Source organism: Rhipicephalus sanguineus, chromosome 1 (genome assembly GCF_013339695.2).
Source record: "Rhipicephalus sanguineus isolate Rsan-2018 chromosome 1, BIME_Rsan_1.4, whole genome shotgun sequence".
Lineage (NCBI taxonomy): Eukaryota > Metazoa > Arthropoda > Arachnida > Ixodida > Ixodidae > Rhipicephalus > Rhipicephalus sanguineus.
The window spans coordinates 141,085,881-141,153,860 of NC_051176.1; the positions used below are offsets into that span (position 1 = coordinate 141,085,881).

A 67,980-nucleotide genomic window follows, 5' to 3' on the forward strand; every position below is an offset into this window, starting at 1 on the left:
GGCGTTCTTTGATGCCTCGATAGGCTTGCGATGAAGTGTCAAAACGATACGTGATATCATAATGTTCCTGCACGCTTTTCTGAGGCTATAAAAACAATCGCCCTCCAAAGCTCCGTGCGTCCAAGCCGGTGAGGCGAGCGAGCTGGACCATTTATGTGGAGAAGCCGCCGAAAGGGCGCGGAGGCGAAGAGAAAGCGAACGCGGTACTTTTCCCGTTACAGTGATTTTAGAATAGAGTAGAGTCACTGGAAAATCAGAGTACCGCAAAGGTAGGCTGCACGCGGGCAACATTGGGCGGCGGCGGCCATTTCCCTTCCAGACCGTCCGGCGCGTTGCCAGCGTGTGTTGACAAGTGACCGATATTTTCACCTCGATGCCGTGTTACGCTCGGCGGAAGTTTCAGGGGCGTAGCCAGAAATTTTTTTCGGGGGGGGGGGGGGTTCAACCATGCTTTATGTATGTTCGTGCGTGCGTTTGTATGTGTGCGTGTATATATACACAAGCAAAATTGAAAAATTTCGGGGGGGGGGGGGGTTTGAACCCCCCCAACCCCCCCCCTTGGCTACGCCCCTGGTGTGTTTCTTCAAGAGGATGTTAGAAGTGATTTCGAGTCATCGACAGTTATGAATCGACTTCGCGGTAAGCGGTGTAACTAATGAAACGTGCGACGAATGTTGCCGTGTGATCACGAACTCTCTTCATGGTTTCATCGGTCTCTTTTCGTATCCCGGCCGGGTGTCTTCGGTAGGTCCAGAGCTGTAAACATAGTTGCATTAGCGCAGTCACTTCGTGCGAGATGCCATTTACTTCGGCACTTGGTGAATCTTGACTGTTTGCGCTAGTTTGCAGTCGATGTTCAAGTTCACTGCGTACTCCAGAACATTATCGAACAATATCGAGAACATTCAACATTACGTCCATCGACTTATCGCTGACGCATACCTTGCTTGCAAACCATGCTTGCTGTTCAACTGGGTGTTATGTGTAATAGAAGCGGCCGGGGAAGTGGTGTGTGTTAGGGCTGTGCACGGGCCGTATTTCCGAGCCCGAGCCCGGCCCGGGCCCGCTGACTTTGTCGAAGGCCCGCCCGAGCCCGACGGCAAAAGGCTGCGAGCCCGCCCGGCCCGGCCCGACGTACGAGACGTACGAAAACACAATCCCGGGCCCGGCCCGGCCCGGCCCGGCTTGTTGAAGGTTCACTGCGAAAACAAAACATCGTTCTCCGGTAATTTGGCATTTTATTGAGCATAACAAATATGATCAAACGACACACGACGAACAGTCTCTATTTCACAGATTACAAATTGGCGTGCAAAAACAGCAAGCAGTCCAACGATTGCGGCTTCAACGAAGTGCGGCGCTTTTGCATTATGTAGCCCGCCGAACTGAAGTTACGTTCGTTGCTTGCATTCGTCGCCGGAATCGCTAGTATCTTTTTTGCCAGCCTGGCAAGCTTGAGGTATCTCTGCTGCTTGTTTTTCCAGAAGACTAAAACTTCAGATGGACAGGAGGGCGATTCCATAGAGAGATAATCGGAGAGCACATCTTTTGTAACTGCTACATTCTCAACACTGTCGCTTCACTCGCTGAACAACTGCAAGCATTGCTTTTTTGTTGCAGGTTCTTCCTCACAATTCCCACTCATTCTCTATATTTCGGGCTTGAGTCGGGCTTTGCGCCGGGCCCGAGCCCGGCCCGATAAAACTCCAAGTAGCCCGAGCCCGGCCCGGGCCCGAAATGAAATTACGTCGGCCCGCCCGAGCCCGGCCCGCGGGCCGGGTCGGGCTCGGGCTTTCGGGCTACCCGGAGCCCGTGCACACCTCTAGTGTGTGTACGGTAATTGGAAGTTGTGCGTGACGTATTTTTGACTCGGTTCGGAACAATAGCAGCAGAACGCACGGGCGAATCGGCGTACGGTAGGTAAGGTGGATCTTATTTTGAGAATACGTTGTCATTTCCTAACAGATACGTAGAAAATAAGTCAACAAAAATGAATGGCATCACTACTTAATTGTTTCATTTCCTATTTCTTGTCTCCTTAATATTCCCAACGTTGCAATGAATTTGCAAATATTTTGCTGTGTTCCGACAAACAGTTTTTTTTTTTTTTTGGCGTTGCCAGCGCGTAAACAGCTTGGGTTCGGTTTCTGCACTGCTGCACTTTTTTTTTCATAATGCACTCTTATTAAAACTTCCTCGACACGGTGCTTTATGTTCTTTTGATCAGAAATAGCACATCCCGGAATATTTAAAGCGCATGCTACTGCAACACAGTATGTATAGACCTAGGGCTCGCATAAAATCGACTCCGTCAATGCGTGGGATCTGCCTTTCTTTTCTTTTTTTTTTGCTGTGACCATTTCTCACCCACTATACAGTACTTTAAGCGTACGCTCGGCGCAATGCAGCATTAGCAGCATTTTTTTTGCAACAAATATAAAAATACGCTTGATAACATTGCCTTATACCAAGTTTATCAACAGAGTTCCACGCTTCTGTTTTGTGCAATGGCAAATGATCATGCCACAATTGCCTTTAAGGTATATACCAGTAAACAGTTATTATTTTAATAAATCTTCGATTTCGCTCTCGTGCGTGACACGCTTATAACTCGGATAGCCTGCGTAATCTGTTCAACAGATTGAGATAGAAACAGCCGAGCAAATAGAGAGGTATGCAGTTTTCAATATCGCTGACCATAGCGAACCGAAAAGGTGAAGTATCCTGTTGCGTAACATCTTTTCCAGCAAAGTTAGTGTAGTTCACTGCAGGAAGGAGTGTTATCCGAGGGGGGCGAATTCATTCAGGCCAACTATGCAGCCACGTAGAACGGCGCTCTTTGACATTAATTTTCCCCACACGGCATGCAAAAATAAACGAGATTCCCAGAGTAGCTCACCAGAACGTTCGATTGCTGGTGAGCTATACTCTCTTCTGGCATCTGCATGCAGTAGCGTGGCCAGGGGGTGGCACACCGGGCCCATGCCACACCCCCCCCCCCCCGGATTTTTTTCCAGGGGTATACATAGCACGAAATGACACTCGACATCATCTGCCTGCCGGGCCCTCACTTCAGATCAGGGAGGTGCACCCCCCCTCGAAAAAAAATGTCTGCTCACGCCCCTGTCTGCATGACGCGTTTAAAAAAGCGACGAAGTACTTCTGGGGACCTTGGTACTGCTAAATGTCCGGCCACGCTCTGCATTGAACGCGCCTGCACCCAAAGCGCTTGGAAGGGATATGGCGCTGAGAGGTCACGTGATGCGAGTAAGCCAATCGCGTCAGTGGCGGTGCGCGGAAAACAGATGCGATACTTTGAAAATTTTCCAGTGACTCTAGAATAGCGGCACTTCCATCGCCATCTAGTGGCGACTCACACAAGCGCACTATTGCACACACTTCTATTGGACCAACACCATCTAAGAAATGAGACGAGAAATGGTAATGATGACACAGATAAAGTCCCTGAAAAATATAAAGTAGTGCCAACTGCGTCCCTTCGCCTCTGCCTCCTCTCCTAGCAGCTGCAGCAACGCCTCTAGGGTGTCCTCCGGGAAGCTCGAGCTTTTACCCGCTGTAGCCAAAACCTCTTATTTCTGCTCTTGTACCGGTGGTTGGTGCCACTGGCACAGCAGTAACAGCAGGTCGGCGTCCTGAAGCATCCACAACCACCGTACGAACTGACTCAAGTGCGGTCGACCACACGCACCGTGCACCGACCAAGGGACCAAGTAAACAACCCAGACGAGGACAAACAAGATGGCGCTCGGACTGCTCGGACAACCTTCTAAAAAGCTAGTGCGCCACTCTAGCCATTTCTTAGCGCCGCCGAGTTTGCAGTGGCGCTGCCATCAGGAGCGAGCACTTTTGCGTACTAAAACATGTACCGTACAATTTTATGCTGTCGGACACCATGAAAAGACGCCACTTGCTTCGGTGTATATTAGATTGCCGTATTTATCGCTATTAGGAGCTGGCTCGCCAGGTTCTTTAGCTGGGGCGAAGTTCCGCGCCGTAACGTGCATCCATCCATTCAAAGCGTCGTGGAACGCGAAGAGGAACGCTGCGCGCGTCGTGTCTTCCCTATAGCCTGGCCGTTAATTCTCGCAGGACGAGCGGGGAACGCGGTCGAAAGCCAGGCGAGCGTCGGATAGCTGTTTTTAGGGCTACTTTGTCGTGGGCGTCTCGAAGGCAGTTTTCAAATTGAAAGTACATTAGGAGCGTTGCGTCTGCAAGTGTTGACAATGGATAATCAGACGTTGTTAGATGTTTCTTGTATATATACTTCAACAATATGTATATAATTGTAAATTGTGTATATAGTTCATCAAAACTGTATATTAATCAAACCGTGTGTATATATGTATATATAAGAACGTGTGTCACGTCTTCATATGATGCTAGAGGACTTGTACGGAAGATTCACGGGTTTTCCCGATCTTCTCCGAGCCAGCTCCTCAATCATCATTCACTTCGTGGATATGGCATGATTTCTTTTCATACCCTTTATTTCATGGATCGTTCGAAGTGCGTCACTTAGAACTGCAGCGCCCTCGGGCGCTCTAGCGGAAGAATTGCACAAGCCTCTCTTTCCGGCCAAGAGCCATGCTCTGCGAGCTCCGCAGCTCAACTAACTTCAACCGCACTCTACAAAGCGCACGAGTGAGGAGGTGCCTGCACACTGACACGAATGGCGCTACTTTAGTCATTTTCCAGGGACTTTAGACACAGATTGTGCACAGCGCCATCTAGAATATCATTACTCAACTGCAGTTTGTATGTACTTCTATGAGACAGCGCCATCTATTATACTGTTCGGGAGATACTGCCGGTTACGCCTGACGCCTTACGCGTGACAAGGTTAGACCATGGTTAGACTAAGAGGAGCTATGCTCCTAAAAATCTTGACTGAGTGTGCTGGTGCATGCAGCTACAGTGGTCAAGTCGTAACAGTAGTCGGCAGCATTCACAGAGGATTTTATTAAAGATCTTAAATGCTATTTTTCTTTTTTGCTTTTGCGGTGTGTCAATTTACTGCAAATATGCTTATGTAAAGTACCAGCTTGAAGAACGGCGGGTGTGAAAGTGGAACTCCATTAGCTCAGTACTTTTGCTAGCTTTATGAATACCAGATTTTTTGGTCACAAATATAGGTCGATAGTTAATTATAGGCGACATTTCCGGAAAAATAAAGGTCGACCTATATTCGAATAAATGCAGTAACAAATTATCTTAAGAACTTGAGAGGATTGTGCAGTGTGTGACAGATGAAAAATGTTAGGCATAATGATGATAGGAGTATGGTTTGGATTAGAGAGCTAATAGGAACATCAGATATTTTTTTAAGGTGAAAGCCTTATATGACTCACTTAACACAAAATTCGACCGTCGGTGTCCCACATCATCGTCGGCGTCTCGCGTCCTGCGGCATCAGGGATGAGTGGTGCAAAAAATCACCACGTGATGACATCACCATATGACGTCACAGATCGCAAACATTTGTAACGGCATTATAACGTCACAAATTCTGGCGTGACGTCATGTGACGTAACTCCACATAATGCCGTTGTAGCACCTCCCTTTGAGCGGCGAACGAAAGCAGAGAGCGTGCGACCTCAAGAGAAGAAAATAAAGACGGCGCTTTGCAGTGGCATGTGAAGCCACAGCTCGTATTCCCTGCTGGCGTCGGTTCTAGTTCAGCCGTCTTGTTCCTTTGCTCCTGTGACATAAGCCTACATCGTCATCACGACATCATAGCTTGGTGATAGGAGGGCTGATCACGGAGGCAGTGCGAAACCACGCTAGGTGCACAAAGCTTTCGGAGGGGGGCGGGGCAGGATAAATACATCTAGGTAGCCTACATGACCAGCCGTTCATGTAGGCTCCCTAATACATTGACTGAGAAGAAAAAGAAGATGGCTTTAGCCTTCGAGTCGTCTTGGGTGAATGCACAAGGACCACGTGATTTAAGTTTGGGAAAAAATGGAGCTGGGTAGGCCATGTAATGCATATGGCAGTTAACCGATTGTCTATTAGAGTGAGAGAATGGGTGCCAAAGGAAGTGAAATGCCGTTATGAACGCAAGTTATTAACATAAAAACTTTGTGCATATTTTAAAGTTGCTGACAATGGCAATTTTTGTAAAATATTACAATTTAAAAACCTCAGCGAGACATCCAGTGCATGCTTAAAATGCATTTCACATGCATTAGGATATGGTAATCATGACATGACCCCGAGCTGAAGCTTCCTTTAGAAGTGTTGTGAACCAATTCCAAGTAATTACCAAATGACCATAGTATCAGAGTTTATTGCCCCACAAATCGATTGCCATCAAAATTTCTCGAATCTGTCAAGAACGAGCGGAGTTAGAGGGGGCTGTTGCACGCGTTATGCGCTTTCTTTTCTCGCCGCGACAAGCATGCTTGAAGCTAAGCAAGGAGGGATGGCATGGGGGAAAGAAGTCACGTCAGTGCTCATCGTGACCTTGAGTGCACGAGGCGAGATGCAATCATTCGTCTCTATTGTGATTCCTGCGTGCAAGTGTGGCTCACTATGTGAATGTTAACAGACTATGGAGCGTGGCGCTGGCACATGGTGGCACCCCGTAGCAAGAAGCACTAAGAAGCACGTGCATCTGATCCAAATGCCGCTCTTGACTCAGGTTGGATATCGGATGATAGCATACTACCTGCCGTTTGATGTCAAACAGTGGGTGCCTGCAGCTCCTAAATGAGCGAGGACAGGCCTGTGTGTGAAATGAGGGCACCTGAAAAAATGGCAACTTTGCACTCTACTGGTAAACTCTCCTTGCTGCGCACGACTGCAAGATTTGGCCGAGATATTCATAGTTGTGTCTGCTATCCACAGGATGTCTTTTCTCACCAAGCCCGAGGGGTGGTTCATGACCCTTTTAACCTTTTCACTGCATTTCTGCTAGATCTATGGCAGCATCTTACAGTTCACTGTGAGGCAAATAGGCCCACAGAGTGAGCAGTACGAGTGACTGGTCACACAGATGCCATCTCTTTGGCTCAAGAAATGCCCACCACAGAGTCCACACAATATCGGCAATTAAGTGGAGTTCCATGTGGACACTGTCTCTGCACAAGCCAGCTACACATGTACAGGCTGTCTATCAATATTCTGGTCAAGCAAACCCCCTTGAATAATTGGTCCATGTCACAAAAAAAAAAAAAAAAGAAAAAAAAAGCAGGGGTTGATCAGTACACGACAATGTACAACTTTCCATCGTGATACGAGAGCTCCTCTCCGAACTGTTTACAAATGGTTAAAATGCACATGCTTCCACTGCTCCAAGAGCTTTTCAGCATATGCTCATGTCCATGTACAGCTGTTCTAAGGCTATTATGGGGAAGAAGACCACATATCTTGCATTGGAAATAAATCGCTTATGCCATTACTTAGTGCCTTGATTAAGCGATGATTTCCTGTCTATTCCATAATTTATATGTGGTAATATGCACAGTAACACAAAAAGCACTATTCACAGCTTTTAATGACTGAAAAATACATTTATTTAGCACACATTGACAATGTAGTTGATTTTTATTCATGAAACAATGAGCATTACAATTTGGAATCCGAACAAAGAAAAGGTAATGAAACACACAATAAAAAAAAGGGGGGGGGGGTGAATGAGGTGAGAACAAGATGCTATTTCTGCAACCCTTGAAAGAAGCATGGCTCAGCGTGTATACACAGTAGCACTGTGTGTAGTGTGTGTGTATTGTTTATTACCTTCTTTGTGCCTGTTCCAGTTGCACTGCTCATTGTGTCATACATTCATTTATTTAGCACGCACATGCCATGACAACTGAGAAATATTTCAACAGTGGCAGTCACTGCGAGTGCAATTCAAGATCTCATGTGATGACTCTGGCAACATACACTAGAAAAATGAAAGAATTGGGCAACAGAAGAAATATGCCAGGTCGATTTCACTAGTACACAGTGATATCACTGACCATTCAGAAGAAGCTAACCACAAAATTACTTCTGACAAAATCCGAATCCTGCAGAGACGAGCTCTTCAAAAAAGACCGTCACTGGGGAATCAGGAACATAGAAAATACATTAAATGTTTAATTTAAAGAGATTGCTCTCTTCTGTGAATGTGAACAGCCTGCATATAACAACAGAGAGGAAACAGGCGACAAACGACAGTTGACTCATCTTCAATGTCAACAATGTTCCACATGTGCCCTTTGTGACCCAACCCTTCGGCATCCTCATTCATGAACCATACCAGGAAAACATGTTTATTAGCACAAGGAAACCGTCCCTCTAGTTTAAACATTTCCTATAAAGAAGCAGTAAGAAAGGAGTCCAGTCGGCCTTGATATGCCAAGTTGAACTAATCCAATTTATTGGCGGGAAATGCTTCCTTTATAATTTCGTCTTTTTTATGTTTTAAATATAAAAAACTTTGCTCCTAGCACATAAAAAAACTAAACTTTATTGTACAAGAAGTAATTAAATAGTACAACTACTCTATAACACAGCAAATACAGTTGCTGTGTCAGCAACTTACTGTGGTACTAGTATTATCAGCTCCACAGCATTAACAAGGCAAGAAACCAAGGCCCTTAACTATGTTGCCGGACACTTTCAGATACCAAAAGACAACTATCTAAACAATAAAAATAAGTATCACAAATTGAAATGAGCAACATAATGCATAAAGCCATAGAATGTCTCTTGATGAAATGGAACAAGTTTGCAAGGGCAGAGCACCTGGATGAAGAATGGTCACGTAATTTACATTTTGTCCTGTGATCCTTCTTCCCTCTTGCACAAAACAGTAATGTCTATCACAATGTGTTAGACTGCAATGTCAAAGGCTTTGCAGGTGATGACAAAATGGATGAGCTTAACACATTAGAATAGCAATGCTCCTTCAGGTAGTCTGGACCTTTCTCTTCATACTCAGCCCTCTTGATAGCGAACTTGCTGAGGAAATCTCTTTGCATAGCACACTGCCTCGCACCTCTCCAGCTATCTGAAGCAGGGTTTTCTGGAAATGGGAAAGGTGTGTTCCGTAAGTAGGGCAGCACAAAAAGAAAGCAGAGCACATCTACGGCTAAAATGAATTTTGGCACACGAAGTCCATGCGAAATAAAGGAAACCTCAACTTGCAGCCACTGTTTTGACAAGACTTGTCTTTGCTAGGTTATATGAAGACCCCCACCCCCCCAATAAAAACAAAGGAAAGATATTGCTGGCTCTGGGGCTGAGGCTGGCTTTGCTAAGGATGAGTTCCTGTTCCTGCAAGCACTGAAGGCAGTCTACTTTGGTGGCTAAAAAGACAGCTTCAAGCCAAAGTATCATGATAGCTTTAGAATGAATCCATGCAACTTAACTCCACCTTGGACAAAAAAGACAAAAAAAAGCTCAGCAAAAAAAAAAAAAAACACAGCTGAACTTGGGTGCAAAAAGAAAGCCTGACTACGCTTTACTGTACGCAGGAAAACTCTGCTGAGCTTCCAGGCAGCCCACTCAGCCATCATCTTGTCTGAATAGCAAAGTAGCCTGCACCCTTGTTAATTACAACACTACCTTTGCAAAGCAGTTATCTTTGCTAGCTTCATCAGTATTAAAATGAGGCTTAGATATAACGAAGCTATTGTGTCAGGTGCGACTTCATTATAACAAGGTTCAACTGTAATCACTAGAGGCCAGATTTTCAGGCATTAAAAAAGCACATTTTAGGCGGCAAAAATGAGCAGGCAAGACCTCGTTTTAGGCGCCATAAATAGGCAGGCAAAATAACTTTGAGGCCTCCAACGTAAGTGTAGGCACAATAAATTTTTACATAAATGCAAATAACTTCAAAACAAAGACGTGCATGACCTGTATCTACGACAGCAAAGCCAGAAATGTTATTGTTTATGATGGCACGATGGCGCCAACAGTTGAACATAGCAGTGCAATTGTTTATTTTTCCTGCACGGTATGCAGAATACAGTCTCCTTTTTAAGGCGAAACCCTTAGATGCCTCATCAAACGCGAAAATTGACTGGCTTCCGCGTCTGCCGTCGGTGGCGCCAACACGAGTGATAAAAAAAAAATCATCACCACGTGATGACATCACTGTGACGTCACATAACGTGACGTCATCGCATTACATCATTGTTTGGTCAAAGATGGGCCGATCCCGGAGGCAGTGTAAAACAAGGTGAGGTGCATAAACCTTACAGTGCCTCGATCCTGGAGGCATTGCAAAACCCACGGCCGGTCTGGAGGCACACACTCCCACCAGACCAGCCGTGCAAAACCACGCTAGTTGCAGAAAGCTTTCGGAAAATGACGCGGGAAAAGAAGGTGGCTGTCGCCTTCCAGTCGACTGAGGTGAATGCATAAGGGACCTTGTGAGTTTATTCTGTAGCATGGCAAGTGAAGTGTCCACTGTCGAATCAACACACTCCTGGGTTTCTTTCTTTTTGGCATGGCTGAAAAGGGCAGCACAGGAGCAGATAGCCAGACTGCTCAGAGACCAGAAGGGAGGGATGCCTCATATTGGCTGGGTCTAACCACTAGGTCAATTTAACCGCCCTCGGTGAGCACCTTAAGTAAATTACAAACACATAAGAAGCCACATGCACATCACATTTTTATTTCTTTTGCTCTTGACTCTCCTTTCCCCTGACATCTCTCCATGGTATCGGATTCACCAACTGCTCGCGCCATGTCAGCGCGGCGTATTATGGGGGCCGGCACGTCCCATTTCACTGCTGCTAGCTGTTGTTTTCTGGAAGTTGGTTGAACTAGAGGACAAGGTTGAACCCCATAGAGTTCTGAATAGTAAATGTTGCCCGGCAACATCAACATGACTAAGTCTCAAACTGCACTCGGAAGCGAAATTTGAGGTTAAATAGTGTTCATATATGCGCTGATTTTGAAAAGGTGCATTTATAGGTACTTATAGGCATATAGGCACAAATGCCAAAAATAGGCATTTGTAGGCACTATAAAAGCCCTTCTTAACCTCTAATTCATGCTCATGTATCAAAGGGGTGCGATAGGAATGCGAGGAACAAAATAGGCATTTGCCTAAAGTCCGGTCTCTAGTAATCACTTAGTCACACTGTTTCCTCAATGCCGAATGTGAAATATACGCGACCAAGTGTACTCTACTTACTTGCTAATGTTACTGAGAAGAGTGACTGAAAGGGACGCATGGCCAGAAGTTCTGCACACAAACGTTCACGAACACCAGGAAGCTGTGCTGGGCTGCCCGTCACAAACACATTCTACAAAAAGAAAAGCCAGCACATTGTATGCAACAGCGACACTCAGAGTTCTGTTCTTTGACCAGAGCAAGGAATACTGCAGAATGATTACGTACTTCTGCAGATCTTGTCAGTTTGAGCCCTTCAATAAGTAACTAAATAAACATCGCAGCATTAGACTTTCCTTGAGTGTCCTTCTAACTTTTTATTTTAATAATGCAGGACTAATATATGCAGGCACCAATAAAGTGCTAACGTAACTATCTCTCACTGATTACTACATAGCATCACGTGCATAGACTGCCAACCACAACAAACACATCAATGCACAAAAGAAAATTTAATATATATTTTTTTACTATGTTTAAGCTTCTCAACCTTTTAAACCTTACACAAGAGACGGTAGCATGATGCAACAAAAATGGTGCACAAACATTACATTAGGTGTCGAACACTGTACAGTCTTGTTCAGTATGGTCTTCTGTTAACATGGTTTACATTTAGGAAATATTCGCTAATGTGTCCATGCCTGCCAACCTTCAACTAAGATGGAACGGAACGCACAGGCTAAGCTCTTCATGCCGATTTCAAATACAGTTGAACCCCTTTATAAGAGACACTGATATAAGAGACACGTGGGGTATAAGAGACACCAGTGTGCTACATGAAAGTAAGGGTTGATAGGAAAATGCATCACTTAGTACCCTGCTTATAAGAGACACCTCATATAACAGGCAAGAATTTCTCCCCCATGCGTGCCTCTTATAAAGGGGTTCAACTGTATGTAATGTCTTTTTTTTTTCCATAGGCTGAAAATTTTCAGATATAAATGAAATTAGTTATGTATTGTTTATAGAAACAATAGCAAAGGAGACTACCAATGAAAAAGTCACCACTGGCATATGACTGAATATTACAAAATGTAAGGTACACAAACACAGAAGTACTTCTCTTTTTTTTATGGGACCGGCTTTAACAATCTTATTGTAATTTAAAGTTCAGTGCTTACAGAATGCTATCATGTGGTGCAATTAAAGACCAAATAAAAAAATTCTGCAAAGCAGAAATAAATAAATATGTTCCTACTATTGTGTACTACAATATGCCATGGCAAGAACTGCAGAGATAAAATATCCTTGCACAGGAGGTGTCGTTAACACCAACATTTCGACAAGTGGTCTTGTCTTCAAGGCAGTCGTTGCCAAGTTTGCAAAAAACCTAAAAATTACATTTTCGCGAAAAAAATAAAGACATAATTGGAGGAAGTGTGTACTGAGGCCTTGTTTAAAGCGCCTTGCACAGTCTTGTTCAGTATTCTGTGTTGGCTAGAAACAGTGGCATAGTTAGGGGGTGGCACACCGGGCCCGGGCCTGTGCCCCCCCATTTTTTTCTGCCATGGGATACAGAGCACAAAATGACACCTGACCACACTTACCTGCCCGCACCCCATGTCGGATTAAGGATGTGCCCCCCCCCCTCCCCCGAAAAAAATTTCTGCCTACACCACTGGCTAGAAATATGCTATCATTGCTATAATATGCTGTCACAAAACCGCACATTTCGGGCCAGCAACACACTGACCAATGGTAGTAGTAGTAAATGCTTGTTCTATTGGAAGAGATATAAAATACAAAGGAGAAAAGAAAGGGAGAGATTTCGCTGACGGCCACACCAATTGTGCCTCTATTGTTACTGCACTGTTGGCTACTTTTAATTTGTCGTAATCACTGATCGATATTAAGTTTTGTTTCTGTTGTTGACAATTTGTGCGTCACTGTAAGTTGATAAATATCTTATTTTGTTTTCTACTCCCAACTCTGGCCGTTTCACTGTGTCCACACTTGCGTACGGAATAACCAACCGGCTGGTCATACCCGGTTGACGACGTTGTAGTCTCAAATAGCGTTACCTTGAACAATATGCAGCACACTGGCAATTAAATCAATATGTACAAAGTGACTACGGAGGGGGTTGAATTCAACCAATACTCTATGCCCTCTGCAATTCTTTTTTTTTGCAATTAGTGGTCATGACTTGCAAAAACAGATAACATATACAAATGTGTACATGGTGCGTGCAGAGAATATAATAATTAAGCATAATAGTTATGCAAAGCATTTAAGTAATTTCTCTTGGAATAATATGCCATGGAACGTTATACTTTGTTTTCTCAACACTTACAGCTGTCATCTTCCTTCATTAAAAAGAAACTATGACAATGAACACATGGCACTGCTTCAAACTAAGACCAACCAACTGTACTTTTTTTTTGCAAAGCATGTTTTCATTTTGATGGAAACGTGGAATACAAAAGTGAACTTATTACCTGAGCCAGGAAAGACTGCTGTTCTTTAGTGTATCTGGAGAACACAAACTCCAAGGTCTCGGCAACACCTGCCTGCTCAACACCAATTATGCTTGGCTGAAAAAGAATCTCCGGAGCCCTGCAACACAGACACACAAGAAAATAAGGGCACCGTAAACCACTTTTAAATTCTTTTGACCTCCTAATGCGATGTCTAATTCAACAAAATTGCAATACCGAGTTACTTTTCCACACTAGCACAAATGTGACTATTGCTTGTAATCTCCACAACGCTTGGTAACAACACGGAAAAGCATTGCGTAGCTGAGGTCTCCATGCCACCGAGATTATGTTATGGTTGTCGGGAGCATCCCGACAACATATGGAAAGGCGCACTATGCCTCTTTTGCCTCGTCTCCCTGTTGCTTTCACTACACCACGTGTCCCACCCTTTCCAGATTCGCGGGAAAGGCTATCTGTTTTGACATGAGGACTACCCCCTCCCAGAAGTAAAGAAAGGAATAGAATTGATGTAAGGTCTCAAAAGAGTGACGCCCTCTCTGATGTGGCCTGCACTACCATTACGATCACCTGATGACCGCCACCCATGAGTAATTAATAATAATTGTTGGGGTTTAACGTCCGAAAACCACGATATAATAATGAGAGAAGCTGAAGTACAGGACTCTGGAAATTTCGACCACCAGGGGCTCTTTAACGTGCACCTGAATCTAAGCACATGGGCCTCAAGCATTTTCGCCTCCATCGAAAATGCAGCCGCCGCGGCCGGGATTCGATCCCGCGACCTGCGGGTCAGCAGTCGAGCACCATAACCACTAGACCACCGTGGCGAGCTCGCCCATAAGTGATTGACCTCGTTATTAAATGTACCAAGTGAACGAAGCAAGCCTATGTTATGTATATTCACAGTGGAGTTCTTCTACACCTGTTGTTCGTTTTACTTCTCTTGTAGCAATGAATAGTTGTCTGAATATGCACTGCTGGTTGTATTATTCGACTGAACCCACCATAGCTGCGATTGCCTGCACTGCAGGTTGGGGATGCAGGACCTATGAAGCAACTGCGTGCGACTAATACAGAGTTGGCCTTTGGCCTGAGCCACACAGAGAGCCCTTCTATTTAATCAGGCAACCAGCAGGGTCAACTCAAACAACAATGTACTGCAACAAGAGCAATAGGAATACCAGCACTAGTAGAGGAAAAGTGCACTCTAAAAAGGCTAGCCCCGCTGACTTGGTAAAGCAACGAGGGTGACCACTCATTGGTGGCAGCCAGCAGGTATCCGTTCCAGTGGTCCATGTCACACCAGAAAAAGCAAGTCTCTCTTGGGGACACTCTTTTATTTATTTATTTTACTTCCGCGAGGTGGTTGTCCTCACAACAGACACCCTTCCCAACGAGTATGGGGGAAGGGGAGTGCACATCACGGTGTGGCAAGGGTTACAGAGACACTAAAGAAAGAAGCATAGTGTGCCTTCCCCAATGTCACTTGCTTCCTCTCAATGCAGGCTGCAACGTGTGATTGTGGCTACGTGGTACACTTTGTCTGCAGGTGGGGTACACCGACAGACTATTTCATCATGAGCAGCTTTTCTTTTCTATAATTTGTTACCAAAAATTTTTTGTGTTATTTAGTGCAGACAGGCATGGTCACAGAAAAAAACTATTCAGGCTTCACATTTCTTAAAACAGAAGTTAAGAATGTTTGTGTAGTACTATTCCATGGAATGCGTCATTCCCGACACTGGCGAGGCAAAAGAGGGAACCATGAGAGCAATGCTTTTTTTCGTTACGGAGAGAGACTACTTCAGAAACATTTTTGAAAAGTTTTGAGTGGACTTTAATGGAACTTTCACAGGTTGTGTATACATTTATGTGCCGATTTCAAATATGGAATTAATGCTCTAATACAATGTGTAGTTATTAAACTATCAAATATTTCATGTGCCTTTTTAGAAAAAAGATTTTTTTCTAAACTGTGAGAGTTACCAAGGAAATCAGCACATCCAGGGTGTCTACCGAGTTGACTTTTCTAAATTCCCTGAGTTTTCCAGGTTTTCCCTGAGTGTTTTTGCTAGAATTCCCTGAGTGAAGCAGAGCTTTGTTTTATGTCAAGATGGGTAGAGACCATATCGCTCGGTGATGTCACTCTCTAATACGCAAGTTAGAAAATAAAAACGACTTAATCCCATTTGAATAGTACATAGAGCAGTTAAACCTCAATATAGCGAAGTTCATAAAAGCGGCAACTCACTTCGTTATATCGAAACTTTGTTAAACTGAAATTCGACCTTTCATGCAAGGCATAGTTAGTGAAGGATTAATCTTAAACTGAAAATGGCACAAGAATGCTTGACTAATATGGCAACATGAAAAAACTTTTTTTATTTTTTGTGTGAAAAAAAATCAATTTTGTTGAGCCTGAGGTGCAGCTTGAGGTGTTGAGCCTTTGATGCCTTGCCAAAGTGTCACATGTAAATACGAAACAAATGCGGGTTTAATGCACTGTGGAATTGCACTTGTTCTGCTTTGCTACCATGTTTCCCAGCCGAACCATTTGCTCTCCACGAACGCAAAACATCGAAAACCATCCCACGATAGAAAAAAAGTCGCAGTTTCACCGCCAGAGCAAAATAGTAAATCCGATAGCAACAAAGAGGAATTTTATATGAACATAAGCTAGCAGCTCGCTCCTTCAGGAAACGAGGCCGCTGCACTAAGAGAAGTGCCCTATCTATGGCTCAGGGGCGGATTCAAGTACCTAATGGGGGGGGGGGGGGTACAAAGGCTGAAGCCCCCGCTCAGCAGTACATTTTGGTGGGTCACGCATATTTACAACTGCCCAGAGGGGATCATGGCGGTGCCTAAGAAGCCTTCGTTCTAAATGTGCATAGGGAAACAGGAAACGGTAGAGCGATGAGAGAGGTAGAGAGCAGACACAAGATTCTCTTTACCCCTCTTGGGCAGTGGCAGGCAAAGCAACATGAAAAAGGGGGCAAACTCAACAGGCAGCCTGACAAAGGAGGTGGACGGCAGGCACTGAAGGGAGGGGGCGGGGGCTGGCGTAAGCCCCCCCCCCCTTTGGATCCGCCACTGCTATTGCTTCAACGGAAGTTTTGCAATTAGAGCACAACACCTACAAAGGTATGAGCCATCTGCTGATCCCCACTAAAGATACCGCAGCGCACACGGCCACGCTCGCTGGTACAAAGTACGCACTTCCTGTCAAACTCACGCAGCCCCCCCCCCCCCCACCCACCTCCCCAACCCGCCGGCTCCTCTCTCCATGTGCCCATCGCGCGAACGAGACGGTCGGCTCGTTTAATCTCTGCTTAAGCCCCGTTCGTCGGCAGCGCTCGCGCGCTTTCACTCGCGCATGGAGCATACGACGCGCGGGGTGATGTAATCGCGATTTGGACTTGATAAGGAAGATCATGGCGAAGGCAAAAAATTCGCGTCGGAGTGTCTATATAATTGCTATCGCAAAAAAAAAGCAATATAGCTGAGGGCTAAGATCGCATGAAAGCACGGCAACAGCCTGAATTACGGCACCTCCGATTATGGTGGAAACGTTACTGTTTTCCGACATCGCGCGCCGAATCGAGCAAGTGGGACCCGTGCTGGTGTCGCGAATTTTGGTCGCCGCTATGCCTTGGCTCTGAAAAGTTTTGTAATTCGGCTTTGTAGCAAACATCCACGTGGTGTGGCTTGTAATTGCGAGCTGCAGCCTCCAAAAATATCGGCCGACTGCCTAAAACTTGTTTCAGCAGTGCCCTGATCGGGAAAAAAGAAAGAAAAAAGCTTTCACTTGCTGTGAATGGGCCCGTCAGTTACGCTAGCTCTCGCCTGGAAATTTATTCTATTCTTCACGGAGTCCTAAATATAGCACCTTTGAAGCTCGGGATCAGAGCGAGTGAGCTCTCCGATAACAGCCAACAAGCGTCGTCTTTCTTCTTGCCGATTGGGATGGCTTGCCAGATACCAGCCTTATCGAAGACATCCGCTTCCTGAACGATCGCGATCACTTGCAAGATAACTCAAGCTCGCTACTGCTACCGCTTCTACAGCTAATCATGCTTGTTACTTGACACGCGGCGATAACAAAAACACCATATCAGGCGCTAACGCACAGCACACGTGAGAAAATACAGAACTACACCGCGCAGTCACAGAACACCCTGACAACATTGCGCGATACGATGTGTCGTGGTTCATGGTTCCCGCATGCCACGCATTAGCCGGATTCTCTCCCACTTCACCGCTCCGAAGGCGATGACAGCATCGAGGTGTGCCACTTCCCCGCAGCCGCACCAGCTGTTCGATTTGAAAAATGTGTTCACAAAATATCGAGCCAGCGCTACCGCGATTTTCGTTGCCTTTCAATAAAGTTACTGTGGATTTTCCCTGATGGGAGCACAGTTTCCCTGAGTTTTCCCTGAGAATTTCCAGACTACCCAAAATCCCTGAGAATTCCCGGTTTTCCCGGTTTTCCCGGTCGGTAGACACCCTGACATCACAATAATCTGGAATGAAAACTCTATGCACTGAAACAAGAATGAATATTCCAAGCCCATTTGAACAAAAGTTATGGTATGCGCAACTTTTGAGAGCAAATCCTCATCTTGAAATAGACTCACTTGTGAATGTTCAACGTACTAAACCTTTTGTTCAAGTGGGTTTAGAACATCCATTGTTTTATTGCATACAGTTCTCATTCCAGGTTACTGTGATGTGTTGATTTGCTTTGTAACTCTCACAGTTCAAAATAAACTTTTGCACCTAACAATACACGAAATAATTCATATCTTAAAAATTACATATTGTATATAAAAATAAACTGCATACTTGAAATTAGGACATAAAGGTACATAAGCTGTGATAGTTTCATAAAAATTGGCACAAAAACAAAAATGTGATTCTGAAGCAGGGTCCCTGCATCTCACGGGAGGCAGTCTTTCTTTGCGTTTCCTGTCAACCACAAGTTACCTGGGAAGCTTGTGCCTTCTAGCAGCGCAGCGCGCACACGAAAATAATAAAATGGCTCCCACTGGTCACTGGCACTCAGTAGACAAAAGGACATTCTAGGACAATGGTGTGGAAAGGTTTTAAAGAGACAGCTGTATAGGCTTAAACAAACCTGATCCTTTCGGTTCCTAGTTGAAGTTGGTAATATTCAGCAATACTTGTACCTACTTGATCAGCACCGAGTTGTTTTCTGAAACAAACACCACAGATGAAATTGTTCAAAACAACACGCTACCTCAAACTAATAGTAAGGCGCTCAATAATATGCATAGCAGGCAAACAAAGACTGTGGGCTGCACTTTTGAAAACAGCTACTTCATGGGACACATGTCCAAGTCACCTTCTATTACACACCGTGACGGTTACTTTCAGACATACTGGGAAATCCCCCAATACGATTGTCCAATCATGGGAATAATAAGGGTCTGAATTTGTACTTGTGCTTCCATGCTGGCTCTGATCCTTTGGCTATATTATGCTTAGTTACTTCTGTTCAGTTCACATAGCAGTGTCATATACATATCCCTAGTAGCATGCAATGTTGCCACAACGCTGAAGCAACTTTCTCAATGTGGTGGCAACGTCGTGTAAACATTTGGTGCTACTAGGGCAGTAGCCTTGCAGTTACATAAGATTCATGCAAACAAATGGTTACATATGGTTCATGCCCAAGCTGAACTCTATAATGAGTAGCACAGTAAGGCCTTACTTTTTGAACTCTCTTTCAAACTCTGCAATAATCTCCTCCATCTCTTCTCCTTCCTCTGCATAATCTGCATCATCAAGCTCACTGTCCGAAAACTGGGACTCCTAAAAATTTCAAATAAATATGAGTAAAAATAGTACCCTGAAAAACAAAACAAGTAACAGCTACCGCAGACAGCAAATGTTATAGCGTTTTACACTCACCCTCTTTTTTGATTTTCCTTTTTGACCTGAAAAAAAAAAGTAAATAAACAAAACTTATGCCCACCTATATCTAGCAAGATTTCAACAGGCAGCTAAAACTTGTGCCCCCAGTATCAAGATAAATTTGAACAGGCCGCAGTATCACAATCATAGAGGTCTAAACACATTGGGACTGTTGTCTATTCTATTAAATAAATTGTCAGCGCATTTACACATAAATATTGCTACAGGCATCTCTACTTCACCCTTCGGTTCTTAGATGGATCTCACATAACAGCATGAAAACTGTATTTTTTATATGTCCAGAAATAATGAATTTTTAAAAACAATCCTCATCAACTTTTGCTCAGTGCCTGAAAACAGTAAAAATAGTGTTTTTGAACTTTAAAAATATTTTTTTTTTGCTAATTACAGTTTTCAAAGGCCTCTTTGAGAACCATTTAACCTCCTCTTATAGCACATACATTCAAACAGTTGATTTAAAACCAAATGAAACGCACAAACAACACTACCCTCACCCGTTGTCTGCTATGTTTGCTACTGCAAAGTAGTACCCATAGGTCGGCAAACTCAATCATGAGTTGACTCACTCAGACTCAGATCGGCCCGTGAGTCTGAGTTTGAACGAGTCAGGGTGAGTAATATTTTGGCGAGTTTGAGTCCGAGTGAGTCCAGTTGAAGAAATTTTTAGTGAATCTGAGTCCGAGTGAGTCCGGTTGAAGAAAATTTTGGTGAGTCTGAGTCCGAGTGAGCCCTAAGCGCAAAATATATTTCTTGAGTGAGTCTGAGTGAGCTCCACCTTTTATTGCCGACCTATGGTTTTATCTACTCATCTTCAGCACTACTGTTACTCAAGTCTATTCACACATATCTCAACGGATTCACATTCATTTGCCACCTCGATATTTATTGGTCAGAGACGTGAATTGGAACGGATGTCGTGACCTCCCTCTCGCAAACTCTTTCACAGGAAGTTCTTGATAAAAATTTCTCGTTTATGTCGAGTATTTCATAAAGATGTCCTTACTGGATTACTGATAACTCGTATTTGAAGGTATAAGATCAAAAGGCGTATCGAAGAGCACCGATTATATAAGATATTGGCATTAAAGAGCCAATATCTTATATGGATACCAATATCGAAAAGGTAGTTTTATGCTCACGGACTCATGAGTCGACTCACTCAGGCTCACACAGACTCAAGTCAAGCCGTGAGTCTGGCTGAGTAATATGTTGACGAGTTTGAGTCTGAGTAAGTCCGGTGGAGAAAAAGTTTAGCGAGTCTGAGTGAGTCCGGTTGAGGAAAATTTTTGTGATTCTGAGTCCCAGTGAGCCCTCAGAGCAGAATATATTTGTTGAGTGAGTCTGAGTGAGCTCCAACTTTTATGCCGACCTGTGGTAGTACCTAGTTAAAAAAATGTTAACCCAACACACAATGTGTGTTGGGTTAATAACATCATACAGTTTACCTAAAAAATACAGAATTTCTTATATACCAGCATTGTGTGCTCGCTCCAGAAACCTTTGCTGTTGCAGCATCTTCTTTTCTTTCAGTTCCTGCAGAATGCAGAGCCCAAAACATTATCCAAAATGCGCCAAGACTGTCAGAAGGCAGTGCATTCTTTCCCATGTAGAATTCACTGCTTTGTGAAAGAGCATTGTACATACATGATGAAATGATAAAACAGTTTATCCTGGATCAAAATGTAATTTAGGTCATGTAGCTAAAGCCTATGAATAATAAGACCTCACAACTTCATGTATTTGAACGGTGTGAAAAATATGGGAATATGGGACAAATTGACAAAGTAAATGACACAAAGGTCCATCTTGCAGAACTTTTGCAAGCCAGTAAAGCACACTGTTAATTCTGCTCATTTGTCCTGTGTTCCAACATGGCAAATAATGAAAAAGCCATAGTACAGTCAGTTCAGGTACATTTTGCGATATCTTCCAAGAATCTTCCAAGAAACGCTATCCTACAAATGCAGGCCAAATCTAATAACATAGTACCAGTTTCCAGTACTATTCAATAAACTTCCACTTTGAACATGGTGAGACAGCATGCACTGGTTCATATATAATAGTACCTCGTGAACTCAAAAGTAGTAAAAACCAGAAAAATTTTGATATAAGCAAAGTTGCGCAAATTCCATTGAGAAGTCCAGTTCTATCTAAAAACGTTATCATACTCACCAGTTTCTTAACAGGAGTGCGTAACTGGCTATTTGTAAAGGTTTTAAAGTAGAGCTGTGCGAATAGCAAAATTTTGGGTGCGAAGCGAATTCGAATAATGAAGTGTGAGTGCGAATCGAATCGAATATTTTTCGAACATTTCTCGAATATTTTTCGAATACTTCGAAGCGAGATTGCAGAAAAAAAGTTAGAAAGGATCCCTAAGCATATTCTTATGAGATAGCAACATGAAAGTGTTTCTTTTTGCTAGGTTGATGAAGCACTGGCGGGGTGGTGTTTCATAGTTGTCTTATCGAGAATGAGGCAATGTAGATGCCGAATTCTATTTATGTACATGATTTGGTGCAACCAAAGTGTTGCCGACAACACAAAGATGCCATTTCCTCAGCCTCTCCTCCTATTTCAACTTCTGCGAAAGCCCAACAGATGTGGCGGACAAGGGTGTGCTCCCTTCAAGTCCGGCATTCCAAATCTGCCTCGTAGACGTCGATGTATAAGAACATCTGAAATTTTGGATGCTAACAAGCTTCGGCGTCCGATTTTTCGGACTTCCTGCCCAAATTTCAGGTACAAAACAGCATTAATTGAGCCCCCACCTCTGCCACATTTTTCATCTCCATGTTGGAATCAGCGTTTTCTTGAGTTAGTACACTTGCGACCGTAGCAGAGCTTGAAAGGCGGCTTTGCCGCAATACCGGGGTGTGAGGAGGTGAAGCATATTAAAAAGCTAGGGACCACTTCCAATCGGACGTTGACTGTCTCTTGGCAAAGTTCGACCGTAACTGAGCTTGAAAGGCAGCTTTGCCGCAATACCGGGGTGTAATGAGGTGAAGCATATTGAAAATCTAGGGACCACTTCCAATCTGACGTTGACTGCGTCTTGGCAAAGTTCGACCGTAACGGAGCTTGAAAGGCAGCTTTGCCGCAATACCGGGGTGTGATGAGGTGGAGCATATTGAAAATCTGAAGGGGTCACTATCAATCGGACGTTGACTGTACTTGTCTTTGGGAAGTTCGAATAGTTCGAATAGTAAAATTCCAGTGCGAATCGAATCGAATAGCAAACACTATTAGAAAAATATTCGAAATTTCGAATATTGGCACACCCCTATTTTAAAGAAAAATAATGACATACCAGAGCTATCAACCAGCTGTGTTTTTTGGCACTAGTATCTCTTTATTTAGTGCAGAAAGACCGACTAAGGCTGATCTGTCTGTAGCACTTGTACCTAACAAAGCTTTCTTGAGTTGCTTAACACATCACATGCGGCGATCATCCCCGCTGTTGCACTCAACTTTATTTCGCATCGAGCGAAGAATGCTTCTTGTTTCGGCTGATATCGTCAGCCCTTGAGTAGCTGCGTTGACACTGCGGCAATCACTGTGTGTGATGCCATGTTGTTTTGCTTAAGAAAATGGTTAAACCAGCCGATGTTGCAGGTGAGATCGGCGTAGCCCACCGCTAAGTCCAGAGAATCGGCCTTCTCAGTCAATGTTGTGACTGGAAGGCTGGCTCCTCTCGAACGATGCATCCACAAAATCAGCACCATTTTGACATCCCGAAACTTCGAGCCTCGAATCCGCTTCTTTGATTAGGGCTTTGCAGTATCAGTGACATGCTTTGCTTTGGCAGCGTTATGCTCCCCACATCGCACGGCCAACAAAAAAATGCGCACGACGTGCCTTCCATAAATAAAACAATACTGAAATCGTATCTCTGACGAGGGCAGCAGTTCTGTGTGGAGCAAGTGGCCACTGCCCCTTTATAAAATGCATGTGCAATGTAGTCTATTCTATAGCCTTGTCATGCGGTCAAGTATGCAGTGGCCAGACTGGCAGGTGTTTAAATGAAAGACTCAAGAAGCACTATTACGTCGTCAACACAGCTGTTTCTGGTCATTTAGGAATACACTGCGGAGAGTGTGGATCCGTTCCAAGCTTTGAAACTATGACAGTGCTTCGCTGCTCATCCGACAAGATGACCAGACTAATAATCGAAGCTGCAAACACAGAAAAACAGGATGGCACATGTGTAAGCATGGCGTCACTAGCGCTGACCGAGAAAGAAAATGGTTTCTTGATATGTGTGGTTAGATGAGCTAGCCGTTGTAATGAACGGATGACAAGTGCATGTTGCTGCCGAACACTTCTTTATTTTTTTGTGTATGTTATATATTTCACGCATTGCTGGAAATAAAATCAGTTGTGAGTCAGCGCTCGTGTGTGTGCCCCCTTCCGTCCCTGTCTTCTCGCGCTGTTTTTCGTTATGACTTTGCATTTACCACAAAAAACTAGCAGGTCTTTCTACATTCTCTCCCGACATTCACTTACCCAGCCAAATGATGCGATTACAAGAAACATGATTCTACGTCACGAAGCAGCAATCTGCTTCGTGACGTAGAATATATGCCAAAAGAACATATGCCGTAGAATATATGCCAAAAGTACATGATTATGAGGCATGCCATAGCACGGAACTTTGGATTAATTGTAACCACCAGGGCTTCTTTGACATACACCAAAATCTGAGTACCAAGTGCTTTCACATTTTGCCTCTCTCAAAATGCAGCTACCGTGACCGGGATTGGAATCCACACCCTTGAGTTTCATGTAATTTTTGCATGATGTCTTGTACATTTCCAGCTGTTAAATGCTATTTATGTCCTTCCGTGCCATTACAAGCCGAGTTTGTCAATGAATTTCTGGTAAGAATGTCCAAAAACAAACTCAGCTCGTCAATGTTAGTTTACATTTTCTAGCAATGCCATGGGTGAGCTGGTCTTGTGCGAGTGCTTGGTCTTAGTTTACTAAAACAAGTGATTGCTGTTACCATATGTAGCAGTTGACAAGCCATACATATTTTACTTGTAGTATTTTAATAAGCTACAAAGAAAAACACTCCAATAAAGTATGAGTAGAAATTTTGTGTTTTACACAGTGTGAAAAACTGAGTTAATGAAGCATGTGTAAAGCTCGCATGTAATTTGAGTAAAGAATGATCAACATTAAAAACAACTTCATCTCAGCATATGTGCAGATGATGATACAGTGCTCATAGAAAATTTGAAGGTACACACACAAAGCACTGAAGCACATAATGCACAGGACAGACTAAGGGGAAAATGGCTATGGAATCCTACAATCTGAAGGAAACACAGCACAATATGAGCAGACAACTGCTGCTCAGGAATAAATATGCACAAGTGCAGCTCTTCATTTCACTTCTTGAGGTGATGCACATATACTATAATATATTTACCCATAAAAGTCACATCGCATATTGATAGCATTAAGGAAAGTGTTTGAGAACAAAGGCGATGCTGAGAGAGGATTTATGCCAGTATCCACTATGTATCAGTGACCATTTTAGTATGGATGAAATATACAAGGTGTTTCAAGAAATATGCTCAAAAATCCTAGGAAATGAGGGCAATGCGGTATTTCCTCGCTACCTTCATAATTACATATTCTGTGGCGGCAGACATATGAAGATGACTAGAAACATTTATTACGGCATTGGTCAAAGAAAAGAGATCAGTTAACTTTTTAATCATTGGAGACAGGTGGTCGGGGTCAAATGGGAGAATTGGAGCACTACCTGCGCAAAGCCCATTGATGCTTTGAGATTTTCAAAAAATGGCCTCAGGTAATTTTAGCATAGTGATAAAATCTGACTAATTTCATCAGTGAAACCAAAACTGAAACGTGAAAGAGTGCAACAGCCATACTCTTTCAGGACGTCCAGAATGAATGACAGTGCTTACATTAACCATCGATATACGTCGTTTTGTAGGTGGGCGGGCTGCACTTGCACTTATACGACGCATGGTGCATGCAGGTTAGTGAATGCAGAACAATTAACACCACTGCAATCGTTGTGGGAAACAATGAGGTCATTCTTGTCATCTGCTAGTTACACTCATCAGTGGTTCGGTTTCACCAGTGAATTTGGCTGAATTTCATCACTCCGCAATAATTACCAGAGGCTGCTTTTATGGAAATCTCGAAGTGGCAATGGGCTCATCACAGGAAGGACTTCAATTCTCCTATTGCCCTGAACGCATGCCTCCTCTAATTAAAAAGTTAATTATGTATTTTAATTTCTGTACTTAGCGTTGTAATTATTGCCTCCAATCATCTTAAGATGTCTACCGCCACAGAAAATGTAATTATGAAGGCAGTGGGGCAAGATCGCATTTGCCTTATTTTTGAGAATTTTCAGACACATTTCTTGAAACACCCCGTGGACTTCGATAACCTTCAGGAAAAGACGGGAAACCTTGAAAGTGAAAGTGTCAGCTCCTTACTGTACTTTAACTAACATTTTCATTTTAACAAAGCCATAAACTACTTTGTGCTCACCACTGCTGTATTTGAACTCAAATTTTCCTACAGGATCAAAACTTTTTTTTCAGATATTTTCTTGTCTGCACGATTTTGTTAACACAGCACTTGACATATTAGCCAGATTAATGCAGATAAGAAATCTTGCATGAACGTAGGAAAGCAGCTGAGTGGACGACGGCTAGTTTTTCTACTTGTAGGCATTTGATGACTAGGTGTGCAAATATTCAAAACATTGAATACTCAATTCGAATAGGTCGGTATTTGATTTGATTCGCAAGGCGCTTTTACTACTCCAAATATTTAATCAGCACAATACTTCATAACAAGTATTGAAATTAGCACAAAGAATAACACAACTGTGCAATACTTAAAAGAAAAGAGGAATGGTGCATAAAATGTCCTCACCTCCCTTCTCTTTCTAACAGCCGATATCCATGCATCAGGTTCCGTGAAGAAACGAGGATCTAGATCCGAGCAAGATCGCTTCAATGCACTCTCCTGTCACAAACAATCAATCAAACAAACAAAAAACAAGATTATTTACAAACGGCGACCTTACCTTACCATAACAGTTCACTTCATGTTTTAGACATCTTAAAAGACAGAAGTAGTGCTTTCCAATAAAATACAAATTTATAGAACAGCTAACGAAGAAAATAAGCTAGTTGTAACAAAAGAAATGCATGCCTGCGCACAAGAAGCTTGAGTGCTTTGCAGCATAAGCATTCAGAGTTCAGTTGAAGATTACATTCTGCATCTGAGTTGACAGGGCTATGAACTTCACCACTACTCAACTCCAGGCTGCATGCTTCAACAATTCCTGCACTTTCATGTTTTGTATACAAAGGTAGGTTACAACAGTCCTGTTAGTGACACGGTAATGAGGGTTGCAGGCACGTGCCACCAATAGCCAGCAGTTAATCACAGCAAATTTGTGCCTTGAGAGCCAGTGACAAGATCCTTCTTGAGAATAAGGCAAATACTGGCCAAGAATCACATTATTAGCGCTTTGCTCTGCATAATGTTTTCAACGATAAGGTTCATTCAAGAACAGAGTTGTTTCATGCAAGTATAAAATGACTTTGCACATTGCCAAAGTTTCATAGCTCTGGCCTGACAAAATTAAAATTAGAAGTAATCTTCCCTAAAAATTCAACCATTACATTTTCCATTCTTCTTATCACCACAGTCTCAGACACTGCCGTGCCACCATCATATCGCTAGGATTGGACAATGTAAGGAATGGATGATACACAAGAACGTAATGTAAAATGTAAATGAGTTACTACAACGGCTTCTTTTCCTATTGTGCTATTGTTCCCACTTATTCCCACAGTTCCAGCAGAATGTAATTTTTATGGTGAAACAAGAGTGACTTGCCGCGAGATCGGGGTCTGCATTATTCCCACTGGCAAGGGTATTCTTCACTTGCTGGACTTGTCGCCGTAACTCGTTGATGACCAAGCTGAGCTCTTCAATGCTGGAAAATCCCAACTCTTGCAATGTGCTCTACAAAAGGCCAACAGCGCATAAACGAGTTGCATGTGCAAGAGAACATAACTAAATACTGATAACTAAATATTGAGTCTTCACCTTCTTTCAGCAGAAAGAAATAGGTGTTTTTCTTAAAAATTGCCTTGAATAATGAAGTAATGCTTTCCCATTTCATGTGAAATCATGCTCACTGATCTTGCAGAGATGAGTTTAAGTTTCCCATAGAAATACTTAAGGTGTACACCAAATTGATGTTTCCATAGTGTCCAAATTTTTCAAGTCCCTCTCGTCCCCTCCTACTAAGATCTGTGAGCTGTTTCATAAATTCCTCTTGCTTTTATACAGTGCTGGCGTTTTGCTAAGTCAGTGGACAATAATTTCTATTATGGGCAGTCATTATTGTCAGTAGTACCACAATTTCTAACTCATGTGCAGACATGGCAAGCAGCATCACAACAACAGCAAGTTTCGTAAGTTTAGTTCTGGTAACTGCCAGGGAACGTGGAGAAATGTAACGAAAGCTTAATCTCTCAATTTGAGACAGAACAGTGATTTATTTTTTAACTTTCCCATTTGTTTGATGGAACATCGTAGCTTTCATGTCACCGAATAATAACATTTTGAACAGCTGGCTCCTAAAAAAACCCACAATAACTTTTTATATGCACGAAATATATATTTTTTAAAATTTACAAAAATACAGCATTAAACTATGTCCAGATACTGACACATGGCCTGCAATATTATATGGCATAATAGTGCAGCTCTGCCAGTGCTTTTTAGTTTCATACACATCTATTGCTGAAGCATGCTTCTATTGGACTTCTGACCTGAAATGTCGCCTCATCTTCATATTCCAACAGCTCCTGAATACTAATCAGTTGCTGCAACTTTTCTTCATCATCTGCAAGCTGCAAAGAGACAAATACTAAATAAAGCACAGAAAGTACACAGCCACTGACCCATGCATGTCCACAGCACACCATTTACACTGACCGTGTCCTGTTTCTTCTTGGCTATGGACTCCTGTACTCTTTTTACAATGTTGAAGCAGATGTCCATTTTACCAACTCCAGAACCAACAGAACCACTGGATGTCTGGAAGAAGAGTTGAAAAAAAGGCACTTTTTTACTCACAATGGCAAGGTGCAGTCATGAGCACATATATAAATGAGCACGTATGAGCACGTATGACCTGGCAATGTCTGCCATATGAGCTCCAGCCTATTGTTTTTTTGTAAATCCTTCCCTACCCCCTTATGAGCAGTTATAAGTGGACATAAGCTGGTGATAACGATTGATGATTAAGAGCCATAAATAAGCACTGACACGCAAAGCCAGATACAATGATGCTACGAGACACACCGCCACCACCTCCAGCAAGCAAAAAGCTCCCTGCACCCCCTCATGCAAATCTTGCAAATGTAAGTGGTATTTCTTCAAAGGTAAACCATTGGACCAGCAGTTTCCCTTAGTTCAAAACTACAGATAGCAGACAGAAACAAACAAATGTTCTCACCATGTTGTATGGAAGCTGAACTTGTCGACAGTGCTCATCAAAATAGTCGACACCAGCCCACTTTTCCAGTTCATCAGCGTAATTCTCTGCGATGTAACAGTGCTGATGAACCAAGTGCTGCAAGTAACACAAGTTTTCCTTTTATTTTTCAGCAACCACCAAGAAATTAGTTGCTGTTTTACAAGTAAAAAGAGCTACAGGTAAAAACAGAAGCCACAGTACGAGCTATCTGGCCTAATTTATGCTTCCTCACATGCACAATCCCAGTACAAGAAAAGAAAATAACCCCTTCAATCAAAAAGTACACAACCTTACTGACCTGAATGCTACTGTGCTGCTTTACAATCATTCTAGCTACAGGTTCTTTTAGCCTGGGAACTTTTCTAAACAGATAGAACATGTGGAGTTCACAACCAGCACAACACCTTCTGTGCTCTTTCTATGGGCTGTAGAATAGCCCATAGAAAAATTACTGAGGATGTTTTCGTGATCGTGAAATAAGTCAATGGCCACGTCCATTCCACCAACTGCACAGTTTGCCAAGAGGTGAGCAAGCGAGTTTTGGCTGTCTTTGAAATGAAAGTGCAAATTCCCTGCTGCATGTAGTGCTATAATATTTGGCTCACATGTTTGCAGGAGCCTTGAATACTGGTGGGCAGCGTTTTCTGACTATGTTCAAAAAGTGTTGCAGGGCCCCTTTAAAGCGATAAGGCAAGCTTTAAAGCAAAATAAAACAAAACAAAACAAAATCACAAAACCACATTATACAGGATGGGTGCAAGAAAACAAAGTTATAGTGCGGACATCTAAATGTTCCTCTAACTCTTGGAGATGACAACATATCACTACTATGGCAAGAATCCATCTTGTAAGCTCAGTTGGAAGGGGAAAGAACTGGCTGCAAGTACATTCCTACTGTCCTCTAAACCGCAGTACAAGTACTATTTTTATGTGTCAAGCTTGCCTCTGTAGCCACGGATTTGTGCCTCCTAGCATTTCCAAATTGGTCTCAAAATTCACAATGCTAATCGCATCATAAGACCCCAGAGCAGCACTTGACCTTTTCTGCCTCGCTGACGAATGTGGCTGTCACGAATGAGACTGCCTCACACAGTGAACCAATGACTATGCTTGTCTTACTGCACCTAGTTGCAATTTCTGACACTAGACGGCCAAACTTGTCCTTGTTATGCTATTGTGTTTCGCCTTTTTCTAATATTGCCACCTCTGGCATCCGCGCGTGGAACATGGCTGCCTCCCTGTTGCATGGCAACGAAAGTGCTCAATAGAGAAAGTACTTTGACATCTCCTCGTCAGTCGACAGCTCTGTAAAGTTTTGCACGAAGATGTTCTCATATGAGGACTCTGAAGATGACAATTCTGAGGATCGACCAGAATGAAGCCATGCAGCGAAGCCTTCTTCAAATTATTATTTTATGCAATTTGTTTAAAAAAAAGAATGCTACTCAATTAAAAGAATGTTGCTGCTTTATTACAAAAGAACTACACAGTGAGCAGAAAAAGAAATTTTGGTAAATTTGGTACAAGTTTCTCCATTTTTCATGGCACAGAGAGGAATAAATAGCTTATCAAGTTATTACAGTATACTGGCAGATTACATGCCAAGCAATGAACATATACAAAAATGTCGAAGTCCTGTGATTACAGCTATACCAGTGGTGCAAAGGACACTACTTACCTCAGCCCTGCTCAATGTCACAGCAGCTGTCAGATGTGGGTGCTTCAACTGCAGGAGCCGCTGTAAGTATGTTGTTATGTTGTTTCCACCTAGACTTATTCTTTTGGCGTTCTCAATGTCAACTCGTCCATTCAGTACAGGGATGATGTGTGTTGTGTGATGTCCAAAAGACAACACCATTGCATTCTCTAAACCAAGAAGAAAAAGAATGGCCACTGTTTCACTGGTAACATGAATACAACCAAATAAGCACTTCTTTAGAAACTATGTGCAAGACATAATCTAGAATAAAAGCATAGCTTGCTACGCATTTTGACAGGAAATTAAAGGAAGACGCAGCCATAAAATTCGCGAAAAAAAAAAAAATCCCAATAAGATTGCTTAGCTGTGCCACAAGGAACAGGTGAAGATAACTGAGTGAAACTAATGCTGTTATTTACCCAGCCAGTAGCTAGAATTGGGCAACATGTTAGCAGCCCATTAGAATCCAACTGTTGTGTCTGTTTCTACTCCTTCAATCTTGTTCAGTTGCAGTGGTAAAATGCTTCATCATGGATGTGAAAGACATGAGGTTAAGTAAAGTAAAAGGAACAGATAGAAAGATTAATTTGTAAAATTCTGTTTAGGCATTCCATGACGACAGTGGACAAGCTGATGTGCATCAAAAAGCAGAGTTAAGCAGACATTTTTCAAAGAAACTCTTTGGTGGTCATTGCTAACTGAATCAACTTATGTTTGAAAGACTGAGTGTCATCGTTCATTACATATGTTTCAAACCCCATCCGAAGCCTCAGAAACATTTGATACAGGAGAAAAAATGGGGCTTGTGCACCTTTCCAATAAGAATTCCTTGGGAGCTGCCATGTTGCCCCCCTGTGGACTGTTGTAAACATCTGTGACCCAGTGCCGTAGCCAGAAATTTTTTTTTCCCCGGGGAGAGGGGTTCATCCAAGACTATGTATGTTCGTATGCGCGTGCCTTTATATATACATTCCAAAATTGGAAAATTCCAGGGGGATGATGGGGGGAAGTGGTATGACCTCCCAAAAATGCACTGCCAAGGAAGCGGCGTCATGATTTGTACTCCTGTGCTCGCTCTCTTTGATAGAAAGGCCTATATGCTCCTCTAGTGATCCAGGCATTTTTTATCAGCAACACATATGCAATCTCATATAGTACTTATCCACTTCCTCACATCTGCCTGTAAATTGGCCACAAGTAGCCTCTGCTGACTGGTACACTATGCAGGCTGCACATGCACATCTGATTAATACTGTTCTCTTCACCTACAATGTACTGGCTTGTTGCTTACAACACAAAAGTCTTAGAAACTTCATGTCCATAGAACACCATGTATTTTAGGCCTCCATAGAATGAAACACGTTTATCCGCAATTTCAATGTAATATTGTTTCACTGCAACCATAGGGAAAAACAAGGCAATAAAATGAAACTTATGCTAGTGCCAGTGGTGACATCATTGACTTTCACATCGTTTTTGTAAATATATTTTTCAAATCCTGGAGAAAGGACACACCTCAATGCTCTCCTCCCCTACGAAGCAGAGCCTACGGAAAAGAGGGAGAGCATGCAGCTGATAAGGGGCATGTGGGAACTCTGGCGCATCATAATGTGCACTACGCAGCATAGTTCCGTATACTGTGCTGCGCATGCCATGTGTCAGTGCCCGATTTGGTGTTTGTTATCGCCGCATATCAAGTAACACGCATGAGTAGCTGTAGAGGCGGTAGCAGTAAACGCAACAAGCTCTTAGTTATCTTGCAAGTGGTCCTGATCGTTTAGGAAACAAATGTCACTGACAAGGCTGATATCTAGGACGCTATCCCTATCGTCGAGAAACAGACCTTGCCACTTGTCTGGGGCCATCTCAGAGCTCACTCTGTGATGTCCCCAAGCTCGAAAGAAGCTATTCTGGACTGTGTGAAAAATAGAATGAATTCTCAGGTGAGAGCAATAGGAACTAACTGGTGCATTTACTGCAAATGAAAGCTTTTTTCGGTAAGGGCACTGGTGCATCAACTTTTAAAGGGACCGACAAATGATTTTTCTTGACCCATTTTTTTTACGACGCGACAGAAAGCTCACCCTTCGCAGTGTTTGTAGCTGCAGTAGTTAATCCCAAAAACACGTAGTTATTTTACAAGCAGTATTTTACACCATCACAAAAGGGCATCCTCTTATCACTTGAGCTCTTTGCAAGCTATAATTTCACTGAAAAGGTTTGCAAGCACACTTCAAATGGTATGCCGGCTTGCTTGTGCATATCAGCTGTAGCCTTAAAATACATGGGAAGCGCCAAATTCAGGACCAGCTCAAACAGCTTTAAGCAGATCAGTGTGAAGTGCTGGACTGCGCAGCGATATCAACGCAGCAGGTCTCCGTCATGATCGAGAAGAATGGAAAGCTAACGCATCCCAACAGGCAAACGGATTCGGAGGAAGGAGCTTTGCTCACGTATCAACATGTTCTTTGTAAGCGAGGAATAAACCACCATGTGATATATTCCTACAAGGGGACTGCGAAGCCATTTGAGTGAGTCTTTCCCATGGAAACCGCCAAAGCAAGCATTTGATAGTGGCTGCGGTCGGAGCCTTCTCCTCTACAGTGGTGCCCCTAGTGGCAGCTTCTGTCCCCATAGCAAACTTTTTGAAAGTTTAATGACCAGTAAAAAAAGTATATAAAAAAATTGGGGAGGGGCGAAGCATGTAGTGTGCGCCAGTGTTTCCCACAGCAAAATCACTACTAATGGGCAATGAGAGACCGAAAAAATATTAGACACAGAGACCCGCAGTCCGCTTTTAGTTAACGTGCACGCTGCGAATCTTTATTGTTCAACTACGCACAAGAGAAATCTCCCACCGGCACTACATTGCAGGTCAAGATCCAGTGCCTATACATACGGGGCGGCCAGTGAACAGTTGCGCAGCGCGAGCAGTCGGTTTTTTTCAATCAAGAAACTCACTAGCAGACGCTGCCTGTATCAGCGTTGTCTCTCACGGGCGAGGGTGCGTTCTCATACCTTGCGAGCTGGAAGTTCAGCGTTCATCACAGAAAGAGCGTTTCCATAGTCAACGCGCGCCGTTCTCTCTCTCTCACCACACGATGAGCGCTGAGGTGATGGCGCCCTCTCTTGCGCTCAAGCAAATGGACCGTCACGACAGCAGACGACGATGCACACCAACACCCTAAGGTGCTTCGCCCCTAAAAACTGTTATGTCCAAATGATGTAGAATTTAGCCGAGGCTTCCCTAGCGCAGCAAAACCTACCTAAAAACGATGAGACAAAACTACCCAGCATGCTAAACTGTCTCAAATTAAGTGAAACTCAAGCTGCCAACCTCACTTGCCAAGCTGCTTAACACTTAAGCTAGCCCAAAAAAGGAGGCAGGGTGCCTTCACCAACACTAACAAAAGAAAGCAATACAATAATTTGCTTTTTTACAGCCTAAATGATAGTGGAAGTTACAGCTCAAAAGAATTCAATCAAAAAGGGGCTCGCAGTGTAAGAGCCAGGCCCACTTGAATGTGCACACTGCATTAGTAAACTTTTCACAATAAACACACACCAAACTACAAGGAACTATCCTAGCATGAGTAAATGAATAGAAATATTTGAACAACGCCACTCATGAAAACTACACTCACACTATTCTCATGCTTTATTTTTCTGCAAAAAATGTCGCTTCAAAGTTCACATTGATGAAGTTTATGAATGAGGAACATGCCTCAGCCTGTAAAATGCAAGAATTACTTTTGCTCGGTTCTATTACTGTCTTATAATTCACGATCCACAGCTGGCCAATTCCAGAGACATGAGCACAGCACTACGTGGACCACTGATAAAGCATAAGAAAGAATAGGTCTGATATGGAATCATCCCATAATCCCGGCCCTCTGCAACACCACCACCAGTAGCGTCATGAAATCCTGTGCAAAAAAACGGCCGCAAGAGCCTAAGGCCGTGGAATGTAAATCATGCTGTTCATGACATGCGTGTCATGATTTTCATGATATGACCTGTCATTTATGTTCGTAATAAGGCCATGTTATGACACACCAAGTTTGGTACACATCCGATTAACGAAACGGCCAGGAGAGCACAAAGTCGTAGGCGGCTAGATAGATAGATAGATAGATAGATAGATAGATCGATAGATAGATAGATAGATAGACAGATAGATACGCTCAAAGTAACACCACTAACACCACTTTAACACCACAAAGTAACACTTTAACACCACTAAAGCACCCCAGAGCAGTGACACACATGATAACACAAAGCAGTACATTTTTTTCAATTTTATGAACATACTTTGCACAGTCAGTTCTCATCATTACTTTGAGCATTGTTTTTCAGCCCTGTCACATGAAGCTTACTTAAGTTTTGCATCTTCCGGTTAGATATTAAAGGGGTCATGAAGCACCCCTTGGGCTTGTTGAAAAAACACATCCTGCGGAAAGCTGACACGGCTATGAACTGCTCTGCAAAATATTAGTTGTGCGCGCCGCGTAAAGGCCACAAGTGAAGCGCGAAGTTGCCGTTTCCCCAGGCACCCTCTTTTCAAACAGAGGCCGGTTCTCACTCTAGTCGGTGGGCGGGGCGTCTGCACGTTGACGTCGTGGATCTGCCAGTTTATGTCGCAAGAGACATAGCATGCTTATTGGCCGATAGCCGACGTAAATCGAGAGCGGCGTTCGGATCAGATGCGCTTCTTGCCGCGGGGTGCCGCCACTTGCCGGCACCGCACTCCTCAGTACACGGTAGCCGCACTCGCGCAAGCGAATCACAGCAGGAGAGCGATCGCGTTTCATGACGCGCGCTGACGTAACTTCTTTCCCCCATGCCATCCCTCCCTGTCTAGCTTCCAGTGCGCTCGTCGGCACGAGAAAAGAGAGAAAGCGCTGGGAGCGTGCGCCAAACCCCCGTAACTCCGCTGATTCTTGACGGATTCGAGAAATTTTTGTGGCAATCGATTCGGGAGGCAGTACACTCCGATACTGAGGTCATTAGATCATTACTTGGAAAAGTAGTTCATGACCCCTTTAATGTGGACAATATCTAAATGAAGGTTTATTAAACACAGTCAAATCTTCTCAACTAACTGAAGTTTCTCTCCGCACAGCCACAAGTGACAAAATCAGGTGCGTCTAGGAAGCTCCAAAAGGCTGCAAATTTTCCGGGAGTGTGAAAAGGCCAATATAACATCAATAGCAGAAGAAAAAAAATAAGGGCTGTTGCAGAAGTGTGTGCACCATACATTAAAATACTGTGCGAGAAAAAATGAGCCCAGGTACTTCCTGTACCTTAGAGACATACTGAATTACTTTCAGCCCCTCATTTCTGTACATAACAGGGAGGCACTGGACTCCTATGCAATAGAAAAAAATATGGGCAAAGCTCAAGGGCACCTTATATAATTTAATAGCTTTTTTTTACAGCCATTTCCAGTTTACAGGAAGCATGCAATAACTACTCCCCTTTTGCTCCCATATTGCGTACATGTGTGTGTGTGTATATATATTGTGTATGTTGCATACATTATACACATAATATATGCTATTTTTATAACCTCTTATAAACCATCAGGACATTTTTTTTTTTTTTTTTGCCGAAATTTCAAATGTGTCCCCGTACTTCCTAGACAATATATTATGCACACGACCATGAGATGCACTGTGCAAGATCCCGTAAAGTGTACCAGCTAGTACAATGGTGCAGAGACACTGATCAGTACAGGGGCTGTATTCTGATATGATCGTGATGTATGGTCTGATGTGTTCAATAACTGAATCAACTGCTTTCCCGTGATGTCATCATTGCACTGGTCATTGGTGTTATCAAACGTCTCACAACACAAGACTGAGCACACCGGAGTGTTGCCTTTTTGAGTTTTCTGGCTTTTACAAAGTGACTGTAGGTTTGACTCTCAGTACTTGAAGTACAAGAAGTATTGAAAGTGCTTTTAATGTTTCTTGTGTAATTGTTTAAAACAAAGTTTAAGCAAAGCAACCTTGCGTCAAATGTATTTTTGTTTAGAGTTTAACATGGCGTACTCAGAGAGTTCAACTGTGGCGTGCCACCGCAGCGACATTGTCTCAACATCATGACATGCTGCCGGTGCACAATAATCCATGCGAGCAATGCACGGTCCATGCTGCTGGTGCATTCAAACCACCAAAAACACACGCTCGCAAAACAACAACTGAAAACACTTCAAGGTAATTTTCGCTGAAAGCTTCAGTGTAAAAAACACTACGCACATCCATTAAGGATTCAATACTAGAAGCTACCATCTATGTCACTGAAATGCTAGACTTCACCACCAACCGATGGTGATAAGGTGTCTTCGTTTATTCAAGGCATGTCAAGAGCACCGTGACGTCGACGGAAATACTAGATGCCATCCTCACTTTTCTGGTTTTACAATTTGGTGATCGTCACCTTAAGCAATCGTTTCAGAATACGGCCCCAGTTCAACGTAAAATAAACATCAGCTACAAATACATAGTTACCTGATTTCTTGGAGCAGTTGTGGTGCAGGCTGAACAATGCATCAATACCATAGAGTACTTGGGGCACATGATAATGTTCGAAAAGCAGTTCTGACATATCTGCAAGGCAGTGATTATGCATAATGTAACTCTGTCCACGGGGCAATAACGATGGTACTTACTCTGACGGTAGTAACTAGGGTTGCCAATAACCTCTGTCAATACGATGGGATGGTCAACCCTATTTTCTGTCGGGATGCCAAGGTGGCTGAATATGTGGTCAAAGATATGCTCCTAGAAATTCAAGGGGGAGAAAAATAAGACGTTTACAGGGTTTTATACGAGCTTATAACAACTGACGTGTTCACTTTACGTCTGACTCATTAATTTAAAACTGCTACACGTAAAATGCACCTGTATGTCAAAATGTGTCACAACGTTTCGGTCGAACTGGGTCTTCAGAAGCCATCGAACGGCCTCGACGTTCGCAATGTCGTTTCCAACTTGCACCTCACTTTCCTGCAGACAAGAGTAGGGGGGGGGGGATGTAAGCAATTTACTTAGACGTTACGCATTAGCCGTTCGTCTAAAACATGCTTGCTTGCCTTCTTGCCTCTTTGTTTCGCTGTTATGTTTTTAAATATCATTCGCGGTGCTTCATCAGATGCCCAGCCAACTCGGCACTCGTAAGAACCTGAGAACAAACAGTTAGCCGGGTATTTTGCGAATGCATCATAGTCGGAAGCGCTGATCATAGCCAAAGATGACATACTGCTTATTCAGTGCAATAGTAAATCACGATCAGAAACGCTCACCATTATCAATGACAACAGGTGTTTTTCGCAACCGAGCTCCATCGGTGTAAGTGAAAAAGTTGTCCGGCTCTTTGTTCAAATTCGGAATGGTATAAACATCTTGTGAAATCATGGCAAACAACTGATTCAAAGACTGCTAAATGTTTGTACGCGCGTTTCTCCTAAAGCAATGCCGACATCGCCAGCTAACATTAACACGTTCAAATCCACGCGTCCCAAGAGTTACAGCCACGCTTCCAAAGCCAATTCAGCCGCTCCCCCAAAGAACATAAACGACCTAACCAGAGAACATTTCTTGGAACATCTACCGCATCTACTGCATCCATACCACATGGAGGAATGGTTTTTGTTTTGCTTTGTTAGAATGTACTAGAACTGTCCAGTGGCGTGAACGCGCCTCGCCGCCTGATCGGCCTGATGCCTTCCGCGTCGACCGTAGCGGGGGCGCTGCACTCGCTCGGTACTGAAGGCGCGCACCGCCGCGCGCTAGAAACTGGGAGCGTGCGTCGGCGGCGCCCGGCTAATCGGCACTGATGCGGCTTTCGTTGCGTGTGACTTGTCGTCCTAAGCCTCGATGGAAGAAACTCTAAAGATTTTAATGGATGCTTGCTTCATATATTTGAGAGATACTGCAAGTCAATTCTTGTAGCCAAAGTGACTGCTGGAAAGTACGCAAAATATAAAAATGAAAACGGGCTGACACCGACCGTGAAGATTTACGATCTCGGTTTAATTGAGCCGAACTCATTGCTGGGCTAGTTAGAACAATTGCGTCAATTAACTAGACCCTGAACGATCGCCAGAAGAAAGAGACAGAGGAAACAAATCGCGTGCCTTTATTCTAATTTCTTCTGTCTTAATGCTTTCTTCTGGTGGTGCTTCGGCGTCTAGTTTATTCCGAGTAACTGAGCTGCTGTAATGGAATTCAACTGTGCTCAGAAAGCTGTGTGCTGATATTCTGCCGAAAGCATACAGACATTTACCGCGCGTTGGCGAAGCTGCGTGTACGGTGTGTATCTTTACAAAGGCGCTGTGTAAATGTGACTTTTTCTACATTACGAGGGCTCAAAGGTATCGGAACTCAAAGGTAACTCGACCGGTACAAATAACGGTCGTCCTCAGGGGCGTTGCACGGATATTGTTATTGCTAGGCGCCGGGTGGGGAGGGGATACTTTATTGTCCGTATTTGTGCGTGTAAATATATATATGCACATATGCTATTGGCCTCGAGGCCCACCACTGGAAACGCCGGCGCCACCGTCGGCGTGACGTGCTTGGCAGGATCACGTGGTCTCAGCGGCCGCGTCGGCTGCTTGTGGCGCACTGCCGCGTGCTTTGAAAACGAGTTTCAAGTCTCACATGCGCTGCGGTCTGTTCAAATTCGGAAGTTTTCTCTCATTTTCTACTCAATTGAAACCACTGTAATAGAGTGGCTGCCTCCGAAGGCGACGAACATGGGGTTCTACCGCTCGGTGCCGCAGTGCCGCGCTTACGCAAAGGAGCCCAGTGTCAGCCTGCACTGGTAACCGCGGGACAAGAAACAGCGTGAAGCATGGGTTGTAAAGCTAAGAACCGGCAAGTAGCCATCCGCTACGAGTCTTGTGTGCAACAAGCAATTCCGCGACGAAGACATTTGTTACTGCGTCGGGCCTGCGATGTTCGGTGAGTAACAGACAGCGCACACTGAGACGATAGCTCGCGCGCGCTTCCCGCCGGCAAATGATGCTTATCTGCCACAGGATGGTAAAAGCGCTACCTTTTACCACGTGCGATGCCATCTCAGAACCCTCCAATGCGACCTCTTGATCGTCGGCCCCGTGCTCAGCGTCCACAAAATCGGCTGCAGATGCGCAAGTCATTGTTTAGATACGTTAAATTAAAAAAAACGCACAGGGTCCCTTATGCATTCGTTACAGATGACTAGAAGGCGAAAGCCATCTCATCTTGTCAGACTGATTCTCCCGCGCCTCCCTCCAAAAGCGTTCTGCGCCTAACGCGGTTTTGCACGGCCTCCGTGACCGATCACGGAGGCAATGCAAAGCGACCATGACGTCTGAAGACGTCATCATGTGACGTCACTATATGTGACGTCATAATTACGCTACTATTTTGGCGATCTGTGACGTCATGATGACGTCATATGGTGACACCATCACGTGACGATTATTTTTTGCATCACTCGTGTTGACGCCGCCGACGCGGGACGCCGACGGGCAACTTTCCCATTTGATGAGGCATGCATTGCTTCATAAGCTACATAAATTTTGCATTGCCTTCGTGATCGGCCCACCGGCCAACCCCATGTATTTTCTTGGAACCTCATTTATTTACGTGGGAAAGATGCCACCCTGTTGGCGTTAGACACGACACTGCTGCCAAAATTGCTGGGGTACTCGCCAAATAATTACTATCCTGTTTTGCGGCTGCCAGTTGCTGCAATAACTTCTATTTTATTAACCGCTATTTCAAGTTCATGTGGACTGTATTTTCTTTCTTTTCCTAGGCGTCACATGCTACTACATGCTCGGTCTCGTAGACTGGTTCTTCTTCCACCAGCAATCTCGAAATGGTGAAGCTTTGGTCTATGAATTTGTTGATGACAGAGAGCGGCAAGTTCACTGGAATGCAAACGGAACGATAATCAAGGAGCATTAAAAAAAAGGCGTCGCATTTGCTCACGTTTTGTGTGAGCACCAAACGAAACGAATGCGCTGAATAAAGAAACAGAAGCAGCGGCATTTGCCCGCTGAGAAGACCGATCAATAAATGCGAGACATCTTGTCAAATGACATTGAAACGTGCCCGAATTTAGACCGAAAAAGAAAAAAAAAACACTGAATCGTCGGGACGGCAGATCAAAAAGTTGCCATGCGCACCGAAGCCGCAGTTCTAAGGAAATTGTTTTTGAACTGCTCTGATAGCGTCCGCGCAACAGTAGTTGTTTGTTTACTCACAAATTCTCATATTTTGCGGCCTAAAGTTCACAGCACGGTGCCAAAACGCGCTCGTAGCAAAAGCGAAACCATCAGCACGAACATACATGCAGAGGCACCGTCAGTCGTCGCGAGCCCGTGCGATCGCTGGCTTGAGGCTTCTTTCTGTTATGCTCCGTTTGGTTATACAGGCAGTCTACACTAACTTGATATTTCACATAGTTTGCACTCAGCGAGTGACTACCTTTCACGCAAGAAGCCGATTCAGGGGTCTCCAACGCGGTGACAGCGTGAAGCGGGTGCTCGGTTTTCTGCAAAGAGACAGCGACTGTCTCTTTGCTTTCAGTTCGTCGAAAATGATTATTTTGACATGCAAAACCGCCCCTCCTGGCTTCCCTTTTGACACTTTACAAATAAAGCAATCAAATTATAATACAAAACATTGCCAAAAAGAAGCTTTTGTAATGGCATCGTTTAGAAGACCAGGAAAAGTGCAATATAAGCTGTTCATTGAAGAGGAGAACTGATTGTAGTGAATTTAGGCGGAATAACCGACGGGCTATATTTACATCTGCGCATTTCAATACGCTTTAAATACGCCCTGATGCATGAAGTTTGTGCTTCGGAGGTGAACGCGCGCCTTCGGCTCGGCTACCTTGCACGGCACCCTGGTACGCGTTAAGCCCTCAGAGGTCACATAACCGATCCACAGTAACCACGGAAGCACGCTGTTGAAACAAGGTAGCCTTTCGACATTAAAGAAAATGCGCGATACTGGCAGAACTCAGCCGTTACTAATATAAATATTGTGATAGAGTTATTTGTACTCAGGTTACTCATGAAACAGTCGAGCGCATTGGATATATCGTAGAGGCTGCCGGCAGAAGAATTGTAGGCTTTCGTCGCTGGTTTGTTATTTCTTCGTAGTCAGTGTTCGTAGTCACTTATAGTGTAGCGCGGCTCGAAGTGTTGCTTGCAAACCGCACTGCAATCAGTGAGCAGCTAGGTGCATGTGCGCAAAATTCGATTGTCGCCTTCTTTGGGGGTCGACAGGCTCCAAGAACAGGGAATATCGCGGCGCAATTTCGGCACCCCTGCATATTCACTCGTGCACCATGCACCTAGCAGGCGTTGAGACACCGATTAAAGCTCAGTAATGCATTAAACGCGCTCAAAATACACTCTTTCGTAGGCTGCGACGCGCGCGCGCCAAACGCAGACGCTCTCCACAGCTTCAGTACAAAGTGACTACAGCGCCGCCGCTACTATCGCCCGTCGGAGCATCACCCGAGATGCGGCGCGGCCGCTTCGTTCGTTCCACTGCCCCCTTCTAGTACACTGTAGCTTTGTCGCCTAGAGGGGACTGATGGTGGTAACAAGAACATACCTCCATCACTTTTAGTAGCTGATGTCGCTGCTCATCGACGTTTGTGAGCATGTTTGTGGGAACTTGTTTTGCGGTAAATCATTCAATTACGTATAAAAATGTAAAAATAAAACTAAAAACGCTTACCTCGTTTAAATTACGCTAGAAATAATATTTTTAAATAAAATGTAAGCTGCTTTATTTTTTATGCGACCTTTTTAAGCGGCGTCTGGCCACTGCGATATTTCTCTTTCATTTTTGTCGTGATTTTGGCGTCCAGTTTATTGGCGTAGAGCCCACTCGCACCGCTTGAATGTATGCTTCGATCTCTGTGACAGAGCCAACAGAGCTGCGAACCACTGTAGTTTGTTCTGCAGTTCTGACCAGCCCATCTAGCCCATCGCGAAACGTCTGAAATGACGACTTGCAGCATGGTGCCGCGACTGCAAGTGCCGCAAGCCGGTACGTCAGCACGCGAAAACCCGCTTGGAACCCGCGGCGGGTACTACAACGGCGCAGAAAAACTTCGGCACGGTTGTGAACTTGTGGTCACAGGTTACAGAGACATCGAAGAAAACAACATGCACTCCGACTGGCAAGAATGGATGGCAAGTGTGCAGGTGCGGAATCGTACGGAAGCTTTCTACAGGCCTCGTCGCCGGCGCAACGGCAAGAAAGAGAACTGGCATGGAACTGTGGCCGACGAAACAGCTCGTGGTCGTTCGTGCTTTGTGTGGCGGGAAAAAGTATGCACGGGGTTGGTGTCGAGGTCTGTCGATGAGCGTTTTTACTACAAGAAGATGTTCAGTGTGTACTACCAATGGAAGATGGAACGGAATTTGGAAGATGTCGACGAACACCGTCGCTTCGCCCCGTCGTCGAACCTCGGTGCGCGCCAACGTTCGATCGACCAAGTCCCGGCGCCGAGGTACGCTGACAAACTATCCAAGTCTGCAGTGTCGCGTCAGAGTGTGAGCTCGGTTGGGTCCGCAGACTGGTACGCTGCATTGAAAGAGCGTCTCCGCATAGCCGGCAGGTTTTGCATCCCAAAACAGCGACAGTTAGATCGGATACGCGACGTCGAGGGCGTCGTGATGCCCAGCCTCACACCGGCGATGCAGCATGAGGTGGAGGCAGCCTTGGTGCCAACGCCGCCCGACGAAGTGCTGGCATCGGCCTTCCGGCTCAACATCAGCAGGGCCGACATGCACACGCTCTCCGACAGCCAGTGGTTGAACGACGAAGTGGTAAACTTCTATATGAATCTCCTCATGCAACGATCCGAGAAAGCAGGCTCTCCCCGTGTGTATGCATTCAACACATTCTTCTTTCCCAAGCTGGCGAAAAACGGCCACGCTGCTCTGAAGAGGTGGACGCGCACTATCGACATCTTTTCATTTGACATCCTGCTGGTGCCCCTGCACTTCACCATGCACTGGTGCCTCGCTGTTGTAGACTTCCGCAAGCACCACATTGCTTACTACGACAGCATTGGCTCAGCATCTGAACAGCCAAGCTGCCTGGCCACGCTGCAGCAGTACCTGGAAGATGAGAGCCAGCACAAGCGCAACCATGGTCTCAACTGGGACAGCTGGACATTGAAAGTAATGGATGTGCCACGGCAGCAAAATGGCAGTGACTGTGGCATGTTCACTTGCCAGTACGCCGAGTGTATATCCCGGGACGCTCCCATCTCGTTTGGTCAGCAGCACATGCCATACTTTCGGAAGCGTGTTGTCTACGAGATTCTGCACAAGGCTATACTTTCAGTGTGAGGCATTTGTGGAGCCACTTGTTCTGTTAGTTTACATGACTATGACTTGTGGCTCATTCACACTGGCAACAAACAGATTGAACTGGCGACCCTGAAGTGACTGAAGGCGACCAGCATGTCTCCACACCGAAATGCCTTGCGATTGGTACCGTTCATATTTGTTCAATGTCATCCTCCTGGCACATCCAACTGGTTTTCACACTTTGTGAATACAACTTAAAAATGAAGCAGCGAGCACATGACCAAAGCAACTGATTTTCTACCATTTGTGGCAGGTCCTTTTGTTACCAACTTGGTAACATGACTGCTGTGTGTTGTTGGTGTGAATGAGCCATCAGATTTGGGCAGCAGTGCGTGCCTCACTTTCACAAACTGATTGTCTACCATCTTCCATCATATTTCTAATGTATTATCAGTTTTATGCAGATGTGAAGCCATCCTTTCCTTTTTATTTTCGTTATGTAGATATAGTTCCATACATAAAAACGTTAATATGTATCTTATTTACTTGCCTGTTCATATGTGTAATAAATAGTTTTTCATCGTGAATATAGTTATTTCACTATGTTGACTGAGAGAACAGAGTGTGGTGGTTGTGGCAGACACTCATGCTGTGGTGGTACTGCATCCCATATTGGTCTGGTCTTTTTGTTCTGGTCATTATTTATTACTTTGTTCAGGAACATCATTAATCAAGTGATCCCACGAGCATCAATCGCCACAGGAAGCTAACTGAACCGAAGGCCCATTCTTATTTACTGAACAACTGAATTTCTTACAGCCACCAACTTTAAAGGGGCCCAGCACCTAAACTTTACCTGCCGAGTTTTACATTGCAACACATTCCTTGTTTCATCCTGGGATAAATGCCAAGAGAATTTTGGAGATAGATGCATGCAAAACAAAAGTTAACACATTCAAAATAAAAGCAGACAGCAATTGGTATACCCTTTTGTATTTCACTAACCTAGTGACGTATGTCTGGTTTGTCTGGTCTTAATCAAAACGCGGTTTACATATTGCAGTATCGGAACGCTGCAGATGACTCTATGCTGACAAATGAGGAGTTAGACACGATGAGTACAGGGAAATTGTGTTTTGCCATAGAGGAATGAATGGTTTTGCCCTGATGCAGAAATGCAAAGTACGGAGTATAGATGAAGCCTGCACTTTGTGCATATTAGAGTTACTATATATGCTACCATATACAGTAACTCTTGTGCAGATTGTCCAGCAGTGCCACCTGTGTCAGTTTCACAGAAATTGAAATTGTGATGCACAAACTGGTGTCTTTTTCACGGCTCTCCGAAGTATTAAAGAAGTACCGACACAAAATTTTGAAAGCGAGACAACTTGTGGGATAGATATGTGTGGACACACACGCATCATCTACGAAACATCAGTGGATAATATAGCCCAGAACATATCTAAAATCACTTTCAAGGTGTATGTCACGCCACTGCATGCGAAACACACCTTTGGTTTTCATGTAAACAACCAACCACCCCCTGCGTCACGAGTTTGTGTTGGCTGCCACGATCCTTGTGATTGCTCTCCTTTAGCAGGCCTTTTCAACAGAAAGAAGGGGTAGACTTGCACGAGAGTACAAAAGCTGATGTCCTTGTCTCTGCAGTGCATTTTCGGGGGGTCACGCATATTAACACCACCTCAGAGGGGATTGTAGCAGCACCCAGGAAGCCTTCATTGAAAAGAGTTGTGGACGCGGTGCTCATGTGCATGTAGTTTTGTCTGCACGTGTATCCAGCTATGTTTACACAAAAACCACTCTGGGTCCCACCTCACTCGGCACTCTCTGAAACCGAAACTGCGACTGAGCGCTATAAAAACCACTGCGCACTCAAGCAAAAGAGCTTTTTAGCCGTGATAAGTGAGTCGTTAGTTACCTATTACAAAAAAAAACAAGATGCAAAATTTTTTGTCAGTGCTCCTTTAAACACATGACAATTTGTAAATTCTTCACACTGAGTACATTGCGAGCGTGTGTAATGTATTCTTTATTTCTGACCAATGCTCAGCATATGTTTTTTCAGCATGATACTTCACTTCCGGCACTGGAAATTGTTGATAATTTTTATGTCTGCTGTATGAAACCTTCATTTTCACAGAAGCACCATCGCACATGCACATGAAAAATTTGCATGATAAACTAGCTTGCATATAACGTCTCCCTTGACATGCTTGCTTGTATTTGCCCTTCTGACAGCATGATTCCTGTTCATATGACATATTGTTGTCATTGCACTTTAATTATGTTTGATGCTATTGTTTATTGCTTATGGATGTTAGAAACTATTCTAGCAGGGCCATCACGTCAAACAGCATTTCATTATGCAAATATCAAGCTTCTTGGCCTAAGTGAGAAACCAGGTAAGGAGATGTTTAGCATCACGAGTCTGAGGAAAGAGTTTGCGACTGACGGAAAAACACGGAAGAAAACAATGAACAACCTTGCATGGAGGATCCATACTTGTTGGAATAAAAAAACAAGGAATGAGGATTTCGTTGTACTGCAGGCTCCTGATAAACAAAACTTAAAGGTGACCTTTTTTTTTATAAAAAGAGGCTTGAAAAATAGTGTGTGGCAAGAAGGATGAAATTGACTTTCGAGCTGTGTTTCATAGATAGATGCTTGCTTTTTGAAGGACAGCTTGCAGTGATGATTTAAATAATTTTTACAAATGAACATTATGATTTTCTAGTAATATATTTGAATCTATGCTTAAATTTTAACACAAAGTTGAAGCCTCTCGGTTTACGATACCATTCAGGTTTTTTATTCCATTTGCAACACGATTGTGCTTGAGATGTCGCCTATCTGCAATACTTTACCAATATAGCGTCATGCCAGGCACCTGATGCCTTGGAATGTGGCTATGTTGAGGCACAGTTATATGAGAGAAATAAGTATTTCAAGTGGCACCAAGAAATTATGGGCCTCAAGTTTACAGTTAACTTATAAAACATATAAACTTAGTACAGTTAAAACGTGATTTAACAAAGTGATGTCCACGGGCAAATTATTTTGTTAAATCGAGAAGTTCATAAAATTGAGAAAGAAATTTTTCGGTCTTTTGATATCTAAAATTGTAACGTAGTAGCACCCAAAAGCTGCCATGGTGGTGTCTTTGCCACCAACTCGTGCCTGTGCATGTGAAAAACCCGTGCTGACAGCCTAAGAGCTGCCTGCATGTGGAGCGTCCCATGGAGCCCCCTATCTCCAGGCTATGTGGGCCAGGTAGATGGTCAAGTGAAGCTGTGACAGGGTACTGATATGCAAAGACGCAGTGACCAAATGTAGTGATTGTGAAATCAGGCCAAGTGAGAAAGTTGTGAGGAGACAATCGGTGCTGTTTGTCGCATAAACCATGAAATAATGAAACCAACCGCTGGCGCCCCTAGTGCCATTTGGTACTAAGAGGGCTACCAACTGCAAAGTCCATTGCACCGTGCATGGGCTGTGCGTGCAGCCTTGCGAAAATCTAAGGCCATGACTACAGTGCCAAGATAACATGATTGCGTTAGAGCAGATGCTTGAAGAAAAATCCCCCTGTGCTAAAATTAGAAGAAAATCGCCAAAGTTAATTATTTCAGAAAAAACTTTGTTATATCGGGTTTGGTGGCCAAGTCAATTCGTTAATTCTGGTCGATGACAACATCGAACCTTATGGGTACTTGCCAGGGAATAAATATTTCTGTTATATCAGGAACTTTGCAAAATCGGGTTCCGTCACATCAAGTTTTAACTGTAATTAGAAAGGTGAGGAGTGATAATTTTACTGTAAGTAAATTAAATGACCACTGTGATTGGCCCCACATAAATGTGCATGCCTATACGTTTTTTTTTTTTTAAGACAATACAGTTTTTTTATAAACTGCTGTGACAGCAAACACCTGTCATCTCCGTCAAGGCGGAAATACTTTGTCGCTGCTAAAGTTACCTTGAAATGATCAAGAAAAATGAGTTGACTTATTATTATCTATCCACTTGACGACAAATGTTGACACGGAAAGGTTGCAGGGCGTCACAATATAGGACATCCCCATTTCTTAGAGAAAAGAAAGGCGCAAGTCATTTGAGATATTCATCATCGAATTTTCAACGCTCCAAGTGGACCCAGAGCATAAAAAAGGCAGCGACTCTGTTACATCAAACTGGAATGCCCTGTGACAATAATTAAGTGATAAAATGTGAATGAAGGTAAATCACAGCGGTACCTTATTAGGGAAAAAGCCAAGTCATCTCACATGAACCAGTGGATCACTTATCCTCTGTGTAGGAAAAATGAAGCGCTGACCAATCGTTAAGAACACACACACAAAGACAAAGACATTTCGGTCTCGCTACGGGGACCTTGTTCACAATCTATTCTGAACAATGTTCCCGTAGCGGGACCGAAACGTCTTTGTCGTGCGTGTTCTTAATGATTGGTCGGTGCTTGATTTTCCGACATAAACTTTCCCAACCATACAGATTTCCATCGAACCCTGGACTTCAGTTATCCTTTGTGTGTGGCATTTCGTGCTCATCAGACTCCTTTGAGCTGTTCACAAAATCACACGAAAGCAGCCATTTTCATCATTATTTCACCGTACTATGTAAATATAATGGCTAGAACAGCGTAAGTCTCAGGGGTAGCCACTGTGACTTTTTTTCATGCATACAGTGTGACAGGCAAGAGTGTTGTGTGTCTATTTGTGTTTTAGGAAAGAAAGAGATAAGCACCACACACAGATAATAAGTGGTGCACTTGGGCAGTTATTTATATTTTTAACCTTCAACATGCATGGTATATTCCAGTTAACTTCCCCACCTTGTACATTTTATCTCTCTATCATATATATATTAGCATGAGCAAAGTGCCAACTTCCACGAAACAAATTGCATCTAATTAAGTACTTGTAAACAATTACATTTTTAGTTGTTTTGTGATTAATTGATTGCTTTTCTTACTAGGCCAATTAAATGTAAAAGGGTGCTTAGCTGGGCTTGTTGGTACATTTGAATTTAGGGTGAACTGCGCAGAGATGGGACAAAAATACATGTAAACTGCGCTCATGTTTTCAATTTTCTTGTCCCGTTTATGCACAGTTCACCCTAAGCTTAATTAAATGTACTTATTGATCAGAAAACCTGTAATGATGTGATGTATAGTACAACGCCCATGCCACACAACAGTGGCAGCCTTGAAGAAGACAACACCGCTTGTCGAAACATTGGCTCAAGCGAGACCCCATGCTCACAAATTTTTCAACTCTTCACAAGGTACCATAGTTGTGCATGCAAATTGAGAAACTTGGCAAAACTGGTGCTTAATGTGCACATATGTATCCTCATCACGGCCTCTGTTGTTGGTGCCTCATTCTTAATGTTGTCTCGAAGGCCGCAGGTTCGGTCCCTGCCAGTGGCAAGTTATCTTTTCGTCCACTTTACTTTTCTTCACATTTATATTCTAGTTACTACAAATAACACCCCCTATACTTTCCTTGGCATTATTGCCTGTTAGTTTTTATTAATATTGTGTCTAACAAACAAAAACGAGCCCTAAAATTTCACCTTCTTTCATTCCTCTAGTAACACAGATTCATATCTTAAGGATACTTTCTTCTTAGCTTGCTCAAGTCAGCAAGACATGCGCCATTCAGCTTTAGCCAAGACATGCATGCAGACTGGAAAGGCTATGAACTTAAAATAGCTCCCTCAAGTACTGTCCCGGTGACATTCTGGAAATACCCTGGTAAGCTGTACCGTATAGATTTCTCATTTATTTTATTTATTCCAAGATTTGCTCAAATTGAACTTATTCTGTTATATCATTACGGGGCTATACTCTTTTGCCTTTAGTCTATGCTGCTTAAAGGGGTCATGAACCACTTTTCCAAGTAATGATCTAATGGCCTCAGTATCGGAGTGTACTGCCTCCCGAATCGATTGCCGCAAAAATTTCTCGAATCCGTAAAGAATCAGCGGAGTTACGGGGGTTTGGCGCACGCTCCCAGCGCTTTCTCCCTTTTCTCATGCCGACGAGCGCACTGGAAGCTAGACAGGGAGGGATGGCATGGGGGAAAGAAGTTACGCCAGCGCGCGTCATGAAACGCGATCGCTCTCCCGCTGTGATTCGCTTGCGCGAGTGCGGCTACCGTGTACTGAGGAGTGCGGCGCCGGCAAGTGGTGGCACCCCGCGGCAAGAAGCGCATCTGATCCGAACGCCGCTCTCGATTTACGTCGGCTATCGGCCAATAAGCATGCTATGTCTCTTGCGACGTACAGCGGACAGACGCCCCGCCCACCGACGAGAGTGAGAACCGGCCTCTGTTTGAAAAGAGGGTGCCTGGGGAAACGGCAACTTCGCGCTCCGCTTGTGGCCATTACGCGGCGCGCACGACTGTAATATTTGGCAGAGCAGTTCATAGCCGTGTCAGCTTTCCGCAGGATGTGTTTTTTCAATCAGCCCAAGGGGTGCTTCATGACCCCTTTAAAGGGGTCATGAAGCACCTGTCGAGCTTGGTGAAAAAACGCATCGTGCGGATAGCAGACACTGCTATGAACACCTCAGCCAAATCTTGCAGTCATGAGCGGCAAGGAGAGTACAAGCGCAGCGTGAAGTTGTCATTTTCTCGGGCACCCTCTTTTCATACAGAGGCCTGTGCTCACTCTCTTCGGAGCTGCCGGTGCCTGCTGTTTGACAGTGAGCAGCGGATAGCATGCTATTGGCAAAAAGCCGACATAAATCAAGAGCGGTGTTTGGATCAGATGCGCTCTTTGCCATGGGAAGCCACCATGTATCAGTGCTGCACTCCTTTATCTGATAACATTACGCAGTAACCACACCATAACGAAAAAGGAATCACAGCAGGAGAGAGCGATCGTGTTTCATCACACGGACCGAACCTGCGACCTTCGAAGGTCGCAGGTTCGGTCCCTGCCGGCGGCAAGTTATCTTTTCATCCACTTTACTTTTCTTCACATTTATATTCTAATTACTACAAATAACACCCCCTATACTTTCCTAGGCATTATTGTCTTTTAGTTTTAATATTGTGTCTAACAAAGAAAAAACGAGCCCTTGAAAAGTCATCTTCTTTCCTTCATAATATTTCAGCATGAAATTTAATAATGAAACGTTGATGTTCATTTTCTTTTTAAATTATTAACCTATGATACTATGATCATGAGACTAAGGACAGTAGAGTCCTTAAATAATAATTCTTCACTCGAAATTGATTTAGTGGTTTACTTTAGTGTACTTTTAATGAATATATGAGTAAACCTGGCACTGTGATGCTGTGCGCTAAAAGGAAGAAGAAACATTTACTTATTTTTGGCTGCACATCATAGGCGGAGAGTACGGGAGTGCTGGGGAGCTCGCCCCCCCCCCCCCCTCTGGCGCCAGCCCGAGAAATTTGTCAAGATCTTGGCTTAGGTCCCCGTTCACTGACAACGAACTGTTAGCCGTCCTGTCTGGTAGCTATTTCACAGGGGGCTGTTTATGCCCACTTCTTTTTCATTTCAGGCTTTTAAAATTCGGATCATGGATCAGTGACGAGTGCAACACTGAGTTGAAAGTGCCCCTCAAACGGATTTGTATGTGCAGAATATGTTGAATCTTGAATTGCGTAGCGACTGGTTTTCAGAAAACAAAAATGCTACTGAGGAAACAAAGCAATACCGACACAATCAGTCAGAGAATGTTTTCGCACAGACTTGCTCTCCAATAAAAAAAGGGTAATTTCCTGGTTGTCTACAAATAGGTACACGTTGACATGCCCACTCATAAAAGTTACAGAGAAAAGATGGTACGCATTTTTTATTTATCAGCAAAGGGTTTTACTACCAGTTTGGTGACCTAAAAGCAACTCAAATACTCGTCCAGGAAACAACCTTCGGTGGAAAAATTCGTAACCCAGCTTCGCACTGAGTCTAGTGGCAGCAAATGGCATTTTCTACCATCTGATAATTATTTCTGGCCATCTTAAATTGTATATTCAAGGGCATAATAAAGCTTCCTGTGCCAGCATTAGCCAATTCTCTCCTGCCTGGTGCATGTTCTAACAAAGTAAGTAAAGCATGTCAATAAAAAAATTCGGCAGATCCTACGCATTGGCAGAATCAATTTTATGTGGTGCAGTGAGCGAGTAGCAGCCTATATGACCTTTTTCACTTTGAGCCAAGCATTATGAAGTGGATCGATGTTTTTGTGTAAATTGAAAAATAAATCTAGTCTCTCCCACTAGATATCTAATAATGATATTGTGGTGTCGGTGCCTAAGAGACTAACGCTGTATTCTATAATTTGGAAGTTGGGCTCTCTCTCTCCCTCCCTATATACATATATATATGTATGTGTGTGTGTGAAGAGAGTGAGAGAGAAATGTGGAAGAGCCAGTGTGGCCTCCGCCCCCTCCGGGAAAATGAAAACTCTCCGCCTATGCTTCACATGGTCCACAGCATAAGCTCGCAATCACAAAACTTGAACATGGATTTCTTGTCTACTTGTTAATAGGGGAGACCCACGCCGTGGGAGGCGCTGGGGGTGCCTGGCGCTGTCAGTCAATGTGGGGAGAAAACTGGTTACTCGAGTGTTGACCCTGCGCGTTCTGCACGTGTTATTGAGAATTTCGCGTCGCGCGTGGTTAGGATATGCACACTTCTGTCCGCGTGGCAGCAATTTGGTGAAAGGTCAGCGTCTGCTCAGCCATGTAGCAGATGCAGAGCAAGTGATAGCAGACGACGCCGTCCTCGTCAGAGCGAAGTGCATTTCGCAAGTGAAGGACGACGCTGTTTACGACGTGAAGTGAGCACTATGTTCTGTACGTTCATACTTATATACCTGTTTTATTTGGTTTGCTGTGTGTACTACGCACTCTCTATGTTTGTTACTCGATGCATGGGTAAGGCCGCTTGTCGTGCTTTAGGTTAAGCGGCCCTGGCGCTGTGACTGCTATTAGTTGGGATACCTTAATTTACTAGCAACCATTCGAGTTATCGTGCGGTACGCAACACTACAAAAATAAATGGTCTATTTCGGGCTTCTTTCTTTCCTGCAACAAAAATTGACATCTATCTCGCGTGTCCTTCCTTGAATTATCGCCGTTCTCATAGCCGGTACTCCGAGTTCACGAACAGCGTGCGTACTATCAACGTGACATAGCATTATTAATAGGGAAATGACGAGCACCCAGCTTTCAGAAAAACATTTTTGTGTGCCATCTGCGAGGGAAGAGCCAATTGCTGTCAAGGCATTTTATAATAACAGAGAGCTGAGCTAGTTGGTAAGTATTCATTCTAAAAAGACAGGGCGTGCAAACACGGACACAAGAAAGAAGTCAGGACACCACAAATGCCGTTTGTGGTGTCCTGACTTCTTTCTTGTGTCCGTGTTTGCACGCCCTGTCTTTTTAGAAGGAATTTTATCTTGCTCACTATCGAAAGTGCACCGTGTTGTACGGGCTGTACCTGCACACTCAGTAACAACTAGTTCCCTGTAACTGCCGAAAAAAACCAATGGACGTGCAACAACAGCTAATGCTTTTTTTGTTCTTTTTTCGTAGTTGTCGTGGCCGTGCCCACTCAAGCGTGAGCTTCGCATCCATGCCTGTCTGCTTTTTTCATGCCATCTGTTTGGGAATCGGTAGAATTTCACTGCTGGAGCCGACCCCTTCCTGTTTGCATGACCATTGTGACAATTGACGACGCAGCAGTAGTTCCCCCCTTTCTACTGGGGTGACATCGCGGAACGAGGGGCGTTTCACGTGCAGCGCGCGCTTCGCAAATGCGTGGGAGCCAAAGGGAGCGGAAGGGTCATAGCACGCTACTAGTGTACGCTTTTTCCGGCAGGGGAATGGCAAGCGCTGGCGTCGGCGGGCAAACTTGAGCGGGTCTTCCCTATAGCTCCTGAAATCAAATATTCTAAATAGTGGACCCTACCAGTCTACCAATGCTTTATGTTAAGTAGATGCTTTAAAGTACCAGACAGGTTGTACCAAATTGAACCTATTATAACAGCTATGAAATATTAATAAAGAGTAAAATACACAAAAAAAATCCAGTTACATAGTGATTTAACAACCCCAGAATGGCAATGAACAGCTTTATCCAACTTCCACATTTCTTATTAGCATTAGTACATCATTCTTATTGTACTTAACATTTATCAACTCGACAGGAGTTTACATTAACCTAATGCGGTTCTTTATTGGCTTCCCATAAATTCAACAGGAATGTAGATTGGGTACATATAGGTCTATAGGCAAGTTGCATTAGTGCCTGCAAATTGTGACGGTGCTTACTGATAGTAGATAAATAGAAATATGTACAGTACTCACTGCCAAGTAACTGTTACAAAAGAAGGTTCATGGCATCACAATTAGTTGCAGTAGCAGGTTAAGGCAATGTATATTTGAGTGGAATTTGTACTGAACACCAATGGCTTTTGACAAAGCTTGATTGACATGTCCGTTGACCCAAAGGTCTTAAGTGGAAGTTACTGGTTGAGTGAAATTCTTGTGAAACAGCTAAGTAGCTTCGTAACAATAACAACAATTGCACTGCATGCAGCAGGGAATTCAGTCTCGTTTCAGAGACAGTAAACTGCTTGATCTCTCCTTTGCAATGACATCAGCTACGCAGTGGGGTAGGCCCAACACGTACTGGTCTATTTATTGATCACAAGAACATTCTTAGCAATAGTTATTGGTAATTTTGAGTTAAATAAATGAAGTATATATGTCTGCAATCTCAATAAAAGGAAATATTTCACCTTTGCTTTTCCATCTCGCTCGACAATTGTCTGAAACAAAATTTTGTTTGCTCCTACAAGCACACAAGGTAGCACCCAACATGCTATATAACAGAAATGATATGTGCCTGATTTAGGCATTACTCACCGATGCACATTTCCGACTTCCTAGACCACACATATCAGAGTTGGCAGTTCCGCTTATAACAAGCGGATTCAGGCTTCTGTTTTCACCAGGATGCTTGAAGAATTTTACACTTGCTTGTCGCATTTCTTGGGCATATTCGTGTTTTCCCTGCAAATATAGTTATTTTAGTGCTAGTCACGTTCACTAATAGCGAGTTTGTCGAGGATTTTGTGTCGTTGAACATTGAAATCAAACACACGTTAAAGGGCCAGTAAACAGGCTCCTACTTTTTTTTCCAACTCCCAAACAAGCTCACTAATTTGTGCAGAAGGCTGCGACGATCCCATTTTGCGAATATCACAGCGCTGCATGCCATGCTGACGCTCCATTTCGAAAATAATTCCTGTGCCTCTCTCCTGTGCCTGACCAGTCCTTTTCGCCTGCGCAGTGACATAATCTTGCCCACGGGCAACATTACGTAGCATTGACTTCTTCAATTGGTCCTCTGCACTACGAAACGGCGTCTTGGCCCTGCAGTGACGCAATTTTCGCATTTTGCACATCGTGTCCGCATTTTCATTTTCCTGTGGTGTCCTCTGCTGTTTTGGTAGAGCCGAGATGGCCGAGACTACCGGGACAAGTGGTATCACCAATACGAAAGCCTCTGAGACAAAGAGGCGTCTCGCGACTTTACTGCTAGGGGAAGGGTGCATGCGTCGTTGATGTAATCGCCGATGTCGTGTTAAGTTGCCGAAGTGAGCGTAGTCGCGACAAAGGGCCATGCCTACTCCTCTTTGCTGCCGAGAAGGGAGGGAAGGCCAAGCGAGAAACCGAAACCGGCCGAAGCGGGTTGTTCAATACCTTGCAATTCCTTATTACAGCACTCATTCGCATAATTCTTGCAGCAGCACGTTCACATCGTACAAGTGCACAGTTCCAATGTGCATTCTCCATTAAAAATTTTGGACTGCGACGTTGTTTAATGTCCCTTTAAGGGCATCAACAAGTAATGTTATTTATGCACAGGCATACATGAGTACAATGAACAGAGTGGATACTATACCCTGGAGACTATAGTAAAAAGTAAATATGTGCTTTCGTTCATAGATGCATATATTTTCACTATACAAAATAATTAGTTACTTTTCTACCTTCCCTTCGTATATGAGCTTATCGTTGATTGTAATTAAAAATATTTTAAAGAATGATAAGATTTTATAAACTTCTGCTTCATTTGGGCTTCTTCGCAAAAGCCACATAGCTTTTTATGGGGTTTTTCAGGGATGATCAATTACTTGTTAGCTCAGCGGCATCTGGCAACACACACATATACTTGCATGGCTTTTTCCTGCTTGTGAGCTAGGTGTCTTGGCATGCATTGCTTTGTATTGAGCTAATGATAACTTTTCAAAATGTCACTCTTCACTTTAGCTACCCCTCATTGGTCAAGCTTGTGCAGAACAAAGCTGATATGCACCACACACTTTCGTAGCATGGCCAGACTGTAGCACACAAGTGCAAGTGTGCATTCCCAGCTGTGTTATGCACACACCAAATGCTGTGCTACATGCACTACAGTTGCGCATAGCTATGTGCTGTATCTACTCTGTAGTGTAGATATCATAACTGCCATGGGCTGCCCAAGTGAGCTCTCCGCCCTGCTTGACAAACACTCTTTCTGTGGGTGGCGTACCTCTAAACCTGGGGCATGTCTTTAACATGGCACGTATGCTTGAATCAGATGTAGTCGCCAACACAATGAAAATCTAATAATAATAATAATAATAATAATAATAATAATAATAATAATAATAAACACACCAGAGCTATGATGTACGGCAGTGACAATTTAACTTTTGGTAGGGGTTTAGCTTTTTCAGCATGTTAGCAGGGAGAGAGAGAAAAAGCAGCAAAAAGGTGCTAAAACTTCTTTACTTCTGTTTACACTAGAATGTAAAAAAAGCTTTGTTGCACAAGATTCGTGAAGCAACTTGGACCAACAGTGAGGTTTAGATCAGAAATCTGTTGTAAAACTTTACCTAATGCCATAAAATACTGCCACTCCTTGGTGACATAATTTTACTTTCATCGGTATATATATTCTTAATGCATATTTTTTTACCTTAAAAAAATCAAGATGCTAAGTCTACAGAAGAACGCCATTGTTGTATGAGCAGTGACTGCTGTTTGTTCACAGCAGTTGTCACATGGAGATATACTGTAAAATGCCGAGCAAGTGCCCCCCTTCTGTTTTCGGGAGATCTGAAATAAGCGCCAAAGACCGAGCAAACGCCTCCCCCTCCCCTGTGGCCACCTTTTTTTTAAGACGAGCATCGCATGTGTAAAAAGAACCACAAGAATGAGTACACTGAATGCGTATCTCATGTTGTTTATGAAATTCCATTGTTATGTGGCCAGTCGTATATTGGTCAAACCGGTCGCTGCTTCAATGGTTTCACAATGACGAGTGGGAATAAAAACAGTAAATAAATAAAGCATTTCATTAAAAACGTGGATTGGCATTTTCTATTTTTAGCGGCTCTCCCGCCGCCATGTTGAATTTCGGTCCAGGATCAAGCAAGCGCCCCCCCCTCCAAATTTGGTCGGATTATCCTTCACCGTCGGGGGAAGGGGGGGGGGGTTTACGGGTTTATATATATATATCTATATATATATATCTCACGTCACTCTTAGTATATGTTTGTAGTTTGACGTGCTCAGTGTAGACTGAGCATCTTGATTTTTTTAAGGTAAAATAAATATGCATTAAGAATATGTATGTATATATATATATATATATATTGGCGGTATTGTCTGTTAGTTCTCATTAATATTGTTTCTAACAAAGAAAAACGAGCCCTTGAAAATCATCTTTCCTTCATTCATAGCGAGGGTCTTGTTCTGGCAGACTTGATGCCTTCAGGTAGTATGCGAGGGATTATTGGTCAGCTGCCAGCTCGTAAAAAGATCATGTGCTATGTGACGCCAACACGCAGAAAAAGAGTGTTGCACACTCGCCGCCATGGTTGCGATCGGCGCTGACTAACACTCCTAGGTTTAAATACACATATAAACCCGATAAAGTGGACGGGAGGATGACCACCGTCGTAGCTCAGTGGTAGACCATCGGATGCGTTATCCGAAGGTCGCAGGATCGGTCCCTGCCGCAGGCAAGTTATCTTTTTGTCCACTTTACTTTCTTCACATCTTATCTTTATTACTACAAATAATGTCCCCTCTACTTTCCTTGGCATTATTGTCTGTTAGTTCTCATTAATATTGTGTCTAACAAAGAAAAATGAGCCCTTGAAAATCATCTTTCCTTCACACATATGTCTGGGAGGGTGCTCCCCAGAAATTTTTTAGGGGTGGACATTTTGAGAGCAGGGGGTAGGGGGTTTAAGAATTTCAAGTTTTCAAACTGCCCATTTTCGACACACATCCAGATTTCATTTCTGGCCTCTATGATGCACAGTGAGAATGTAAGCGAGGGTGCCTGTGTACTAGCGCTGGCACTGGAGGTGGCAATTCTTGAAACCACAAGGCCTCCTGTTCAGATGCCTTTTTAGGTAACAGGTGTCAGGAGGCATGGCTTGCTGGTGTTGCACGTGCACAGTTGCTATTTGTTGTCGGTTCATCAGGCGCACATTTCAAAAGGGTCACACACACACACGTATGCGCATGCACATGCGCGCAAACACGCACACACACACAAAAGAAATATGGAGTTGTTCAAAGGGCCAGGTGATGATAAAGAATGAATATGACTTTCACAACTGAGAGGTAATCGTTGGTTTATTACTCAAGTTTCAGTTGGTGCTCCAAACAAAACTGTTGAGGAATAAACTAACGATTACAGCTCAGTTGTGAACGTCATGTATATACACACACCCATATACAGGGTGTTTCAAGAAATGTGTCCAACCTTCTCAAAAAATCAGGAAAATGCGATATTTGCTCGGGCCTTTCAAAATTGCTTTTTCTGTAGCGGCAGGAATCTTAAGGTAGTTAAGGACATCATTTCGGACAGTAATTAAGAAAGTTACATTAATTAACTTTTTAATTAGTGGAGTTAGGTGATTGTGTCAAATGGGAGAGTTGAAGTTCTTCATGCGAGGAACCCATCCGAGCTTTGAGATTTCGAAAAAGTGTCCTCTAGTAATTGTTGTGGCGTAATGAAATTCAACGAAATGCAACGGCTTTCAATAGCGAAAGCCATCGAATTCGGTTGAATTTCATTACTTCGTAATTATTACTGGAGGCCGCTTTCTCGAAATCTCAATGCTGGGATGGGTTTCTGGCACGAAGAACTTCAATTGCCCAATTTGACAGTCACATAACTCCACTAATTAAAAAGTTGATTAATTTAACTTTCTTAATTACTGTCTCAAGTCATGTCTCTAAGCATCTTAAGATGCCTAGCGCTACAGAAAAGGTCATTCACTCATTTTGGACGTCTCAGAAGAATATGGCAGTTGCGTTCTTCCATGTTTCTGTTTAGGTTTCGCCATTGAATTTGGTTGAATTTCATTACTTCGTAATTATTACTGGATGCCACTTTTTCGAAATCTCAAAGTTGGGTTGGGTTTCTGGCATGAAGAACTTCAATTCTGCCATTTGACACAACCACCTAACTGCACTAATTAAAAAATTAATTAATGTAACTTTTTTAATTACAGTCCCAAATTATTTCTTTAACCATCTTAAAATCCCTGCCACTACAGAAAAACCAATTCTGAAGGCAGCAATCAAATATCGCATTTTCCTGATTTTTTGAGAAGGTTGGACACATTTCTTGAAACACCCTGTATATATCACCATCATCAGCCTGACAAGAAAGGCAATGCCTCTGCCAATATGGATAAGACAGGTAAGGTAGCTGAAAAGTTCAACAGAGATCTCTACAGTGGCCTGGACAACCAGGGCAATATTGTAAGTACTAGTAGTAGTCGAGAGGAATTAGACATCTTACCAGTAATGACACAGAAAGTAAAGACGGCCTTGGAGCCATAGGCGGAGAGTACGGGTGGGCTGGGGGGCTTGGGCCCCCTCCGGACTGCCTCATGGGGGGGCTGAGCCCCCCCCTGGTGCCGGCCCAGGGTATTTTTTAAAAGCTTGGCTTAGGTCCCCGGGTCGTCCTGTCTGGCAGCTATTTCACAGGAGGCTGTTTATGCCCGCTTCTTTTTCATTTCAGCCATTTAAAGTTCGGCACATGGGCCAGTGACAAGTCAAACATTCAGTGGAAAAATGCCCCTCAAACGGATTTTTACGTGCAGAATATGTTGTGCTAATGAACAACTGAAGCGACGATTTAACCTACGACAAATTAAAAAATTCACCGGCGATTACGATACTGCCTAATTCGCTGAGCGCCACCTCGTGTTCAGGCAACACCAGATTTGTTTGAAGTTTTGACTATCCGCAGTTCGTTACAACATTCGTTACATGTTGCCACAGAAACTGCCAGCGCTCGAGTGCTATGCACACTATATACTCTGTGCATTGCAGCTGTCACGAAACAAGTGAAATGCCCACAGCCCCGTTACGACAAGCGAAGCCAGCCGCAGTGCACGTGCCAGCCCTGCATGCGCACGAGCTCCGACCGAGGGGCCAGCGCGCGCGACAGAGGAAGAAAGCAAGGTTAGAGGCCAGTATCCCATGATATCGACAAACTCCGCGTTCGCTCTCTTTCGTCGTCGTTCGCGCTATCGGTTACGCCGCCGATGCCAACGGCAATGACGCTCAACGCAGGAACGGACACCTAAGAGCTGCGCTCTAATTGTCTTGAACCCCGTGGTGAATGGTTCTGAGAACACAAAAATGATACTGAGAATACAAAGCAATCACGACACAGCCAGTCAGTGAACGCTTTGGCACAAGCTTACTCGCCAATAAAAAATGGTAATTTCTTGGTTGCCTACATATTGGTACCCTTCGACATGCCTGCTTATAAGAGTGCCGAGAAAAGATTGTACGCACTTTTGATTTATCAGTAAAGGGTTTTACTAAAAGTTCGGCCACCAACGAGCAACTCCATTACTCGTCCAGATTCATTACCGCAGCTTCGCACAAGGTGTAGTGGTAGCAAATGGTATTTGCTACCATCTCAGAATTACTTTCGGCCATCTTGAATTGAACTCACTGGCATATAATTAAAGCTTCCCGTGATAGCGTTAGCCTACTGTCTCCTGTGTGGCGCATGTTTTAACAAAGTAAAGCCTAACCCCACGCATTGCGTGAATCGATTTTACGCGACGCAGTCAACGAAGGCGACCTTTTTCGCTTCGAGCCAAGAGTTACGAGGTGGATCGATGTCTTTGTGTAAATTGAAAAATAAATCTAGGGTCTTCCACTTACAGATCTTCATTATGATATCGCGGGCACCTAAGAGACTAAAGTTACATTAAATTCTTTAGTTTGGAAGTTGGACTCCTCTCTCACTCTCTCTCTCATATATATATATATATATATATATATATATATATATATATATATATATATATATATATATATATATATATATATATATATATATATATATATATATATATATATATATATATATATATATATATATATAGAGGGAGAGTGAGAGAAATGTGGAAGAGCAAGTCGGGCCCCCGCCCCCTCCGGTAAAATGAAAACTCTCCGACTATGCTTAGAGCAAATGCAAAGAGGCAAGCCGCTGGTGAGGATCAGGTAACAGCGGATCTGTTGAAAGACAGTGGATTGACTGTGCTAGAAAAACTGGCCACCCTGTATACAAAGTGCCTCTTGGCTGTGAGCACACCAGAACCTTGAAGAATGCTAACATCATATTAATTAATAAGAAAATAGATGTCCAAAACTTTAAAAATTACAGGCTGATCCGATTAGCTTACTGTTCGTTGCCTACGAGCAGAGGCATAGCAACTTTTTTTCCTAGGGCGGGGGGGGGGGGCACTCAGCCGTCCTTTATGCATGTCGGTGCATTTGTATGTGTGCGCGTATAAGATGCAAAACTGAAAAATTTCAGGGAAAGTGGGGGTTGAACCCTACTGGCTATGCCAATGCCTACTAGTTATTTACAAAGGTACATAATCGCTAACAGAATTAGAGTCACCCCAGAATTCAATCAACCAAAGCCCCAGCACGATTTTGTACAGGCTACTCGACAATAGACCATATACACACAATCAGTCAAGTACCCCTATATTTGGCATTCAAATGATTATGGGAACGCATTTCATCTGGTTGAAATCTCGGCAACCATGAATGCATTACGAAATCAGGGCGTAGATTAACCACATATGAAAATAGTGGAAGAAATCTACAGCGGCTCCACAGCCACCATCGTCCTCCATAAAGAAAGCAATAAAATTCCAATAAAGGGTGTAAGGCAGGGAGACACAATCTCTCCAATGCTATTCACCGCGAGTTTACAGGAGGTTTCCAAAGCCCTGGATTGAGACCAGTTATAGACAAGAGTTAATGGACAGTACCTCAGCAACTTGCAATTTGCTGATGACATTGCCTTGCTGAGTAACTCAGGGGACAAACTGCAAAGCATGACTACTGATTGGACAGGGAAAGCAGAACAGCAAGTCTGAAAATTATTATGCAGAAAACGAAAGTAATGTTCAACAGCCCCGGAAAAGAACAACGCATTGCGATAGGTAGCGAGGCACTGGAAGTGGTAAAAGAATATGTCTACAAGAAGCCCATCTGATCCAAACGCCGCTATTGGTTTATGCCAGCTGTTTATGCAGCTGTTTATACCTGCTGTTCAATGTTAAACAGCAGGTGCCGACAGCTCCGAAGAGAGTGAGCACAGGCCTCTGTATGAAAAGAGGGTGCCTGAGAAATCCCAACTTTGCACTCTGCTTGTACTGTCCTTGCTGCTCACGACTGCAAGATTTGGTCGACATGTTCATAGCAGCGTCTGCTATCCGCAGGACGTGTTTTCTCACCAAGCCCGAGGGGTGGTTCATGACACCTTAAAGTGTGTGACAAATCCCTGTAACTCCACTTAATCTTGACGGAGTCGAGAAATTTTTGCGGCAATCGATTCGTGAGGCTATCAACACCGATACTGAGGTCATTCGATGATTACTTGGAAAAGCGGTTCAGGACCCCTTTAATAATAACACAGCTGGTTCTTGAGAATGTTTCAGTCAAACTGCATCTCTAATGGGCTTGTTGTTTCCACCATGAATGGCTCACACTCGCGACGAGGGCTTGGCCAAGAATCGAGCAAGTTAGAATGATTAGTCAAATGTGAAATGTACTGTTTACAAGAAATTTCATATAGATAAAAAGAAATATAGGTTAAAGAATATGGCACTGCGCACATTTCTTTCTGGTCCTCGCTTTTCTCTTCTCTTGCACACCATATAATTCACTAGGCGGCTCATTTTCCTTGGTTTTGAAAGACCAATGCCTCAATGCTAAGAAGCAGTGCAAGAAAAAACATATACAGTGAAACCTCGGTGATACGAATCTCACGGGACCACCAAAAATATTCGTATCATCCAAAATTCGTATCACCAGAAAGCATGGAAAATTAGCATGCGACAAAGGAAAGCTGGCGTACATTTTCATTTATTGTTTTTGAGGGCCGCAGAAACGTCAGGAAAAACCCTGAATGACTGTCAGTTAAGTTTTTAGATGTCGGCAATCATACCAGCACTAGTAAATATACGGCCCGAATACGCGTATTTAATTAAAGAACCAGGTGCGTTGTGACCCGCGACAGCAGTGGCCCCTTCCAAATTTTAGTATGCTTTTTTGCATGACACCGGAATACTGCAGCGAAAGTAACAAAAAAAAGCGCTTTGACGTGATGGATCAAGGCCACAAAATTACAAAACCACGGTCCTGTGTTATGATTTTGTTATTGTGGAGGTGTTGGGGATGTTTCTTGGGAGATTTACGGCCGCGCCCGCACAAGTGCGACCTCAACGGTTGTGCATGTTGCGGTTGTGAGGCCTGACTCCTTCGCCAAGACCGTCCTCGCCTCCTTTCGGCCCTCGTCCAACTTTCATAGGATGTCTGATGCACGAGGCAGGCACGTGTAAACACAGTACAGCGACAGCAGCCTGCATCAACGCGTTAGAAAAAAGAAGCATGGCGCTAATGTCCTCTGTAATCTAAACGCGAAGACACACGGAGGCACATAAGAGCCTCAAAGATTCGCGCACACAAGCTCGGAGGCCGTGACGCGTCCCTGAAGGTTTTGTTCTGACCGTAAGAAAAGTGTTTTTCTTGCACTGTGATTCTGACGATTTGGCGGTGCGGCGCGCATGCCCACGCTTGCGTTCCCGCACTCGCACGTGCTTGGCGCATTTTCCGCGACAGCGTGGACAGCACCTCTTCGTACCTGGGCGGTAGCGTACGTTAGTATCAAAAGACTCTGGGTGAAAATCGGTTCGTAACAACCGTACTCCATTACATTGCAGGCCAATGGGCCTTGGCCGGGACCAACGAAAAATTCGTATCACCCCGAAATTCGTATGAGCTGTGATCGTATCACCGAGGTTTCACTGTACTGTATGGTATGCAACAGACTATGCATAGTGAAATGATGGGTCGGTCATAGAAACCAACTGCCATGGTATGCTCATGCATACGAGGATAAGCTTCACAAATTTAGTGTCAAACATTTGTTGGACCAATGAGTCCCAATTGATCTGATGTAACCCTTAGTATCCCATGGCCAATCCGGTTGTGAAAGTAAAGCTTTTTTTGCACATATGCAATAACAATGCAGACGAAAGAGAGAATAACTGAAAAACCAGGAAATTTAGCTTTATTTCAAGAAGAAAGCAGTAAGTGGAGGCTGGGAACACCGGTCACACTAGGTCCATCATCCTTCTTCATCGTATGTGAGAACTTTGCTAGCTGACAACTCTGTTTAACGCGCTAATCATTATCAACATCTCCACTTATCATAGTAAACATCTCCATCATCAATTCAAACCATTCATCATCGTCATAATCGTTCATAGGGCCTCTGCTTGCTAACATCCCTACTTTGCCAAAGTCATCATCATTGTTCGTTATCGCCATAATCAACGTGGTTATCCTCATGTTCATCACCATCATCATTATCAGTGCATTTATTGTTACGTTCAAAGTGAACGCTTTCAGCATCATCACTGTTCAAGAGGCCTTTGATACCGATGGCTCTCCATCAATGTGTTCACTATTGGAGCTCTCCAAACATTCGCTTCCGCCAGGCAACACAATAAGTATGGCATATATGTCTTCATCACTAAATTCACGTCTCGAATAAAGCAAATAATACCTAAAAACAACTTCTAAAAGGCGTATTTAGCCCTATTAAAGATAATTTTTTGTGCAGAGATGCATGGCAGTGAAGTGGGTCCTACTACCATGCGGTGTTCTATCAACTTCTCACACGTACCCTGTATGCCTGGCACTTACAAATGTGGACGCTGCAGCAACTGCTCGACTTACAAAACTTTGGTGGCTCAGAGTGCAGCAAAAGTTACATGAAAACAAGATAAACCCTTCCTTTTCTCGAATAATTGAAAAATTCTTAGGCATTTAAGGGGGACTTATAAAAAAATATGTAGGCATACACTTTGACGGGTGATTTCAGGAGAACGCCATTGTTTTATGAGCACTTACCGCTGTTTGTTCACAGTAGTTGACACATGGAGATGTTTTTATGAAATGCTGAAGTAATGCCAACATTCCAAATCAATTTTTAAGGTAATATGTTTGCTAGCTTAATCACACTTCACTAATATATTTTGTCCCCATATGTGGACGCTGGAATACAATGGGTTAAAATTCCAGCGTTTTACTAAGACAAGGCTACTGTTTGTCAACAACCAATTAGACTATATTGGCAGTGCCTATAAGGACTAATCCAGCTAATAGGCTATTGTAAGTAACTGTGCACGCTACTAGTTTTCTACTGCACTTTTTGCTGAATATAAGCACATTAGTGGGCAGTTTCATGGTCAACATGTGCAAGGAAAGGCAGAAGCTTGCTTCTTGTATCTCTTTTTGCCATATTAATTAGTGAACAAGCAATCATCAGGAAAGCCAAGACTTGAACATAAGATAGATAGTCAGGTCCACATGGAACCAGCATGGACGCAGAAACAACAGTAAGTAGGCACAACAGCATATAATAATAATATTATTACAGTGGACTCTCAATAAACGAAACTCTCTTAAATGAAATTGCTGCTTAAATGGAACAACTGCCTCTAACATGATTGGTTTTGTGCTTGAATTCTGCACCGCTTTTCATCTCTCAGTAAACGAAACTCCTGTTAAATGAAACATATTTTCCTGGTCCCTTCAGCTTTCGTTTAACAGGAGTCTACTGTATTATTATATACTGTTGTGGGCACAGCGAAAGGCCTACGGACAACATGCCTAAACCGGCAATACTGTTTTTGCAGATCTTGCCGTGGATTTTCGGTGCTTCAACGTCGATAAGCAGAAACGATGCCTTGCTTCCTTTCGTGGATCATCAGGGCATTGGAACCGTGTGCACAACGTGGGTGGATCGCCTGTCAGGTGGAGTGACGTCATCGATGGACCAGCTACAAAAGGACGAACGCAACAGAGGCACCTTCACTGGGCACGGCGAAAGGCCTACGGACAACATGCCTAAACCGGCAATACTATGTTTGCAGGTTTGTCACTATTACAGTACTGCATGCTTACGAACTGACAACCGATTTTTGTTAGTATTACCGTGCCCGGCTACTTGTGTTGCTTGTATGATTGATTGTTGGTCTGTGGTCTTGATGCTCTTGACGTCAGGTGATATTGAGGAAAATCCCGGACCAAGCACAGCACATATGCTAGAGAAAATCTTAGAAAATCAGGTGGCATCAGATGCTAAGATAGATGCTATGAGGCAGGATATTTCGGAATTGACTTCTAAAAGCGACAAGCTTGCGGGTTACTTAGAGGTCATCGAAGAAATGAGCAAACGTATCAGTAGCCTGGAACCTCTTGTTCGCCAGCAAGCAGACAAATTAACTGAATACGAGAACAGCAGCAGGCGAAACATTTTGTTAGTTTTTGGCATTCCTGAAACGACTAGTGAATCTGTATCTGATTTGGAGAAAGCCGTTTTTGATAACCTGTTTCACGACACTCTGGGCATCACCGTAAAATCGGTTGATCGAGTACACCGCTTGGGTAGACAAAGACTAAACAGCACGAGACCTGTAATCATGAATTTTTTCGATTATTGCGAAAAGGAAAGTATACTGAAGAACGCTAGCAAATTGAAGGGTAGCTCTATTAGGATAAGTCATGATTACGCTAAAGAAACAGTCATGCGCAGAAAGATGTTGTGGCGAAGTAGCGAAACTGAAAGAGCAAACGGAGCGAAAGTAAAGCTGATACACGATAAACTTAAGGTAAATAGTGACTTCTATGAATGGGATAACGAACGGAACATCCGCTGCCCTTGTAAACGAAATCAAGATAAAGCGCCCCGCAAAGATAATCCGGAGGACTCGGACCTGCGCAGTTCAGCGGTAGCAGGGTCATCAGTCAGAATGTATCGAAACCGAGTTGCACCGTCGCAATCGTAGCTCAGATTGCTTTCGTTAAAAGCAAGAAGCATCGTTAACAAAGTAGCAGAGCTTGAATATTTATTACTTTCATATAGCCCGCATGTAGTTATAATAACTAAGACATGGTTAAATAAGACTATTGAAGACAGTTGCATTGTACCTGCGGGTTATAAGATCTTCAGGTGGGACAGGGATTGCCGAGGTGGTGGTGTTGCATTGGTGATCAAAAGTGCGATAGTCGCAACAAAAATAAATTGTACCCTATCAGAAATGGTCTGGTGTAAGGTGAATTATGCGAACGCAGTGTATGTTATTGGAGCCGTGTACAGACCACCTTACACTCCACCTGAGTTCTTGGAAGACTTGAACATGTT

General features: G+C 43.6%; 2 protein-coding genes across 2 annotated transcripts; one reads left to right on the forward strand and one right to left on the reverse strand.

Annotated features, from left to right (window-relative positions):
* Positions 1-8,801: 8,801 nt before the first annotated feature.
* LOC119399128 (actin-related protein 5) lies at positions 8,802-38,403 on the reverse strand. Its single transcript, XM_037665945.2, has 18 exons — positions 38,095-38,403; positions 37,885-37,973; positions 37,694-37,798; positions 37,462-37,573; positions 37,301-37,399; positions 30,768-30,955; positions 29,069-29,185; positions 28,546-28,647; positions 28,380-28,460; positions 27,436-27,564; positions 26,461-26,553; positions 21,009-21,069; positions 19,513-19,538; positions 19,313-19,413; positions 18,716-18,793; positions 13,579-13,696; positions 11,162-11,273; positions 8,802-9,037 (listed from the first exon to the last, which is right to left on the reverse strand). Exons 1-18 carry the CDS (start codon positions 38,204-38,206, stop codon positions 8,835-8,837), a joined length of 1,926 nt encoding a protein of 641 aa, XP_037521873.1. The 5' UTR covers positions 38,207-38,403; the 3' UTR covers positions 8,802-8,834.
* A 4,235-nt stretch (positions 38,404-42,638) lies between these two features.
* On the forward strand, positions 42,639-44,717 carry LOC119399144 (sentrin-specific protease-like). The gene has a single exon (XM_037665963.2). It carries the CDS (start codon positions 42,811-42,813, stop codon positions 44,167-44,169), a length of 1,359 nt encoding a protein of 452 aa, XP_037521891.1. The 5' UTR covers positions 42,639-42,810; the 3' UTR covers positions 44,170-44,717.
* The last annotated feature ends 23,263 nt before the right edge of the window (positions 44,718-67,980 follow it).

Coding starts and splice junctions, on each gene's coding strand:
- LOC119399128 (XM_037665945.2), bottom strand. CDS start 38,206: ATGATTTCACAAGATGTTTATACCATTCCGAATTTGAACAAAGAGCCG. Junction 37,400..37,461: donor CCCTAGTTACTACCGTCAGA/GTAAGTACCATC, acceptor ACTGCCTTGCAG/ATATGTCAGAACTGCTTTTC. Junction 28,461..28,545: donor CCAAGAAGAAACAGGACACG/GTCAGTGTAAAT, acceptor GTCTCTTTGCAG/CTTGCAGATGATGAAGAAAA.
- LOC119399144 (XM_037665963.2), top strand. CDS start 42,811: ATGACGACTTGCAGCATGGTGCCGCGACTGCAAGTGCCGCAAGCCGGT.